Source organism: Oreochromis aureus, linkage group 17 (assembly GCF_013358895.1).
Source record: "Oreochromis aureus strain Israel breed Guangdong linkage group 17, ZZ_aureus, whole genome shotgun sequence".
Classification (NCBI taxonomy): domain Eukaryota; kingdom Metazoa; phylum Chordata; class Actinopteri; order Cichliformes; family Cichlidae; genus Oreochromis; species Oreochromis aureus.
Window position 1 is genome coordinate 24,878,705 of NC_052958.1, and position 67,379 is coordinate 24,946,083.

Consider the following 67,379-nt stretch of genomic DNA (forward strand, 5'->3'; position numbering starts at 1 on the left):
TTGGACACAGCTACGATGCCGGAAACTGCTTCTTCTTCTTTTGCCTTTAACGGCAGCTGGCATCCTTGTACATGCATTGCTGCCATCTTCTGTTTCAGTCCGTTATTACACTCTTAAACCCTACTGCTTATTACTGTCTTTCAGGATCTTACAAAGCTTCAAACGACGTCGACAATTAAATTAGTGGTCTACGATTTTGATAATCGACGTAATAACCTTTTAAGATATTTTCAGGCGACAATGTAGCTGTGTAATGCTCAAATATCTACTTAATTTATCAAAATATCACATATTTGCAAAAGTGCTTCCACGTTTTCAGAGAGCTCTGTTATCCACCCCCCACACCCTACCCCACCCTACCCCACCCCTAACGGCTGCACCTCCCGAAGAATTTTGTCTGGGCTCTTATCTCACTTATTTATTTCAAACGATCAACAGAAAATTTCACCACATAGTTTTATGTAAGGTTTTTAAGGCTGTGGTGTTAATTTTTAAGTAACATGAGCCCAGCGGCAGCAGCAACGCTAGGCTAACACTAACTAGCTAGCAAGATTTTAAACCTAGTGCTAAACTAAGAGAAGCCACAAAATCAGTTTGAATAAGAGTAAACATTTACTCACCAAGTCAGTGTATCAGGTAAAGATCCACAGCAATGACAACAATAATATCTTGAGCTGACGCTTCTCCAGGTTTGCTCAACATATTCCATAAAAAATGCACCGTGAACATGCGCGGACTGATCCGAGAGGGAGGAGGACGGTAGTCACGTGGCATTTTCAAAACACATCTTTCATCCTTCCGCACTGAGAAGCAAAACTTCCAGCTTACTTAGTTTTTCTAAGTTAAGACAACTCAGATAAATGGAGTTTATCAGCGTTTTTGCATAAAAAGTACTGGTAACTTATTTAAATTGAGTTCTAATAACAAATTGATAAAAATTGAGTTCAGCCTATTTAATATTTTTAATTAAACACAATATTACATTTTACAGTGTAGAAATAAAACTGAACAGATCTAAAGAAGGTGTTTATTAGAACAGGACAGATGGGTGACTGCAGCCCTCTGAGCACAAGGCTGACAGGACTTTCCCCCCATATAATAAATAAACAAAACATTAAAATAAAAATGTAATTAAGACAGATTACTATACCACACTTACAGATAAAAATGTGTTTTAGTGGATTTGTCAGCTCTTGCTTTTCAAAGACGATGTGGACTAAAGTACAATTAGGAGTGCTTGTTCTGATGAACACTTTATTGTTCAGAATCATCTTCAATGCACACTTTTTTCTTTGCTGTTCTCAAGGTGCTATCAGCTGTTTAACCCGATATATTTATAATTTAATCACATTAGGTCAACAGTGTCACAAAACAAGCCGCATACTTGAAATGACCTGGTCAGCATTACATAAATCACATTTTCAACAAAAGTTAGAAATGTTTAGTTAACATTTTGAGACAGACACTTCACTCTATGTGCTACAACATGGACATAATAATAAATGTGTGACTATTTACATTGTGGATTCTCACAGAAGGCATCAAAACTATGAATAAACCCATATAGAATTATGTAGTACAAAAAACTGTGAAAACGTGTTTTATATTTTAGATTCTTCAAAGTAGCCACCCTTTGCTTCGATTACTGCTTTGCACACTCTTGGAATTGTCTCGATGAGCTTCATGAGGTCGTCACGTGAAATGGTTTTCCAACAGTCTTGAAGGAGTTCCCAGAGATGCTGAGCACTTGTTGGCCCTTTTGCCTTAATGCTGTGGTCCATCTTATCCCAAACCATCTCAATTGGGTTTAGGTCAGGTGACTGTGGAGGCAAGGCCATCTGGCGCAGCACTCCATCACTCTCCTTCTTGGTAAAATAGCCTGGAAGTGTGTTTGGGGTCATTGTCCTGCTGAAAAAGAAATGATGGTCCAACTACACGCAAACCGGATTGGATGGCATGTCACTGCAGGATGCTGTGGTAGCTCTGGTTCAGTATGCCTTCAGTTTTGAATAAATCCCCAACAGTGTTACCAGCAATGAACCCCCACACCATCACACCTCCTCCTCTATGCTTCACGGTGGGAACCATGCATGTAGAGACCATCCGCTCACCTCTTTTGTGTTGTGCAAAGACACAGCGAGTTTTACATTTTGGGTTTTATTTGTAAATGGGCATTTTGGAGAGATGGAATGCACATGTGCCTGTCTGGAATGTTCTGGGTTAACTCCTGTTGTTTTAAATGTGTTGTATAAATACATTTGCCTTGACTTGATCCGACTTTATAAATAGATTTTTTAGGCTCCAGCCCGACCTCCACCCTGAACTGAATAAGCAAAAGGTGGATGGATGATGAACTCATGTAGCAAACTGATATCTAATCACTTTATTTTAATCAAAGTGTGTGAGGTCTCCTTGAATGGAGAAAGTAATTCTTGCACTGGATGAGAACATGCATCCTGTCTGAGAGCCAGCGAGGAAGAGAGGATGTTCTGCCTATTCCTAAATAAAAACCAAATACAATAACTTTATGTGTGTTATGTTTTTATTTTACCAGTTCATAAACAATTCTATCCCCAGGTCAAAAACGTACATAAGATATTATGTAAATACCATACCAGGTATTATCACATAATGGAAAAGCCTGGAAACCCTACTGAACCGTGACAAGTTGATACGAGTTGATATTAACGGAAAAGGGGCTACTGGTTTAATTAGCTCGTTATTTATAATAGGAAAGCACTATACAGGGAAATGTGACTGTGATAGAGAAGGTGAGACCACAGAACACGTTTTAGTGTATTGTGGGAAATATGAGGTTCAGGATGTTCAGTAACAAGGAAAATTAACCTGAACCCTGTTGATTTATTTTGGTAAAAAATAAAACGTCATCAGGCCACATTGATTTTTTTTTTTTTTTTGAATTGAGGGTCGTTTTTTCTTTGTGTGTGTGTGTGTGTGTGTGTGTGTGTTTCATTTTTGTCCACACCCCATACCAGTTGGCGGCGGTAATGCACCGTTTCGCTGTTTGCCAACAAGAAGAAGCGGAAGGAAGAAGAAGAAGAAGCCGAACCGGAAATAATATTTACCCTTTCCGGTTTGGCGTCTAAGGTTTTCTTTTTTTTTGTATTTCATTTTCTCCATGCCAGAATAGTAGTATCATGGCAAACAGAACCGTTAAAGACGCTAACAGTATACACGGGACTAACCCGCAGTATCTGGTGGAGAAAATCATCCGCACACGAATCTACGAGTCTAAGTACTGGAAGGAGGAATGCTTCGGTCTCACCGGTTAGTAGTGTCACCAGTGAGCTAACGTTAGCTTCATGAGGGCTCATTTTAGCAGGCGGGTTACTATCGACTGTTTACGTTAAGCGGGCTCAGTTATATTCTTGGGTAGATAGATAGATAGATAGATATTTTTAGGCAATAGAAATATATTTTATTTTATGCCAAAGATTCAAGATTCTTTATTTGTCACATGCATAGTCATACAAATACAACACACATTGAAATGTGTCCTGAACTGCTCCTTGACTGTGCAAAACATTATAAACAATAAGTAAGTTTAAATTAAAAAACTGAAAGTGCACATCGTGCAAATGGAATATTAAAGTGTTTTGTACCATATTAGCACAGCAATGTCCTGACCGTGCAATGCAAGTAGAATAAACAAAATGAAGTAACGTAAACACAGTAATTGAACTGAGTGACTAGAGTTATGTAGTGTAATGTAAACAGAGTGACTGGAGTACAACAGTGACCAGAGTAATATAAGCAGTAGTGAAGCAACATGATCAGTGTAGCAGCATGTGCCGTAATAATAAATCAGATACGATATGAAATATGACAGTGAGAATTCTGCAATGTGACAAGAATATACTATAAGGTCCTGTTCCAGACCCTTATGGTGATGCTATGAGGGGAGTGGGGGCATGTTCTGATTTAGGACTTGGCTGGCCTGAGGATAGAAGCTCCTCTTGAGTCTCTCTGTTTTTGTCCTGATAGTGCGAAACCTTCTGCCTGATTGCAGAAGTTGAAACAGTTTGTTACTGAAGAAAGGCTATAGAAAAAATAAACAAATTTAACACATGGTTCTGTAACATGCCGTTGTGTTAAATGATAAACGTTAAACGACGTAAATGTGAATGTTTCACCCACATTTGTGACTAAAAACAGACCTGCAATACAAACATATTTAGTTTGACAACATTAAGTCCATGTGGCTCCCAGTTTTATACAAAAGCACTGATAACACAATAGCAGCAGTGATGATAACACTGGCATAGTTTCACGTGGAGCTGGACTCTGTTTACACTTACACACACACGCACCAGGAAGAGCAAAGAGGCTTAGCTGTTACAGAGACGCTGAGGAAAGAAAACGTGTTTCTAGAGCCCAAAAACAGCAGTTGTTCCTGTAACCACCATTAAAACCTTTACTGGGAAAAAGGTGACAGGAGCCCTTCATCAAAGCGCCTGATCAACAAACTCCAAAATTTGTTTTACACAAAGAAAAATCTGCAGTAAGCATCCAAGAGTAGTATTAAAACATGCAGATGAACTGTTAACTTAGTTTCATACCATGTTTATATTACACAGCTTGCTGAAGGCTGATGGCAGCCATTCTATTTTACAGCCATACCTGCAGCAAACAGGGGTCTAAAGGGAGACATGGAGTGTTCTAGGCCATATTTATTGAAAGGATTTCGTAACATTTTTCAGATTGCAATTGAAATGGTGTAAAATTTTGTGTTAATTAAATTGCATTAATATTGAAAAAGTGATGTCACTCCCAATTTGGCGCATTCCAGCAAAAGGAATAAATGTTAAAAGACCTCATCTACCTGAGAAATTAGAGACTATTCTGGCCCTTCCTGTACAGTGTTTTTAACCAAGTCAGTGGGAGTCATTGGTTTCCAGGTCCTCCTAAAGTCCACAGTCAATTCCTTGGTCTTTGTCACGCTGAGCTGCAGAGGTTTCTGCTTGCACCGCATGAGGACGGTCCCTTCTGGTGCCTCAGTGTTGCTGATGGTCTTGTTGAACACACAATGTTGAAACGCACATGTTGTGGTCTTTCTGTCAGGCAATCAACAATCCAGGACACAGCTTGTTGTACTACTTAGGCATTCCTTTCTTCATCTTTCTTCATCTCCTTCACTGATAGTTGGATACCACAGTAATTGACTCAGAGTGCTAATATGCTAATATGGGAGGGACATCACTCCCCAGTTCTGAAATGGTACTGGTAGTAAAGTAGTAGTAAAACTGTAAACTTCTAATCTGTACAAGTCTGTATACCTCTGTTCATTGCCTAATTGGAAACATGTATGCAGGTGCATTTGCAGGCAACAATTGTATACAATGCAATTTGTATCTGTAGTTTTTTGTTAACAATGCTTTTGTATGTTGTTTCATCCTCAGCCGAGCTGGTTGTCGACAAAGCCATGGAACTTAAGTTTGTCGGTGGAGTTTTTGGTGGAAATATCAAACCCACTCCTTTCCTTTGTCTCACGCTGAAGATGTTGCAGATTCAACCTGAAAAAGACATCATTGTCGAATTCATAAAAAACGAGGATTTCAAGTGAGTTTTCTGCAGAGAGAAAAGGAGTAAACACTTACGTTGTGTTAAGTTTCTCAACCAAGTTCATAGAATTCACTCAAACTCGTGAGACTTTCAGACACATTCCCACTGTTTTGCTTAGCTAAGGTTGTAGCATAGTTGTAAAGATAAAAGACCTTTATGAACATTTGAGCTTAAGAAAAAGTTGCATGATATACCCATATATGATTTCTTATATGGCTATATGTTATCAGTGCAAACAATGGCATTGAGAATGGCATTTTAAATAGCTCTTTATAGCAGCATTATCACTCGGAACTTCAGATCAGTCTATTGACCTTGAAGGAGAGGAGAGGTCAGAGGTCAAATGTGACAAGATTTTTAACCTTTATATGGTACTTTTTTAATGTTCAGAATACACACTTGTAAGAATCATAACTTAACATGTTGTTCAGTTGACATTGAAGACCTTGGTGGATGTAAGCCAAATTGTAATTGATTATTATGACCCTTGAGTTTTATCTGAATTTATTCAAAACTTTTTAAGCTATTGTGTTTACAAATCGAATGATCAACTCAAACACAAATGTGATGAATCACATATTTGTACATTTATTCAGTTAATTTGTATGAGTGAAACCTATTTTCCTCGGTTTACTTTGCTGCTGTCACATGGGAGTGTATTCGTTGAATACTTTATTGATAATGATTGGGTTAGGAAAATATGTTTCTGCTATTTTGTAAAATTGTTATTAATAAAAAGCTCTGTAAATTGTTTAAGTACTGTTTTATAGTTTTGTGTTTTTAAATGTCTTTGTGCCTGAATGTGATTTTGCTGATTATAATGTTGCACAGCAGTTTGGTAAACTGTTGTCGGCACTCAGCAGCGTGTGCAGCACATTCCGTGCTGGATTGATTAAGAATATATTTTATGTATGTAACACATGGAAGAGGTATGACATGTTCGTGCTCCTTTTTTTCCCCCCTCATTTTTTTTTTTTTTAGATATGTGCGTTTACTTGGAGCGATGTACATGAGGTTAACTGGAACTGCAGTGGATTGCTACAAATACTTGGAGCCTTTGTACAATGACTACAGAAAGATTAAGAGCCAGAACAGAAATGGAGGTGAGTTTGACAAGTTAATCTATAAATGACTGGACTCTAACTGGTTTTGGAGGGAGGTGAATGATATCGCAATATTTCAAGAAAATTTGCAATAATGATATTTCTGACATACAAAAGAAAAATACTAAACATTTTATTGTTTGCTCGCTGCTTGCTAACAGCAGTACTTATCAATGTAAGTGCATGAAAGACATTCTCCAATCATCTTTTCACATGAGCTAATGTCACTAATAAACTTCCTAATTTGAAGTGTGAATCTTATTGAAACAAGGTCCCAGCACTAGCAGCATTACAGTGTAGCAGTACTGACAGCATAAGTCAAAAGTGCCATAGGCTAAGTGTTCTCTCTGGTGTTTAAGGATGAAACTACTGGTTAACATTTTAGTTTAACAATAATTAAAGTAATTTAACCTTATAACTTGTCAAGAGCTTGTACAGTATTATAATATAATAAAACTGAATTATGTTTTTCTAACTCTTTTTATATATGTTTTATACATTTATTCAATTTATGTTATTTTATACCCAAACTTGAGACAGCACAGTCCAGAGAAATGAGGAATTCATCAAGTATAACTTTCAACCACAAAAGAATATAAGTAAATAAATTACAGTAAAATCTATTGACATCTTAATGAAAAATTGTCTGTTTTACTTGACTACTGGTTTTCTCTTCTTTTTGTTAAAACAGTAATTGTTTTAATTCATTGACAGTATTGATTCTGTTTTGCTATTGCAAATATGTCAAAGCCTATGGAAGAGGATTAGGGCCGCCGGGAAAATAAGTGGACACATCTTTTTTTCTTCTTTTCCAGAATTCTGAGATTAAAGTCAGAATTATGACTTTTTTCTCAGAATTCTGAGATTGAAGTTGAGATTTTGAGAAAAAAGTCAGAATTCTGAGAAACAAGTCAAAATTCTGACTTTAATCTCAAAGTTCTGAGAAAAAATTTAGAATTCTGACGTTTTTCTCAGAATTCCGGAAAGGAAGAAAAAAAAAAGACATGCCCACTTTTTTTTTTTCCCAGTGGCCCTAATCCTCTTCCGTACAAATCACTTGCACATACTAGTGGAGTAAACATTGCAATTTAGGACAGCTTTGGCAAACACCTTACATTGGGTTTTGGTTTATATTTGTAGGCACTGTGCGTGTGTATGTACACCAATCAGGCACCGATCATACAATGACAAGAGTAAAAACACTGCTCGTCATTGTGACACGTGTTATTGGGTGGGATATGTGAGGTAGCAAGTAAACATTTTGTCTTCAAAGTGGATGTGTTCGAACCAGGAAAAATGCGTGATTTATTTATTTTTTAAAATTATTACAGAGTTTGAGGTGATGCATGTGGACGAGTTCATCGACGGGCTTCTTCAATCAGAGAGAATGTGTGACGTCATCCTTCCTCGGCTTCAGGTGTGTTAATGTCGTTTTAGTATATCTGACCTGTTTGACCTGCCAATGTCATTGACTTTTTTTTATGCGTGTATTACAGAAGAGGCAAGTGCTGGAGGAGGCTGAGATGCTGGACCCAAGGATTAGTGCTTTGGAGGAGGACTTGGATGAAGTAGAAAGCAGTGAAGAAGAAGATGAGGAAGAAGATAAGGTTAAAAAGAAAGTTATCAGTAAAAATCTATATATTTAAAACTGATATAATAAATTTATGGTTTCTGATTGACGCGTTAATTTTCCAAATATATTTCTAATGTTTAAAGAGCCCTCGCTATAACAAAACAAAATATGTTCAACTGTCAGCTCTTGTTTAACTGCAGAGTTGGTATGTGTTCAGCTTCTGTTAGCTCTAATGTTCAAGTTAGTAAAGTGCTTTATAAAAGACTCGGTACAGCCGGTGTGGCTAGGAAAACAGGCTCTCCTCCACACTGTTCTCACTTGTATAGTGTTCTACAAAACCTAACATTAAAACTAACAAGTGGATTTTCCATGTCAGTGCAGTTACCAAACAACAAGGAACCACTGACTGTTTAAGAGACAGATAAAACTCTTGTTGCAGCCAGTGGCCCCCTTGGGCTGCTATTTAGTTTTAGTCCCCCTGTTTTCCAGTGATTTATCAGTTCTGCAACCAACCTGGTGACATCACGTTCTGTACTGGCACAAGATGGCGCCGAACATGTAAAAACTTCAAACACTTGTAATACAGACAGTATTACATATTGTAAATGAGTTCTTTTGCAATAAAATGACTGGTTTAGGTTGCTCAGCTCATGGGAAGCAGTTATATAGAGACGTCTGCATAAAATAGCTTCTGTGTCACTGAAAATGTTGTCTGTTAATGGATTAACTGAAAAATAAGAACATGAATTAATTTGGTTGCAGATGGAGAGAATTCAGACTCCTGAGCCTCATAGACGTGGTTACCGTGACAATGACAGACCTCGTCGCTCCCCATCACCACGTTACAGACGCAGCCGTTCTCCCAGACGGTACTCATTGTGCTCATCCTTACATTTTCTTTAGTCTTCATATGTATGTGAATAAGACAAGTAGACTTGCAGAGCAGCCTTTTCCCACACTGAGTGTATACAGTTGCTTTCATTATGGTAAACGCCATTATTTCTTCTTCAGGAGGAGCAGGTCTCCAAAGAGGAGAAGGTATGACTGCTTTTTGCATTCACTTTAATCTTGTTAAAACTGCACTGCTAGTATGTGTGTCTTACAGGAATATCTGTGTTTTTTATTGTACATAAACAGCCCCTCACCACGGAGAGACCGCCATCGCAGCAAAAGCCCCCGGCGCCACCGCAGCAGGTCCAGAGAGAGACGCCACCGCTCCAAATCCCCAGGTAAGCAAAGGGGAGCTCAGTGTTCTGTGGTGGTGTAACCACAATAACAGACAGCTGAGAATGGGGAAAAATATGGGTTATGAGAGAGTCTGGAGAAATTTAAGTTAAACAAGCAACCAAATATATCATTCATATGATTTAGAACATATATGTTCTCCATCAACTTGGAGTTCCGAAGCTTTTTAGCCATTATATCTTTAACTGCTCACTTACTAATGAACAAAGCACTTTGTTTAAAGTTAATCAACCAGAATTGGCTTGTTACTGTTATTTTTGTTATATATGTACAGTGGTGACTCGTTTATCGTGGTAGTTACGTTCTAAAAATAACCCACAATAGGTGAAATCCGCAAAGTACCCATATCTATATATCTTTATATATGTATCTCTCTCTCTCTCTCTCTCTCTCTCTCTACATATATATATATATATATATATATATATATATATATATATATATATATATATATATATATATATATATATATATATATATATATATATATATATACATATACATTCTTACCTCCAACAGGGTTTGTTAAAAAATGTATGCAAACCATAAAACATCTGGGCCACACATTTTTGTGGGACACTCAGGATCAGGGCCAGTGGTCCACAGGATGTTTGTTTTCATCAAATTTGTTTTCATCAATTTATTTTTTGCAAAGATTTGTCCCACAATATCAGTGGGTTTTAAACCATTGAAATGAAATTCATGTTTTTCTTCTGCCATCTGTCTTTTTTGCAACTGAATTTTAAGTTTTTAACACTGGAAATTTTCAAGTTATTTCCATAGTTACATAGGTTTGGAAAACTGTTCACTATAACTAGAAATGACTTAGTGTCATTGTTGCGATCCAGGTCACCACAGAAGCCACAGACATCGCAGCCATTCCAAGTCCCCAGAGAGGTGAGTGTTATTATTAATGCATATCTGGGTAACATTATTTGATTAGTGGGTCCTATTCAAGGAAGCAAGTTTATCTGTGTGTGTGTGTGTGTGTGCGCACGTGTGTGTGTGTGCGCACGTGTGTGTGTGTGTGTGTGCGCACGTGTGTGTAATGAGCTCAGAAGAAAATTTTTTGTTTCAATCTCAGAATTACAGCTAGGGTTCCACAAATAAGCTAATAAAAATTCAAGTTAGGTAAAAGATGTCAGCAGACAGGAAAAAAAAAAAACATCCTTCAAGCTCGGGTCCTCTACCAGAGGCCTGGGAGCTTGAGGGTCCTGCTCAGTATCCTAGCTGTTCCTAGGACTGTGCTCTTCTGGACAGAGATCTCAGATATTGTTCCTGGGATCGGCTGGAGCCACTCGCCTAGCTTGGGAGTCACTTCACCTAGTGCTCCGATTACTACAGGGACCACCGTTACCTTCACCCTCCACATTATCTCGAGCTCTTCTCTGAGCCCTTGGTATTTCTCTGTCTTCTCGTGTTCCTTTTTCCTGATGTTGTTGTCATTTGGTATCACTACATCTACCACTACAGCTGTCTTCCTGCTTGTCCGCCACTACTATGTCCGTTTGGTTAGCCATCACCAGTTTGTCCGTCTGTACCTCAAAGTCCTACATTCTCCACCACCCTGGGGGGTGTCTACCATTTTAACCTCGGGACTTTCAGGCTATACTCAGCACAGTTTTTGCTGTATATTCTGCTATGGTTATGGCGCTCTACCTGCTAGCATCTTGCACCCTGTTGTTATGCGCTGGATTGTCTCAGGGGCATCTTTACACAGCCTGCACCTGGGGTCTTATCTGGTGTGGTTGACCCCAGCCTCTATGGATCTTGTGCTCACAAGTTGTTCCTTTGCTGCCATGATGAGTGCCTCTGTGCTGTCTTTCAGTCCAGCTTTGTCCAGCCACTGATAGAGGAGGTGGCTGACATCCAGAAGTCCTATCTTCCAGGGGAAGGATACTGTGTGTCCTTCCATGATGGTTCCTCCTCTTGTTCCTCATTCTTGGCTTTTTGCTGCCTGAGCTATTCACCGAGTACGCGGTCGGTTGTGGCCATATTCCTGATTCGTGGATGTTTGTTCTCTCATCCTGGACTGTGGTACTGACACTCACTAGTCCCAGCCTCCTTTTTTCCACTTAGGATACAGTGTCAGGGGACTGGACTTGGGTTGAAACCCTCCATGCATGGTCAGGCGCTTCCTGGTCTTGATGCCAGTGGCTTCGATCTCCTCCTTTAGCCAGCTTATTATCCCAGCAGGCTACCTGATCACAGGCATAGGTGTTGATAGCCCAGATCTTGTTCTTACCATTAAGCTGACTCCTCACGTGCTGCTTCTTGGGGCTGTTCATCTTGTAGCCAAACATCTCACTGATCACTGCTGCCATAGATCAGCTGGTTAGTCTCGGTAATGGTTGCAGTACGTATTGTCCGTAGTGCTGCATTCACATCATCTAGTAGACCTTCAGAGGGTAATTCATCCCCACCCAATCTTGGGTATCTCCCCCTGACTTGTCGTCCTGGCTCCCCCTTGTGTTGCATTTGTGTTGTTCCTTGCCAATCTCTAGCCGTGAGAGCAGGTTCTCCATTATACTTTCAGGATTTTAATTGTCTATAAACAAGTAACTAAATTAAGTAACTAACAAGAAATAACACAGGCACACTATACTGTGCCGTAATTTGATATGGGGCTAAAGACAGAAAAGAAGAAGAAGAAGGAAAAAGAAATATGTATTTTTAAGCTCAAGGTTAAAAATAACAAGACAGAAAAAGAGAAGAAAGAGGTTCCCTCTGTGTGCATATCTGTATTCACCAACTCCAGTGTAGTCGTATTAGAATATTCATTGTTTATTTAACTTGGTTTTGTTTTGTTTCACCTTACAGGAGTTCAAAAAAGAGTCACAAGAAGAGTCGAAGAGGAAACGAGTGATTTTTGTTTTTCTTTTTGTTTTTATACCAAACTTTCGGAAATCTGGTTTCTAATTCCTGTGTTTTTGTTTTCTTTTCCCTTGTTGTTATTTTGTGGGGGGGGGGGGGAGTATAAATGTATAAAATATTTCATGTAAACATGTTCATTGTGCTTAGAATGTGTTTCATAATCTGATTTGATCTTACATTTCAAAAATAAAGGCCCCTAAATTGTGACTCGTTGTATGTTTCAGGGATGTTGTTGTTGTTGTTGTAATAGAATTAGTAGTGGTAGTAATAGTAATAGTTGTTGTTATTATTATTATTATAATTATTATTATTATTATTATTATTATTAGTAATATTATTAACTGATAGGCAAATGGGGGAAGTTTCAAATTTGTAAATGAGACGAGGGCTGAGGGAACTGATAATGGAGCTATATTCACATGGACATAGTAAATATTGTCGCGTGTGTACTACACACTAAAGAATTTGTGTACACACAGTGGTGTGAAAGTGTTTTACCTCTTCCTGATTTCCACATTTTTTGCATGTTTGTCACACTTTAATTTTTAAATTAGTTTGATGTTAAACTTTTGACAAAGACAACACAAGTAAATATGAATTGTAGTTTCTAAAAGCAGTTATTATTTAAGTGGGTGGGAAAAAATTGTATGCCCCCCCCCAAAAAAGTAACAAAGTGATGGTGTGGTCTTTGGAAAGCTCAGTTCAGTTTCTCTAGCCACACTGAGGCCTGATTACTGCCACACCTGTGCACCACTGAGCGTGAGTGGATTTCAGCGTGGAGTGATTTTGCAAGTGAGCCACAGACTGTGTGAAGAGGAGTGTGGCCCTGGACTTTCCCTCGATTCCCCCGGAGGCCTGCGTTTGAGTCCAGCCTGTCCGGCTTTGACAGTAATAATGATTGTAGAAGCTACCGGAGCACAGAGGAGAAGAGCTGGTGAAGCCTGGAGACTGGGTGTTTGTCAAGGTGATCGAAGAAAAACATGGTCAGCAACCCAGGTAGGAGGTATGATATCGGGCACTGCTCTCCACACCTACTGCTGTAAAAATAGCTGAGCAAAATACCTGGTTACATCTAACTCACTGTAACACATAACGAATCCCACACCTACACAGGAGTAGCTGTAATGGATCATTGGATGTTTTAGACTGCCTCTGAAACTAATATTTCTTGGTGTAGCTTGTGCACCTGCTACGCCAACACTGGCCATATCACCATTTCGACTACCATCAGGTAATTGTCCAGCCAGCCTAGCATGTATGCTGCAGATGTTTAGAAGTCCTTCGCTGCCCCCAAGTGTAACCTGTATTTCTTTCTGCATTATTGCATACAGCAGGGCATGCAGGATGTTTGGAACGTGCTGTTGAACGTTTATCCCTAACAACACATGCACCTAATGGCACTGAACCAAGCATTAGAAGGGCTCACTGCCCTGAAATGAGTCCAACACTTTTCCATGTATGGTATCAGTCAGCATTTGCAGGAATGAACAGGATATTGAAATCCAGCTCAAAGTACCAATCCAGATGCCACTTTCTCTTGGAAGACCCTTCCCCTGATCTGTGATACACTCTTGTCAAGGAGATCTACAGATAATTCCTTTGACTTCAGTTTGGTTTGTGCTCTGACTTGCGCTGTTAACTTTGGGATTTTAAATAGACAGGCGTGTGCTTTTTCAAATCATGTCCAGTCAAGAGAATTTACCACAGATGGACTCCAATCAAATTGTAGAAACATCTGATAGATGATTACTGGAAACAGGATGTATCAAAGCTAGTTTTTTTTTAGTGTAATGTTAAAGGCTGTGAATACTGTAAATATTATATTTTTGTTTTCAATAAATTTACAAGAATTTTAAGCGAATTTCTTTTCACTTTGCAATTATGGAGCATTGTGTATTGAATTTCTGAGGTGAAAAACAAAATGAATCTATTTTGCAATAAGGCTGTAACATGAGAAAATGTGCAACAAGTGCAGTGCTGCAAATACTTTCCAGATGCAATGTATTTTTGTCACTAAATGACAGTGACAAAGTTTTCTCATGATAGTCTGTCCTGGTTTAGCAAAACTGTGCACCTAACCTTATCTGCCGGAAGGATGATGATGATATTACTAAGCGGTATGAGTGCCTTCTTCTCCTTGATACTGATATGCTTACTTATATATTATATATACTTATATGCTTGGGTCTTTGCATTGCTAAGACAGGCCAAAACTTTAATCCACAGTAACAGTCCGAATAGGGGAAGAAGCTGTTTGTGGAAGTGTGGGACCTGATTGACCTGTGCCGTCAGCCAGAGTGTAGCGGGTCAATCAGGTGGTAGGATGCAAGACAGGAGGCGCTGGCGATGGCCTGCAGGAGTGGCAGAGCGCAGCCAGTGATTTTTTGGATAGTGTTAATTACGCTCTGCACATTGCAGAAACAATTTGTGTAACAGCTTACATTCTTCGCGGAGTAATTACATGCGTATCACATGTTTGCTTAGGAAAATTACTTTTACTTTTTTTTTCAAGGAATTATCTCAAAACTGGTTTGCCATATGGATGGGTGGTTCATTCCTTAAACCATTACATTAATCATTTCATTTTTTAAAATTTAGTTTAATAATAACATTATCTTATAATTATAATTACATATGTCATAATTACAAATATTCTGATCTTGTAATTCTTATTTTTGTTAATATTTTTGAAATGAACCAGTAAGAGTTCTTCTTCACTTTGTATAGGCTACTTGCATAATTTGACACTGGAGGTATCTGGTTATCCTCAGCACGTTGTCAGCTATTCTGAGTCGTGTGGTACGATTTTATTTGCAACAGTAACTCATTTTAGATTATAAAACGTCTATTAATCACGCTTCTGTCGTGAATGCGATGCGCTTCCGTAAAATGCCAAATTGCGTTTAAAAACAATGCGCTTTACGTAAAGAGCGTAGGATAGAACATTTCCTGTGTGTGCTGCTGTAGTTCGTAATGGCGGAGCTTAAAGAGGCGGACGCTGCTCAGCTACACCAGGAGGACGTCGATAACAAATGTGGGTAAACTGGAGCACCTGCATGTTTGGTCGCTAAATTTGCAAACATACAATGCAGCATAAATCATACTACAGGCATTATTAATGCTACGCAGCCTATTTAACGGGAGTTTGAGTTTATAACTGCGGAACTAAACGAGGGCCTCACCATGGAGCTCCGCCATAGGACCTAATAGTCAACAACATCAACGACAAAAAGGGTGGCGTTAATACTACTCCGCTATTGCTTCCTGTTGCATGAGATAGAGCAGCTGTCCTAGAACAGCTGCTGATTTTGATGTAGTTTGAGTTGCATTTTCAGTTAACCTGGTCTCATCACGGAGCTGCACTACAGGACCGCAGAGCCGCTCACTTCATACCGCTTAAAACTGTTCATTTATTTAACCGGTGTTCCAGCTTAACTGGTTTTGGTTTTAATTGGTGATGTTTGTAAACATTTCAACTGTGGACCCAAATTCAGGGCCCTGTTCCAGGAAGCATGTCCAGCAAACCCTTAGTTTAAAAATAAAATATGAGTTGGGCAACTTTGTAATCGGCAACTCCTGGTTGCTCCAGAACAGCTGATCAGAGTAAGTTCAGTCAACTCTGAGTTCACCCTGAGTTAACCGCGTTTGATAAAAAATGCATCATTTTAATTTAATATCCATGCTCATCATTTAGCCAGCTTGAACTTTCATTAGATGAATTTGAATCCTAATTCTACGTTTGATTTTAGATCTAATGATTCAGCTGAAACCCGAAAGGTCAAAATGCAAGAGAGAGAAAGTGAAGATCAAATGCGGAGAGACTGATCAGACACAGTTTACTGATGGACCCATATAGCAAAGAGTCCAGATGCATTCACCCACAGTTTCGTTTGCCTTCAATAAAAACGGTTTCTGCTATAACTCCAGTAATGAGAAAGAATGCCATTATTTCTACTTTTTATAGGATAAAAATGCTTAAAGACAGAAAAACTTTGCTTTAATGTTGCCAGTGTAAGCATTCATCATTTGATCTAATATTAGCCTGATAGATGTTGGCTTCCTGACATTTTCTGTTTCACATTTAACAAAAAAATGCAGGGCAGCTTTATACGAATGAGTGCTAGGGCCATATTAAGAAAAAAATTACTTTCAGACTAAAGTTGTAATTCTATTTTGAGAAAAAAGTCAAAATAATATTTTGAGATAAAAGTCAAAATTCTATTTTTTTGGAAAACATCAAAAAGTGCAGATTACAGCTGCTTTACCCTCGACCTCAGAGGGTATCGCAACCGTGGCAGTTTGTCTTGAAACAACAAGAGTAATCTCCACATTTCGACTTTATCTCGTTTCAAGGAAAGGAAAAGTGGTTAGGAGAATTGCTAAGAACTTGGGTAAAGACAAGAGCCTTGTGTTGTCAATTGTAATGACCTTACACTATTGTCCTTAAAAATGTAATGCTGGATGTCACATTGTTAAGGAGAGATGGATTGAAACTACAATGGGCAGCAGAATGGACTACAAGATGCCGACACGTGTTCTCATATCATTGATTTATGGAAGTCATATAAGTGAGGTCAGCCTGTGGAAAAATATCCCTTTGTTCCAAAGGTTGAAATCATAAAGATAGAGGAACTTTTAGGGCCATATTTACAAATGTCTACACCGGCCGAAAGCTGCCTTTTAAACCTAAAAAGGCTTTAAAGAGTCTCAGTGTTAGTTTTGTGATTGAAAGTTGCAAACAGGAGGAGTTTGGTGGCTGAAATATGGATTTGTAAGAGTTTCACTTTCAGGAGGAGAATATTTAAACCAGTTAAGTTATCGGGCGAGTGAGTCATCTGCACTTCAAGTGGATGGTTCAAGTTGTTATTGCAGTGCCAAAACATTGGCTCTGTCCTGAAGCTCTTCGCTCAGTCCTCACACTGAGCCCCACAATAACACTGTTATAACACAAATTAAGTTTTACTATATAACTGCCTACAAGATGCCAAAGATCAGTAAACACAAAATGTTCTTACCCTCAATGAAAACAAGGCTGAAATAATTGTATTTCAAAATACTATGGATGAGTTAACTTTGCCCACTTCCTTTTTATTGTTCTTCTACTGTTAGAAATCTTTAATGTTTCTAAATATTTATTTTAAATTATACAAGCAGTTGACCACAATTATTGAGACTAGTTTTTGCCATTACATGAAATTACCAAAGCAAAATCCTGTCGTCCTCCAAAAGACATCGAAATACTTCTTCATGCCTTCATCACCTCTAGATTGCATTACTGCAGTTCTCTGTATTTGGGCCTCGACAACAGTCTCTACATAGTGGTTTGGATCCACCCATTTGTGGCTACAAGAAGTACAAGAAGACTTAATTGTGGACCACATGGCATTAAAATGGAAATGACTAAAATGATAAGCATGGCAGTGGATGGAACAACAACACTTGAAGGACAAACTGTATTAGCTACATTTATGCCTGGAAAAAGGATAACATTGGAGAAGGGTCTCAAGATTCACCACGGCCTAACCCAAGTGCCTGAGACGATTAGTGAGGGCCTCGCGTTGATCACTTGTTCCTTAAAAGTGTATCAGAACGGCAGATAAAGCCATATCAAGCACAAATTGGTAAAACTTAAAGAAACTCTGTTTGGAAACATGACGTGATGTTATTCTTCTTCTGAGCTTTTCTTCTTTTTTAAATGTTGTTTTTAAGTTAAGCTTTTCTTTCTCTTCAACGAAGTCTGTTAGTAATTTTTTAAAAAGTGGATTCTGCTGACATTTATCTGCTTATGCCTGACATACTTAACAGTTGTGTGTGTTAGAGAAAAATAAAAAAAAATGAGCTGTTTGTTTTTTCTTTAAGTGTATTCAAATTTAAGTGGTGAGTAAACTTCAGTGGCAACTCCTTAACTTTATTGTAATCAGGTTTTGTGAAACAATGTCAAATATTTTTTATTTTTATTGGAATAAAATCGAATTTCCATCATTTTCCTCTGACCTGTAGTGATTAATTTGGTATTAGTTGTCCAGTTTTGGAGATGTTGGTCATACAGGTAAATATAATACTACTACTACTACCGATGATGATAATAATAATAATACTAATAATAAAAATAAAAATAAAAACAAAAACTTTGAGCCATTGAACTCCATTAAAATAGTTAAGGAAGTATTTTTCTTTTTTCTCTCTTCATCTCTGAAGGTGGGGATGGAGGCGATGGACCATTTGTTGCTGAGGAGACACTGAAGAGTGAAACTGCCACAGATGCTGATGCCAAACCATCCATCACAACTGCTGGTAATTAAATACAACTCAATTTTTGTTAGGATTTGCATAACAGCTGCATTCCTATGCTCATCAGAATTGAATCAGGTAGCATTAATGACTAAGCTTTTACTGATCTTTGTGATAAAATAACAAGTGTTCTGTTTTTCTCCAAATAGAGAGACACCTCTCCATTCAAACTAAACTGGAGGGCCTTGAGATGCTGGTTGACCTCAGCGGTGGTAAATTCACTTCTTCAGTTTTTATTAGTCAGTGACAGACGGGCAGACTTAAAGACTTGTTGATTTGTTGTTGAACAATTACATATTAGAACAAAATTGATAGCCCCCCCTGTGAGATTTTCAACATAACATTTCTAAACTTACTAGTTTTCCTTAGAAACTTCCTTAGAAAGTTTTCCTTAGAATTAATTATTATTATAGTACACAGTAATTAATTTAAGAAAAAAACAACAACAAAAAACAAAAATGACCAAGCTCAGTATTATTAGGCCCTGAAAAAGTGACTCTTTTTTTATTTAGCCGTAGCACAAACAGCTACTGTGCAATGCTTTAACTGTGTAATGCTTAAAGCATGTAACATCTGAAGGTTTTCTTCCAATTTACACGTGGTATAAGAACTTCAGCAGCAGGTGTGAGCTGTCACATGAGAAAGCATCATCCCCAAAACAAAAGAAGTCAGTTTAGACTTGAGAAAAAGATTTGTTGATGCTCACAAAGCAGAAGGTGGATATACAAATTTATCACAGATATTCCAAGTGTCAAGAACTGCAGGGAAAAGTAATCAACAAATTCAAAGAGAGGCACACAGTAAAGAACAGGCAAGTGAAAAATAAAAAAATGAATAGTGAGAGATGTGTCTAAAGACTCCAGTAAAACTACCAAGACACTAGAGAATAACCTAGCCAAGCCGGGAACTATAGTGAGGAGACTCACAACAACGATGCACAGGAAGGGACTGTGAGGTTGCAGGTCGTGGAAAACTTTACTTCTGCAGAAGAGACGCCTTCAAGCCAGACTGAAGTATGTTAAGGAGAACCTAGAGGAAGATTATACATACAGATATGTCCTTTGGTCAGATGAGATGAAAGAGCTCTAGACTCTTTGATTATAGAGAATGCTGCTTAGGTTTGGGGAAAGAAGAGAGATGCGTAACATTTAAAGAATACTGTCGTCAAATAGAAACACTGTGGTGGGAGTATTATGAAATATTATCCTTTTAAAAAGTAGAGATTTTCATTGTCCTCATCTGTATGTTAGCTTATTGATTATGTAATCATTTAGCTAATACCAATCAATTAGCTAAACGACACAATAACAATCCCTCACCTTCAGTGTGTATTTGACAATCATTTCTTAAGGAATCCATTTCATACTTGTTAATCACTCTGTTTTTATAGTGCAGTGTGATACATTTTAGTGAACTTTAAAGGACAACGATAGACATTTAAACTGATATTTGACTGAAAATACAAACAGCTGTACAAATGTGCAACAATTCAGGTTAAGTTTAAAAAGGCAAAAACACTTCTATAGAGTGCACCTCAATGATCTCATGATCCCTTGTAAACAAGTACGTGGGGAAAGTGGGAAGGAAACATTCTCTTATAACAGGAAGAGACCTCTCGCAGAACCAGGCTCAGGCACATCCTGGTCAGAGGGTAAAATGAAAAAAATAAGAATATAGGGAGACCAATAGAGACGGGACAAAACACAAACTACATGAGAGATAATCACAACAGCGAATACTGTTACTTCTAGATCACGACCGATAGAGAATTTTTAAGGCTGATACTGATATTTGGTCATTTAAAAATCCAATATTGTGATGCGTTGGCTGTGTTTCTTTTTCTTTCAGGCACATGATACACAAACACATTTCCCTAACATTAGTTATGTGGAGCTATTTATTTACTCATTTACGCTTTGATCAATTCTGCTGGTGCCAGCTCATCGCGTGTTGCCAACTGGGAATATACAGAGTGCCATTTCCTGGGAAAACTGTGCAACACATGGTTGAAGGGTGTTTCTTCTTTACTTTTAAAATGTTCATTTATTGGCCATATTAAATATTGATACGGATAGGCTGGCAAATAGTATTGGTTTGAGGTTAAATTAAAGCACATTGATAGTAAATGCACAAGGTTAAAATTAGTATATTTTTAAGAGGTTAGTTGACAATGAATCAGTAATTATTGATACTCTAATAATTACTTCAGTAATTGTTTGATCCAATCCTGTCAAATATGATCAGATGTGTCAGATTTTACATGATTGAAAATATTTCACAGTTTCAGACATTGTATCAGGATGCTAGCTTTTACCATTCAGACATTTATGGACAAAGCAATTAATGATTAAGTCCTGTATTTTATTTTATTCTTTACATTTGAAATACAGTTACGTGATAGGTCACACACCAACCAATGAATTTTAATCAATAAAGCAGTTAATTAGTGTTGTGCTGATTTTTGCCTTTTTCGCTCAACAGCTGGGCGGAAATCGTGTCCTCTGTGTCCTGAGGAGAAATTTAAGGCCTGTTACAGCCACAAACTCCGCCGACACCTGCAGAACCTCCACTGGAAAGTGTATGCAGAGTTTGAAGGTAGGAACAATAAAAATCGACACACATACAACAATAACCAGCAGCCATCTGGTTTCACCTAAAATCTGCAGCAGCAAGGAGTTGTTTCTTGTGTGTGACTGATGCTGGATCATATTTTGTGTTTAAATTTGTCCTGGATAAGGGTGTGGTCACAACTGTTTGTACTCCAGGGATCTTCTTCTATATCAAAATGTGAAAACTGTTTCTTTGAACAGGCTACAGGATGTGCATCTGCCACCTGCCCTGCAGAAACGTTAAGCCCAGCCTCAGCGGAGATCATGTGAGACACAAAACACATACACACATCATTTAGGTTTTTGTAAACAATAAAATGCTAATAAGATAAACATGAAAAACAGGTAACAATTAACAAGTTTTAAGACTTCCAGAGTGTGCAGGGCTAAAGTGCTGTAAATAAATGGATCTTTAACATTACAGTGTGTAAGGGTAGATTGCACACTGCAGTCTGCCTCTGTGCTGTCTGTCAGCAAAGCTTTGTCCAGCCATTGGTAGGATTTTGCTCTATGAGACACGTTTTCTATCTGCTGGTGATGCATGCCATGCAGACTCTCTCATGATGGTTCCCGTTCTTGCTGCTCTTTCTGCTGCCTGAGGTACTCATTAAGCACATGAGCAACTGTGGGCATCTTCTTGTTGTACTTACAGATTTTTGTTGTTTCATCTTCAATAGTGGTTCTGATGCTCACTAGTCCTCGGCCTCCTTCCTTATGCTTAATGTATTTAGTTCAATGAAATTTTATTCATACAGTAGTTGTTGAAAACCCCAACAATCAAATGACCACCAAACTCTTGGTGACAGTGGGAAGGAAAAACTCACTTTTAACAGGAAGAAACCTCCAGCAGACCTAGGCTCAGGGAGGGGCCTCCATCTGCTGCTACCGGTTGGAGCTAATGGGAGGGGGACAGGACAAAAGACACTCTGTGGAAGAGAGCCAGAGATGAATAATAATTAAATGCAGAGTGGTGTATAACCACACAGTGAGCAAAAAAGGTGAGTGAAAGAAGAAATACTCATCGTGGGAATCCCCCAGCAGCCTTCACCTGTTGCAGCACAGCTGAGGGATGATCACCTGATCCAGCCCTAACTATATGCTTTATCAAAAAGGAAAGTTTGAAGCCTAATCGTAAAAGTAGAGAGGATGTCTGGCTTCCGAATCCAAACTAGGAGCTGAGAGCAAAGTGCTCTATTGGGATGATATGATACTATAAGGTCATTAAGATAAGATGGGGCCTGATTATTAAAGACCTTGTATGTGAGGAGCAGGATTTTAAATTAGTTTTTGGATTTAACAGGGAGCCAACAAAGAGAAACTAATACCTCGGTGTTCCCCGGATAAGCTCGAGGAGATAACTATGGATAGGAAGGTCTCGGCATGCTTGCTTAGGCTGCTGCCAATGCAACCCGGCCATGGATAGGCGGATAAGCGGAAGGAAATGGATGGATAGATTGGCAGATATTTAAATAATCAGTTATGTATTTAATAATTATTTATGTATTTTATTTTTGTACGTTTGCCCTCCATGACTGAGAGGAACTGCAAAACAAGCAAATACTCATTATTTCAAAGTTATTATGTGACAGCTGTTGTTTGTCACATTTGTACTCCTACTTTCGAGGTCAAACAGTAATTTGGGGTTATGTATGTGACAATACAGGATATTACAGCAACATTAAATTCATATTATCAGCATATTTCATAAACCGTTTTCTTGTGAGAGAATGATCTGGGGTTATATTTTATCACTTTGTTGTTTGAATTCTTTCCCTGTAGGCATCTGGGAGACATGTCGCTCACTACCACTGCGTAGTGTGCTCTGTTACCATTGCCAGGAAGACGGACATGATTAGCCACTTGAAACGCCACGTAAACAAAGGCGAGACTGAGGCTAGCTACTCCGGGACCTCAGATGTCTTGTTTGAAGAGCCAAGTAAGAAACACTGAGCTAAGCTGACGTTTACAGTTGCAGTATTGATAAAAATCATAAAAATCCCCTCAGAGGTGAAGTGAAGTTAACATGAGTGACTCCAGAGGGGGCCAAATGACTTTCAGAGCATCTTCCAAATGACAGGTGTTTTATGTCAGATCTGGACTCAGGGCCGCTGGACCCAGAGCTGTCATGTTTACGTTTTCATTATGTGGAAGTGTACGTGCTTGTGCATCATTTACTCAGGGAAGAGAACAAAGCAGAATGCACTTTGGGAAGACGGTGATCTGGCAGAGGCAGCCCCTGCATCTTAAGCATGCTCTCTGGTGACTGTGGCCTCTCTCAGCAAAATCATGTCTCCTGACATATCATAAAAAAATGCTTCAGTAAAGATCTCAGCAACATGAAGATTTTGTCTTGGCCTTGAGATTTCCAAGATCTCCATCCAATAAACATCTGAGGGGAGGTGTTGGAAAAACAAATAGGTGTTTGTAGTAGTTTGAGTGAAATGGACACAATTTTAACATTTTAGAAACAAACAGAGATGGACCAGGAGTACCATTCAAAAATAAACACAACTAATGTCTCAGATTATGTTTGTTTGTGACTTTTGACACAAATAGAATTCTATATTGATGCAATCATCTCGATGCTGCAGAGAGCTTACTTCAGTCTAGATAGTAAGAGTTTCATCTTTGATTTCTCCAGTGCAATCTCGCTGCCACTCCAAGAAATAAAAGAAAATCTCCGTAAACATGTCCACCGTCTCATTGATTGCTGACTACTTGGGCATTACTCTTTGAACACAGACTTTCTCCACAGCTGTGGTTGTGAGAAACTCGCAGTGTGAATAAGCTCAGAGAAGCAGCGATTGCTGCTGATGTTGATGTGGTAGAGGAATATGAGTTCCTAGGTATCCACACTTTGAACATTGCTGGAGATTTTCTATCAGTCAGTTGTGGTGAGCACAGTGTACTTTGCTGTGGTCTGCTGGGGAAGCAGCATCACAGCTGCCAAATGAATAAACTGTTTAAGACAGCTGGGCCTATGATTGGCTACAAAACTGGACAAACTGTGGTGGGGACTGTGATGGACCGAGTTGGAAAAAAAAAACAAGGGGGAGTCACAGGAATTATTAGAAAAATAGGGTTTTCATTTATTTAACCCCCCAAAATTATTTTTACATCATAAAAGTCATAAATGTTGAGCTCATAAAAAAGGTCAAAGAAACGAAACTGAACTCAGGCAAAGAACTGCAAACTTAACAAACCAAATGACTGCCCAAACAGACATAGCTGACCTAAACATCAAATGACACAAGGGTTTATATAATGGCTGATCAGACCACTATGACACACGAGGGGTAACTAAACAAAACACAATCGTAAACAACAAACAATGCAGTACAGTCCAGTTTCACTAAACTAGTGAACCCTAAACTCAAATATTTAATTAAGTACAAATACTTTGTTTTTAATTAAAGAAAACACACACTCTCCCCCTTCAGCAGGAAGTGGTGGTGCGGTCCAATTATCTCTCTTTGTATTTAATTTCAAATGCTGGCCACCAGCTTTTGTCTGGCAACTCCCCGGGATCATAGCAAGTAAGAAGTAAAGAAACAAAAGGGTAGTCAAAAATCAAAGTAATGAACTGGTATGAATACATAAGTAAACTAAATGTGCGTGCTTACAAATAGAACTAATGTATCCAAACCAATCAATAAACTTATTGGAAACTGAAGTGTCTTATTGTGTTCAAATAAAGAAATGAAAATACACAAGAGTTACTGACTTTAGAGTGTGGCCTTGGGTTTGGCCATCACAGGGACCATTGGACCACCTTTCAGTTCTTAAAAATGGCTTAGAAAGTTATTTATTGAGTCAGTTTTCCAAATTGTTTTTGAATGTAAATTGTCTGTTATTTATTTTAGCTTTGTCTGCAGCTTAATTTCAGGGTTTTAAATGCAACACAGCTGTTAAAGGTCCTCTGTTTTTGTTTTCAATCTGCACCAAAAATGCAAATACAGAAGGTATTAGTAATAAAAAACTGATCTCTCCGTATGCTTTATTGTGCAAACAGGCCCATCAGGTCAAGCCTACGAAATCATGAAAGAACTCGGAACAAATGTTCAGCTCCTCCCAAACCACACCACTCCGCAGAAGAGTGACACTTACTTCAATCGCAAGATGAAGACCAACAGGTGGAGATGAGCTCTTGTTAAAATATGTCCAGTATGTCTCTGATGTGGATAAATTAAAGTGGAATTTGTGGGGATTTGTTTCAGGCAGCTGGTGTTTTGTTCGCTGGCTGTTCTGGCCGAGGAGAGAAACCCTGTTGAGTGTCTGGATGCTTTTGGAGCCACAGGTGAGTATGAAATTTACACAACTCCACGGAAGAGTTTCATTTTAGTCAGGAGTTCAAACCAAAACCTTCAAAAAACAGAAGTATCAGCATAATCTTGTTTATTTTTCCTACAAAAATTATATTCATTAAGTTTAGTTTAGTTGGAATCAGTTATTAAGAGGCTGGAAGGCTGAATGTTCTTTGCAGTGACGCATTTTCTGAGAACAGAAAGAAAATTTACATCATGTCTCCGCAGTATTAGCTAATCAGCAATAAAATTCCACAACATTTCTTCTTCGCCACCTTTCAGGCATCATGGGCCTCCAGTGGGCAAAGCATCTCCTTAATGCCGTGAGAGTTACTATAACAGATATCAGTGAGACATGTGTCAAAATGATCAAAGAGAACTGCAAGCTAAACAACATCCGAGTGGACGGAGGCATGCGAGTTCCCCGGGGGTCTGATGGGGCCAGCGGTGAGGTCGAAGGAGTGCCCATTGCTACTGCTGAGGTCGCCAAGATGGATGCCAATGTCATCATGCACCTGCGACCTTTTGACTACATGTAAGTGTGCAGGGTATCTTTCACATGGCAAGTTAGTAACACTGAGTGATAAAAGATCTTAGTGCTGTGAGTCTCCTGGTGTAATAAATGAAGGACTGTTGATCAGCAGTCTCTCACTTGAACTTTTAGGGTTTAATCAATTAGGTCAATCCAGGAGAAGGAAGTAATAATGCAATAGATTTGAATCATGCTGCTTGGTCATTATTTATATTGGTTCTATTGTGGATAAAGTAAAACCCAAGAAACAGCTCCCTTTTATATAAATCTCCCTAATAAACTCCATTACAAAGAAACCACATCTGGATCATTTTTAGGTGTAGTTGATTGATTTTTGTTTAAAAATAAAAAAAAATAAAAAAATACTCTGAAGTGTTTATAGGCTCAATCCCTAGTTTCAAGTTTCATATAACATGACATTTATTTTGGTCCAGTTATTCAAAATGCGATCGTTTAGGGTGAGTCTAACTTGTGATGAACAACTACATAAGTTTTAAGTGTCTCTTAGTTTCTTAGTTGAGTTAGAAACATTCATTTCTCATCTTGTCCAGTTTCAAAACAACAGGTTCCCTTTCAAAGTGGTTATGACCCTATTTTAATATAATCTTTGATTATAGCTTCATCTTTGTAGAGATTTCATGTTATGAATCTAAATACAGTCTATGTTATGGGTTTATGGGAGGTCCAAATTCTGTCAAAATGTAATAAAAAACATTTCTACTACTTTCTATTTGATGAATGTTTCAGTCACCTAGATCCTTTTGGTACGGCAGTGAACTACTTGGATGCTGCCTTCAGAAACGTCCGAAACCTGGGCATCATCTCTGTGACATCCACAGACACGGGATCCCTTTATGCCAAGTCACCCAATGTCACCCTGCGTCACTATGGCTGCCACATTGTACGTACCGAATACTACAGAGAGTTGGCAGCACGAATGGTCGTGGCGACTGTAGCCAGGTAGGCTGTTTTTATTTTAATGTGGGATGTGATACAGAATGAAATCAGCTTTTTATACTGATTAACTTCCATCTGCTGCAGAGCGGCAGCACGCTGCAACAAGGGCATTGAGGTGCTGCTAGCGGTGGCATTAGAGCATTTTGTGCTGGTGGTCGTGAGAGTCCTCAGAGGTCCTGTGCAAGCTGATGAGTCAGCCAAGAAGTTACGAAAACTGATGCACTGCCAGTGGTGTGAGGAGAGAGTGTTCCTCAAACTGGGAAACATGGTGGATGGTGAGTGGCTGAAAATCATATACTGAAGAAGATTCTTTACAAGCTTTTAAATGATGAAGCATTAAAGCAATTAAAGAATCTGTCACATATTTGGTGAGCTGTAGCAAATAATTTTAATTTAATAAGATGCTGAAGTTACCTCATCATCGTGTTCTAATGCCTGTTTGTTTCAGACACACTACCCTGCAACTGTCATGGAAGTCTGCCTGGAAAAACAGCAGTGCAGCTGGGACCGCTATGGTAAACTGCACATAGCAACACCAGTCTCACAAACTACTGCGTTCTCATGTAGCTGTAATGGTTTGGTGTTAACATCTATCCATCCATTCTCTTCCACATTTTTTGTGGCAATTAAATTACCTAATGGCCACTGGAAAGATGCTTTACCAAAATACTGATACTTTAAACCATTTTTTGTTATTAAACTCTGCATCTAACACCCACAAAAACTGGGTGCATAATTTAATGATAAAAACAAGCTTGTAAAAAGTCCAGAAAGAGATAAAATCATGATATTACCACAAGAACAAACAAACAAGAACAGTTTTAAAACTGTGTGGCTTCTCCTGGCCCTAGTTCTCTATTCCACTAATGCCTTCCTTAATTAAACTAAATAACCCATCTAAAGTCTAAATATGCAACGTATTCCCTGAAAAAGATATCATCTGGATGGGAGCATATGCTACTCGAAAACCTTCCACGTCTTTTCAGATGTGCAAGCTGCCAATTCCACGAACACAACAACCCTGTACCATCTGAGACGCAGGCTTGTGAGCAGTGCTTGGTAACGAGCCAGATCGTCCCTCTCTTCTTTAGTTTGAAGGATGCTTTGTTTACATTTTACATTCCTTATATTTAAAACTTTGTTAGTCTGTCCAATTACGTTTAAGCCTCTGAAACTGGGGGGCTGTTTATGAAAAATCGCCGAATCACAACAACAACTCCCTCAAAGTGTTTATATTGTAACGTAGATCCTACAATAATACATACAGATGGTAATGCAAAATGTAAGTGCTACAAAGTTAATACTTTTGTTAAATACTTTCATTTAAAATCCTATGAAGTTGTGTACACAAGCAAAGAGTTCAAGTGTCATTGTCCAAATACTTACCCAAGCTGTTTGTGTATGTGTGCATGTGCAGGTCTGGTCCTCTATTTAACACAGGCTTTCTGAGAAGGATGCTTTCTGCAGCTGTGAAGCACAGCATGGATGATATCCAGCCGCTTGTCAAAACCCTGATCTATGAGTCTGAGTGCACCACCCTCAAGTCTTTAGTCCACGGACCGTCTGCTCTCACCAACCAAGGTACCAGTCTATCATCTGTAACATGGGTCTGATGTTGACATGGTCGAATCTTGAAAGGATCTTCTGTTCTTCTGCAGTGGAGTGCGGCGTTGTTATTAAGACCTTAAACACTGGAGAGGAGTCGGGTGCTGCTGATCAGTCTGGTGAGTCAAAGTTTTCTAAGCCTCCATTATTCACTCAGGCCTCCTACTTTGTGCACGCACATGGACAACTGAGTGAAAACCTGCAGCAGACAAGGGAAAGGAGGAAAGACTGTGTACACAGACGGCCATACTCGAAGCATGCATGTGTCCTCTAGAGGGCAGTGCAAGCCTTTTCTGCATTAAAGCGATTCCTGATGAATAAATGAACTACTTGGTCTTAATTTTGACACTTTTTACAGGCATAGTCTTCCGTTACCAATATAGTTTTTGTCCTAAAAATTGCGTTTAATGCATTATTTTAGACATATTCAGTATTCAGTATAACATATATGACGTTACATGAAAAAGATTTTTGACTTCTTCATTTCCAGTTTTCTGTTGAGGTATAATTTTGAATTTTCCTGTAGGAAAGAGGAAGATTGCAGATGAATCTGGGAACTTTGTGAAAAAGCTCAAGTCTGATGCTGCTCTGGATCACCCACCATTCTACTACAGCATCCATCGCCACAGCATTCGTGGCATGAATATGCCCAAGTGAGTGACTTTTACTAAACTCTCTCAGAAATAAAGTATTTTCACATTTTGGTGACTTTGCAACAAATAGGAAACTAATGACCAAAGTACAAAAACAGGCCAAACACTAGTCAGGATCTAGTGTACCTCGCTGTAAATACTCTGTTCTGTGCACAGGTTGAACAAGTTCCTTCAGTACCTGACAGAAGCTGGCTTCAGAGTGAGTCGGACTCACTTTGATCCAACGGGGGTTCGAACCGACGCCACGCTGCTGCAGTTTAAATCTGTCCTCACCAAGTACAGCGTTCCTACGTGCACCAACGCCAGCGCCACTCAGACCAGCGTGAGCGTGGAGAAAACAGTGTGAGCAAAGAAAAGGCTTCACTTCTCCACACCTGAAGTAAAACTTTATTTCTTTGCTTCTTTACGCCTGAACTAACTTCTCAGTCAGTTTCAGTCAAAACATGTGGTTTTTCTGAATAAACTTTAATCAAACATAAACCAAGGAAAGATATTTTCTATTTGTACACAAATTCAAGTGTTACACATGGCTCATTTTATCTCTATTTATTTCTCCTGAAAATCTCTTTATTACCTTTTTGTTTCCTTTGTTTTATAAAAGCATAAAAATCTTGTCTCTTGCTGTCTTAGTAATTCTTTATTGGGCTCTAATTTCATTCTTCAAACTGTTCTGGTTGTTTTGAAACATCCAGTGTGGAACAGGCACGTTACCCAAAATGTACAATGAAGAGTCAGAGTAAATACTAAGCAGTGACATATGCAGAGAGACACCTAAGAACTACTATATTTAAAATGTAACCTGCAATAGGCATGAGATATACAAAAGCAGACATGTAATTAGATATTTGTGTGGTCTGTAGCTCAGGAGGTAGACCCAGGTCACATACTAATCAGAAGGTTGGTGGTTTGATGCCCGCCTGCTCAAGTCTGCCCGCCAAATATTCTTGGGCAATATACTAACCCAGGTAGTGTGTGTAAGTGTGAATGTTAGAAAGAAAACACTTCCATAGAAAGAGCACAGGAAAAAAGTGCTTGTGTGAATGAGGCACGTTGTACAAAGTGCTTTGAGTGCTCAGAGTAGAAAGGTGCTGAATAAGAACCAGCCCATTTACCATTTAACAATAGAACAGTGACACTGAAAATATTATCAGCCAAAAAAGTGATAAAAACAAGAGTGCATTCAGGGAATAGAAACACATTAAAAGATTCTGTTTGTCAAATCTGTTGCTTTGTTGATAAGTTGGTTTTCGTTGGCTCTTTCCACTGGACATGCTAATATTGGGCTTGTCTGTTAGTCACCAGCAAAACAGTAACCGCAAACTCAAGGAGGAATTGAACTGCAATTCCTCCCATGCCTGGCTCCAAAAGTAACTCAGTCACTGCAGATTTCTGTGTTTAAATGTCCAACTTCTCAACATAAAATCAGGTTTACAGTGTCGTAGAGAAATGGGTTTCGGTCTCTGTGGGTAGTTTCTTCCTAGCTACTGTGTGTGAAAAGCATCTTGGATGAGAGGTCAGATGTCAAGTCCAGTTGCCTGCTTTTCAATCACTTGAGACTAGCATTGCTTATATGAGTGATTTATTTGTTTCTTTGATCAACCAAGAGGTTTGTGGTTCCACACAAGCTCATTAAATTCAATTTTATTTATACAGCGCCAAATCACAACAACAGTCACCTCAAGGCACTTTATATTAAAAGGTAGACCCTACAATCATATGACCCCCATGAGCAAGCACTTTGGCGACAGTGGGACGGAAAAACTCCCTTTTAACAGGAAGAAACCTGCAGAACCAGGCTCAGGGAGGGGCGGGGCCATCTGCTGAGACCGGTTGGGGTGAGAGAAGGAAGACAGGATAAAAGACACGCTGTGGAAGAGAGCCTGAGATTAATAACACATGCAATAGCTGAAATAACACAAATAGAAATCATTAAAAAAACAAATAAAAAACTAAAAAAAAAAGATTTTATGTAGCTGTTCTTGCAAAAGCAAAATGTGTTCGGCACCACAATGCATTCAGATCACAAATGTGTTTGCACAAGCTGCCGGACAGCACAGTATATATTTTAAAAAAATGTTTCTGCTTCAGTTTGGGTTGGTAAAATTCTAGTATTTTTATAAATCTATCATATGAATGCCCCTTTCTAAGTTTGATGTTTGAGGTAAATTTTGCACTCTACCCTCTTGTCTCCTTGTCTAGATAGAGCACTCCTAAATCCAAAGGGTCAGTTACATTACTATTATTTTATTCTAATTGTCGTTTGATGAACCGAATTGAATAGAGCTTTTTACAGCTGTGATTCAACAAGTCACGGTGGATGATTAGGGAGACCACAAGCGCTATTGGGGCTGGCCCAAGTGGCGGAGCGTCACTGAATGACACACTGGGAGGAGGAGGAGGAGGAGAGCAGCCCTGCAAACTGATGTGACGGTGTGAGTACCTGAGTGCAGATCACTACCTGTGGATCGTCTCCTGTCAGAAGCATCATGGGGGGTTCCGCGTCCAGCCTGTTGGATGAAAACAAATCCAAGTACATTAAAGGTAAAAAAAATTAAATAACCGAGAAACTTTGAGGTTGAAATTTTGGTATGCGTTTGGTGAGCGACGCGACGAGGGCGCAACGCACTCCTCAGCGCGTTTCATTGAACACCGATGAAGAGAGTGGGCTGTTTCTGTCGGGTTTAGAGCGACGTTTCACATCACTGTGTTTGAAGCTGTTAGTTTGCGCATAAATACAATAAGCGCGATTTTAATTTGAATCGCAGTGTCAGTCTGAGCTTTCTTTACGTGAAAATGTGAGTCAGGTTAGAGTGGGAAACAGATCCCGTCGATTTTACTCCAGAGAGCCGAGTATCTGCCAGGCTACTCACAAAGCTGTCCGTCTGGTTATGTCTGGTTATCTCCAAATAAGCTCTTTGGGGGGGGGGGCACTTTACATCTGTTTCTTATCGCAAAAACATTAGTTCATGCATTTATTACTTCTGCCTGCTTAGTCTGGGGGGCTCATGCGGGTCACTCCAGTATTTCCAGTACTGCTAGGGAAAAAGGAAAATCAGAGAGATCGATCTTTCTTTCCTTTTCTCTCTTTCTTTTGGGCGTGTCCAGGGGTGTGGACTAATGTTACCTGTCTTTTATTGTGTGTATGAGTGTACAGCAGACAGGTGCACATGTGGTGATGTTAGTGTTCCAGGATTCACCGCAGCTGTGCTTCCCGTGTGTTGCATAAATAGTGAAATCTAATTTGAAGGCAATCCTTCATGCAGCATTTTCCCTCATGCTTTCTTCATCATACAGGCTGCTGTGAGGAGTTTTTTATTAAAGCGAATCTGAGCTTCATAATTCAAGTTTTTTAACCATGAATCTGGTTTATTTTAGCCTCATTTGTTTCTAATTTCAGAGGGACTGGTACTTATAGTGCTTTTCAAAGCCAACTGAGCAATTTTAGAGTGCTTTTTAGAATAGCTTTGTTCGCTTAGTCACACACACATTCATACAGCACTTTATTCCATGAGTAAGTGCCTTGTCTCACACACACTTAAATGAATGCACTCAGGGCAAGTTGGACTTTATTGCCCACTTCAACATGCAATGTGGGGAGTCGGCGATTAAATCAGCCCCGCTCTATTTCCTGATTAACAGGCAGACCAGAAGGCACCAAGCTGTGACAAAATTTGGACTGATTTTGGACCTGATACCAGTTTGCAGTACTCAGCTGTGAAATGGGTTCAGCTGGGGCAGTCTGTGTGCACAGACGTGTTTATTTTTGTTGCAGTTCTTAATACACAGTATCAGAGTGGAAATGCTCTGTATGTTAGGAAGCCAGTGTTCAGACCTTCATTTAATGACATCCCCTGGGAACTTTCTATCTTCTGGAGTTTATGCTTACGGTCTGTAAAAGCTGTTTGTACACTCAGTCTACAGACTCGGGGTGAAGCGCGTGCTTTCATGTTTGCCTTGTCAGATTTTCCTGGCTGCCACTTAGGGGAGGCTTAAAACAGTCAAAATCAGTGACACTCTAGATCTATTTCTCATGGCCAAAGCATTCTTGTCTGTCGTTATGTAGCAGTGAAATGTGTATACAGGGTGGAGCATGGCAATTTGGTGAGTAGTTTCCAAGGTTGGGTTAGATGAAGTGATCCTACTGCAGTACATAGTGTATGATTCATGAACTGACAAAGGTCCAGTTTCGATGGAGTTCCGTCCCTTGACACTCACTAGCAGTTTTTCTGACTGATGTAATTTGACCTTTCTGACTGTGTCTGAACATATTTCTAACTCTGACTATATCATTCACTAAAGCGATGTCTTCTTGTTGTTAAACTGTTAGCAGAGGGCTGTGTTGCTTGGTGCTGCATGTTAACACACTGGAGTTATAAAAAGGGGAGTAGAGAAGGAATACTCAGTCATTATAGGCCTCCCCCCCCCGCCACTCAAACCCCCCCCCCCGACCTTACATCTCACATACCCCAGAATCACCAGAATCACACAGGATAAAGGGGGCTTGAATGTTTGATTCGTGGTGTGTTGTCATTCAGTTCCGGTTTGGTAACATTATTCTCCAGGTTATTAAGCTTTAATTTTTACAGTGACCTTAACAATATCAAATGTTTAACAATAAATTAATTCAGTTTTATGATGTTTATTTTAATTTTTTTTTTTTAGTGGGGGGGGCAGGCAGGCAGGCAGGCAATCTTTCGTGATTTTTTTTGTAGTGTTAATTGCATTCAGTTGATCAGCTGTGGATGAATCTGTTTTTGAAGAAAAGTCGTGCCACGTTCCAAACTCTTGCAGCCTGTTATTTTTAAAGATATGCTGCTTTTCTTAGTCTTGTGTTTACAAAATTGATTCTCTTTGAATTTGGCGTGTTTTCTGACAGTTGACCAAGATACAACCTCTAAAGCTGAAAAAACAAGCAAATGCAGAAGTGGCAAAAATTATAGGTCATCTAGCCCCTGCATTGATTCACAGGTGTCCCAGGAGTCTGCTAGGCTTCATCCAATACTTTGAGCCATTATACTATGAGGCAGAGACAAATCTCTTGAAAAATCCTGAATACAAATGTATAGGAAAATTCCATTACATCAAATATCTCGCCTACTTACGTTCATGTACAAGGATAGTCTGCAGCTCTCTGATGCAGTCACATTGGTGCCTAACTTTGTGCATAGTAATTGTAGCCAGCATGGAAGAAAAATCTCTCCAGACCTCATTTTGGGGAAAAATCACTGAACTTAAGCTTTTATTTAATTAGTGGCCTACTAAAAACTGAAAACTGCATCTACTAGGAGTCTGAGGGATAGTTTTGTGGACTTCAAAACACACTGCAAGCACTAATATTTCCAAGCATTACAGTGCTTAGATGTAAATTTACCTGTAATTTTCTCTATAGTAAAAGATTTCAGGGTTAACAGTGTCATAAATGGTAAATGGCCTGCATTTGTATAGCGCTTTACACTACATTCAGTCATTCACCCATTCACACACACATTCACACACTGGCAACGGCAAGCTACATTGTAGCCACAGCTGCCCTGGGGCGCACTGACAGAGGCGAGGCTGCCGGACACTGGCGCCACCGGGCCTTCTGACCACCACCAGTAGGCAAACATGGGGTTAGTATCTTGCCCAAGGATATTTGGCATGCAGCCTGGGATCAAACCACCGACCTTCTGATTAGTGGCTGACCTGCTCTGCCACCTGAGCTACAGCCATATGCTTCACTTGAGCTTAGGGCAGGGGGTCTGCAAGAAACTTTGAGCATCAGAACCTTTGCTTCCTGCATTCTGATTGCTGGCATTGCTTTCAAAAAATGATCAACTTTTCACATCTAACATTACTGCTGCTGTGTCAGGAGACATGCAGGCATATTTATGTGACAGTTCTGTCTGATATCAGGCTGCTTTTGTGTCTTTTCATTGTGACAGTTATCAGCTTTTTCACTTGTTCATGCTGATTGATAAGTTCAACTATATTTATAATCTTTGCACTTTAACAGATGAGATATATTTCAGTTAAATATCTGCTTATTTTCACGGCTCTCTGCACATTCTGACACATAAACTATATGGACAAAAGTAGTGGGCTGCACCTGTTAATCTTTGAATTCAGGTGTTTTCAGACCCATTGCCACAAATGTATACAATCGAGCACCTAGACATGCAGTCTGCCTAGCATTTCTGAAAGAGTGGATCATGCTAAAGAGCTCACTAAATTAGAGCACGGTACTGTAATACCCACCTAGACATTTCACGGTCCACTGTAAGTGGTATTACTGCCTAATGGAAGCAATTAGGAACCACAGCAACTCTTTCACGAAGACGCTGACCACGTAATGTTACAGAGCAGGACTGTCGAGTGCTGAGGCACATGCACCGGTAGGTTCATGGTGTGGGTTTTTATTGCCAAGCAGCTCCTGGAGGTGTAATGTGTAGGTGGCCCAATATTTTTGTCCATATACTGTAGCTGTGTATGTGTGTGTGTTGTTGTTCCTTCCTCAGCAACAAACCTAAACTTGAAAAACGTAGTCCTCGGTGATGATCAAACTGCCTGTATATGAACTACACCAGAGGACAGGCTGTGTTGCTGTGTCTGAGAGCACAATAGCTGGTGTGTCTGCATGTGTGTTTGAATGAACTCATAAATCTGAGAGAGAAAATGAGCCATTGTTAAAGAAAACAGACTCTTCCCTCTTAATTCCTAAGTAAACTTTAAAAGATTTTTTCATTTACTCACTCTCCCTCTTTTTAGTTGGTGATTATATGCATGTGGTCTAAATGTCAAAGATTTCCCTTTATCCTCCTAAATCTACTTCTTTTGGCTTGAACACGTGTTGGCTTGTGAAGGTTACAGACTAAGGTAACTGCAACATTTTGTATTCACTTGTAAGTAATGGTCAAGCAGTTTTCATCAGTTCCCCACCCTTATTTAGCAGGTTATTAAGATATGCTATGCATACTTTAATTTGTGTGTTCTGAAGTGTCGGTATTTGCTTAATCAGCAAAATATGTCATTTGGCCAAATGTTGGCGAATAATCATATATGTAACAAATAATTCGGGACTTTATATTAGCTGTAATAAAAGTTTATTGTGGCAGTTAAAGGGGCTTGCATTGCTGTAGTGTTGTGGAGAGTCTGTTTTTGCTGTAAGCCTGCCATCCTTCATGCTGTGTCACTCTGCCTCCAGCTGCCATTACACAATCCCTCAGATATTCAGAGAGCTGAGAGAAACTGTGGGACTTTTCCACCCTTTGGATCTGAATGCACTGCTCTATACAAAGAGAGGAAACTGCTGCTGCTCAGGCTCTCAGCTAGAAACCCACCTGTTGTTTACTCCGAACAACTGACCAACAACTAACTACTGTTTTCAAAGTTTGGATTGTTTCCACTAAATGACCTTGGAACACTATATACGATTTGACATTATATGCTGGTTGATACACAGCTCTCTGATCATCAAGTGAACAAAAACTAAAAGCACAAAGTCTAAGGAGCTTGGAAAGAAAAAAAGCATCTGGACTTCTTTAAGTTGCTTGAAAAGGTTTCACCTCATCCGAGAAGCTTCTTCAGTTCTAGAGTCAAATGGTGGAGAGTCCCAGATTTAAGCCCTGTGGGAATATCCCTCCAAGAGGGACAATAGACCCCCTATTGATCCTCTACCTAATCACACGAGCCAAGGTGTGAAAACGGGTGTAGGTCGAAGCATTCTTTGGGTTGTACTCTTTAGATTTCGAGGGTGGGACGTCTTTCACTGTAAAAACTGTCTCTTGGTTACTTACTCAACTTTTGTCATGAGTAATGATCCTCAACATGAATCCACCCTGCATCTACTGATGAAGATGTGTATAGAGTTTGCATTGGTGCTGCTTCTGCTCATTTAAATCTCAAATGAGCACTGCACATGAAAGATGGTGATGGCACAGGTGCAACCCATTGGTTCTGAACTGCACATTCTGACATCTCAACATTAGCATTGTGGCAGCTGCTGTGGTTTTGGAGCCTGAGGTCAACACAAGCTTGTGGGCAGATGGTTATCTGATAACACCAACAAGCTTTTTAAATGGCTTGCATTCATAAACTACTTGTTTATCCTTTCTGCAAGTTTATGTGTGATGCTTAATAATAGTAATAATAATAATAAACAGCGACAATGTATATTTAGATATTACTTTTCAATCAGGGAAGTTGAAGCACAGACAGAAGTTAGTATTTTGTAGATGAAGTTGCAAGGGAAGTCTGTTTAAGGCTGTTGTGAGTGTAAACATAAGGACTGTGGGCAAAAGAGCTGTCAAGACCTTTACTTTTTTACTTTACGTAATCAAGTCATGATGGCATGCAACTGTCAAACTGGCTCTACAGGTCATAAAACTTACTGAAATGCAATGAGTGGCAGCCATCTGTAGCAATTTCTCAGGTTCTATAAGCCTGATAGAGAGAACATCTTTAATGAGAGTGGCATTTCTTAGTGCAGTAAAACCTTTCAGCTATGGGTGGAATGGAGTAACATTGGCACTTGCAACTCTTTGTCATTATTAACTATTGCTGCCATGTTTAATTTTATTGGTAACTTCATTTGACAGCACTTGAACGACTACATTTCTCAAATAATTCTTAAACCATAGGGATTCCAAAGCTTCTCTGCTGCACATTAAAATATTATTAACGTGGTTCCCAAGGAGACTATTGTTTCTCAATCACAAGTAAGAATGTAGCCACTAATGATCAATGAAGTATTTTCTATCATTAATTTATTTAAATTGGTAAACATGCAAATGCTCTTATGTTTTTCATTGTTCTGCAAAAACAGGCAATGAGCAAACCAGTTATGCTCATAAATTATATTCATACAGTTGTACATTTCAGCCATTATAGCATGATACTTCTGACAGCCCTACATACAGTGGTGAAAAGTACAGTACAAGTTGACGTACTGCACTGTGTTGCTGTGGCGTATTTTCATTTCTCTGTGTGTGTTCTGACAATACTTGTATTTCTGTCAAAGACACCCACACGCATGCGCTCGTGTCGTCTTCCTCTCCACTCACTCTGCCTTTGTCTCTATGGGCCATTGTTTTGTTTTTTCTGCCTTTCAGCCAGTTACTGTTTCAGGTATTTCCTGACTTGCAAAGCTTTCAGTGCAGACACTGGACTTCAATTTAGTGGAATTCCTCTTAGCACAATACTCCCAGTATTTACTCTATACTATACTTGTTTCTTAAACATATTTGCAAAGCACTTGTTTACTGAAGTCTGACTTAGTAAAAGCCATGTGTTGTAACTACAAACTTGATGCTTGTCCATTTACTCATGTGGGTTTGCATGTTAGAATGCATGTAAAAACGTGACTGACATGTGCTGACATGTTAATGTTTCAAACAGCCACCGTCAGCAGTCACAGAGACACACAGTCACATTCCAGTTTTTTTTCCATTAGTTTTCACCTTTTGGGTTATTTGTTGTCCTGGAAGAACTTTGGGATTTTTCCACTAGACGGTAAACTGTAAACCTGTAAACCTGGTATCTAAATGAATCTCTCTCCAACTCTACCTCTGAAAGACCTTCTTTCTGGCATCCTCCTCTTATACACTGGAATGTCATCATAATAACAATCCCAGTAATCGGTCTCAGAGGTCATGTTCCATGTTCTAAAAACCATTTTAAAAAATGTAAAAAAATCATACATCTAGGGATGCACCAATCAGTTTTTTTTCAATTAGGACGCCATATGGATATCCTGGCTGTGAGTGTATATGTGATACTGAGTACTAATGTAGGGACTGGTACAAGGGATGACCAGTAGAATTCCCTTATTGCTGATCTGATACCATGGTTTTTAAAAAAGACAAGTTTTCACGGACTCTTTTGAGGACAGAATGCTTTATGTGCCAAACAGAATAAAGCCAATCTATAAAGTTACATCAGCACAATATGTGTTGCATTGTCATTGGAAATTGATACAGAAACTGTATAAATGTTTTTATGCCTCATCCTATCGATGCCTCACAAAAGAAGAAGTGGAAGGCCCAACATATCTACAGCAGTTGAATAGAATCTTAACCCATATCTTTAAGTAACAGGAAAAGTTATAGGACTTTAAAGATGCATTTGGCCCTTCAGTCGATCCATCTTCTGTTTGCCGAAATGTTATCAGAAATTATCTCAATCGAAGGGTTGCTGTCAAGAAGGTATTCTTAAGGAAGGAAAATAGAGAAAACTTGGAGGTATTCCCAACGGGAACGGGAATGTGCAAGTATATCAAAATGGTACTTTTTCTTTGATGCTGTATTTGCAATATTTCGAAGAAAAAAAACAAACAGTGAAGGTGTTAGTCGGATTATCTAGCTTTTATAATTGTTAAAACATATATTTTTTAAATACTTTTTTATTTATATAAAACTGCTTACTGTTCAATCAGACTATGGACAGCTTTCTGGTCTGGTACTGCGAAGTTTGTACCATACAGGGGCCCTTCAGTTTATTTTGGCGAGCCCCAAAACTATTTTCATGTTGCCTCACTTATAAAACAGACTTTTGCCATAAAAGACTGCAGGAAAAGTTTTTACTCTGGCTCAGAATGTCTCATTTTTAGTTGTTTGTTTTGAGTTTACTCGCTGCTGCAGAAACAGACTCAGAAAATATTCAAAGAATTTCAAGAGAGGACATTTCTGAACAGTTGCATTAACAACTTGGAAGCATCTGCATGAAACTGAATGAATAATCTAGTCCATGATTATCCTGTGACATAAAGTGGAAGAGCAGGTCTATCCTGTGAAACTAGGACTTGCAGTTGAAATCCTGCAACACTCCCCTGCACATACTCATAGTTCACATAACAAGATATTGTTCAGGTAAGAAACTGGAACCTGCCTATACTGCATTGCAGTGACTGTTGTCTACATTCCTTTTGGGTTGTAGTGTTCCCTGATGTTTTGGGGTTTTTTTTGAGCTAGTAAGTGAATTCCTTTGCACACAATTAAAGATTATTCTGTTCATAATGGTTGTTTTACTTATAGGCTAATCCAGATTCTAGACTTAGGTGTGATCCTTTGGGTTTCATATTCTTGTTAGCATGCAACAAGTGTAAGTGGTGTAATGCACAGCACCTACTGCACTGCACCTATTCACATATTTCATTGCAGTGTCATCAGTTTCTACCTAGTCTGACAACAGAAACACATTTGTGCTTTTGTGTGTCACCTTTAATAAACGCACAAACCAAAAACGAAAATGTCCTTCCATCAGCAAACAGAGAAAAGAGTCATTAGTAAAACAAATGGCTTCATTAATAAGACGGTTGGATTGGCTGGAGACATGGAACAATCACTGAGATGGATGGATTACTACTGAATACAAAGTACTGATACAGGCTGAATACATAGACTGCAGAGTTGAGTTTTGAGTTGACATAAGTGACCAAATATAGGTGCATTTGGTTTTTAATTGTGATTTAAACATGCATTTGTACTGTATTGCATTAGGATGGCAGTGAGAGGAGGAACTGCCACTATTTTCCTTTTCTCAGGACTGCAGAAACTGTTCATTTTGATTCTTTATAGTAATTCTTATATTGTAGATGGAGTTTTTTTGTTTGTTTTTCTATTTCTGAGAGTTTTCTGGGTGTTGGATGAGGCCTAAACCCTTCCTCTACATATAGGTACTCTAACCTAAAGCCTGTACAAGGAAAAAGAAACTAGTCATGGGAGTTAGTAGTAAACATCAGTTAAATTAGCTCACACTAATAAATTAGGTCTGTTAACCCTACACAGAACAGACCGGTATTAAAAGAAATACATTCTGAATGTATTCTGACAACAAGCATGGGATGACAGAGGACTAAAATAAACGGTGGAGTAATCAGGAAGTGGGAAACGGAAGAGAAACACAGCTGGGACTAATCAGGCAGGACAAGGCAAGGGAAGCAAAACTGAATACACTGACATAAGACACGGGCCTTCAAAGTAAAACAGGAAACACACCGACTTAACTTACAGACACAGACTCAGAGACACAAGCTGACATGATACAGAGGGAACATAAAGACGGGGATGACTAAACAGGAGACGTGGAACCAGGACGGGCACAGAGAAAACATGAGGACAGAGACTGAACGCAGAACAAAGAATGTCAAAACAAAACAAGCACATGACAGACACAGACATGGAGAACAGTGGAAGCTGGAACCAAAGCATAAGAACTAGAAATTCTCCAGAAACATAACAAGAATTAAACCGACACATAAGATGATATTATTCAAAACATATACCCTTATACCAGTGCTTGGCCTTCTTGGCTCTGGATAGGTCTCATGTATAATACAATGCAAAAATGCTAATTTTAGCTCTGGGTACATTTCAGTCATGTTATCTTGCATCTGGTTTAGAAGTCCAACATTTTCCCTGTAGACAGCCCATGGCTATAACATTTTTAGCCCCAGCTTGTCCAAGCATGCAGTTACCTCTGTTTGTCATTCACTGGCTTGCTAGCTCCTCCCTAATGTCAAACACTTTCTTTATCACACATACAGTGATAAGTAAATGGGTTGTGTCACAGACATCAGAACTCTCTTACTGTCACTGGTCCAGAGCCAGCAGGGAGAAAAAGTCAAAATTGCCTACTTTGACCTACTGAATAATCAGGCCCCATCTTATCTTAATGACCTTATAGCGCTGTATCACCCCATTAGAGCACTTTGCTCTTGGACTGCAGGCTTGGTTTTCCTAGAGTATTTATAAGTAGAATGGGAGACAGGCCCCTCTTCTGTGGAACCACCTCCCAGTTTGGATTTAGGAGACAGACACTAGCTCTACTTTTAAGATTAGGCTTAAAACTTTCCTTTTTGCTAAAGCATATAGTTAGGGCTGGACCAGGTGACCCTGAATCCTCCCTTAGTTATGCTGGAATAGAAGTAGGCTGCTGGGGGATTCCCATGATGCATTGAGTATTTCTTCTTCTGCCACCTTTCTCACTCACTATGTGTTAACAGACCTCTCTGCATTCAACCGTTAGTTATTATAAATCATCTGGCTCTGTACTACAAAGCAAGTACAACATACACGCCCATGGTATGTTGTCATTGTCAGGATTCACTTACCCTAACATTGTCCACAAAAAGCCTGTTATCCGCTTGTTAAGGTAAACCCAGGTTTTCCCCTACATGTTCAAATAAAAGGGATTGTGTTAGCAGAATCTAACCAATCTAAAAGGGGCATTTCATGGATCACATGACTCTTCTTGTATGAATGTGTGTGTGAATGGGTGAATGACTGGATATGTAAAGCGCTTTGGGGTCCTTAGGGACCATAAAGGCGCTATATAAATACAGGCCATTTACCATTTACCATTTCTTTAAGGCAAAATGTTTCCTCTGAGTGCCACCTACTCTAAACAGAGACTTTATCAGATGATAATAAAATAGTGAATAAAAAGCAGATCTGTAGGTAGATTGTGGTAAATTAATTAAATGGTTGAACAAGTATTCTTGGTATGTGTTCTTGTTCCAGTAGCTACAATTCCAGCAGTGTAAAAGACTTAACAGTAGACTGAAATGAAGTAGAACAATTTTCTAATCATTTCACACTAAGCAATATGATAAGTTTCATTCAGTAGACTGCATTTCATTCAGTAAGGGACAGCTTAACAATAATACAGACTCTATAATGGACTTAAAACATGACATTCAGTAAGCTGAAAGAATCTCTCTCTCTCTGTCAGTCTGTTTCCCTGTCCTGCTAATCAGTCTTTCTCAAAGTCCTTGTATCTCTGAGTCTTCTGCTATCTGTTATGCAAAGCATCGTTAGCATCATGTAGCACACCATATGGCTGAATTGTTTCTCTGTAAGAGCGACACACACATATCTGTCCCCAGGATAACGTTGGGAGACATGTATAAAAAGGCCCAACAGGGTTGCTGTGACAAGCACTCGCATAGATGTTCACTGTGAATGCTATTGCTTCCTTGCAAGTAAATAGACACATTAGAACTCGCTCCTCTGTGTGTCTCACTTCATAAGGGAATTTTTCTGACAGCTAGCAACACACTGTGTCAATAGATTTGTTTTTTATTATGGAGCAATAAGTTGCTTGCTTGAAAGGAAGCCCTGCTAAGCTACATGCTAACATTAGCAAACTTGCTTAATGAGCGGCATCCATAAACTGTACAGGTGTAACACATGGACACATGTCTGAATCAGAATCTGAATTTTCTTAAACAAAAAGAGAAATCATAACAAAAAGATACATCCTGTCTTGGAAAGGATGTATCATACAGCAAGCCATGGTTGTTATCATTTATTTATTTATTTTTTTAAATCAGTGATTTATAAAAAGGTGCTAAAGGCACCTTTCTGTGTTTGCATTATCATTTAACCTGAAAAAGAGAATACATTAACCAAATAGTGGCTACAGACATTTTGCATAAACAGCAGCAGAGATTTGAGTTGAAGGTTGACGTCACAGACACTTAGCTCAGTCTCAACAGAGACGATATGAGATAACCTTGTGAAGAGATTCCACTGAGATTACGAAAATAACTTTTTATTTTTTATGGTTAAATGTATTCTAACAGAAAGCTTAGAGAGCTGGCAGCCAGAATAAGTGTGCCTGTAAGTGTGTATATATAAGTTAGTAGGGGCATTTCCTTGTTTGTAGCTGCAGTGCAGAGGATCCCCGCCTCACACACACCTGCATCAATAAGGTGAAACCAGCTACTGAGTGATTCACAGCTTATGTTTTAATGGATCCTCATCAGTACTTAGTGACACAATAATCCATTAAAACACCATTCACCTTTATTTTATTCACTACATACATGAACTTCTCTGAGGTCTTTTCCATCTTCAACATTTTGTCCAATATATCCATTATCCCTCGTATGCACATGTCCAACTCATCTCACCTTTTCCTCTATGTTCTCTTGAAGCAGGACAGTCAGCAGTTTGCATCATTACTTCGTTGTCTGTCTTTGCCGTGATGGAAAGTGTCTGGCCATGTAAACTGTTTTACAGAAAGGAATTTGACTCAACTCTAAATCAAGGCTATTTAAATGTTTCATAGTTGCTGTCTTCATCTTTCGGCTGGTCCTTTTAGGCATTGCCACAATGGATGATTTTCCTCAATCTCACCATATTGCTAGCATCCTGTTCTGTCACATCAACTGTTTTCCATGTCCTCCTCCACTACATCCTCCTTATCAGTACCTAGTGACACAATAGTCCATTAAAACACACTCCATTATCCTTTATTTTATTCACAACATACGTGAACTTCCTCTCTTTTTCCAGCGTATCCACTATCCTTTGTCTGCACATGTTCAAACTTTGTCCCCAAACTGCACAAGCTGTCCTTCTGATGTAATCATTTCTAATCCTGTCCATCCAGGTCACTCCCAATGAAAATCTGAACAGCTCAATTGCTACTGTATCCAAACAAACTGTACATAGCAGGTCTCACTGCCATCTTGTAAACATTCCCTTTCATTCTCGATGTATTCTTCCGTCACAAATGACCGTGATATTCATTTCCACCACTCCTCCCTTGCTTGTACTCTTTTCTGCACGTCTCTTGTGGACTGTCTGTTGCTTTGGATGGTTGACCCCATGTTTACCTTACACCTGTCTTCCTGTTATTCACACATATATTGTGCTCCATACTCTCATTTCAAATCACAGTGTGGACTGCAAATCGTCCATATAGACCTGCCCATCACCACTGCAAGCAAGAATGGGCTCAGAGCCTGATACTTGATGTAATCCCAACCCACCTGTCACTCCTAGTGAACATTGGGTGGAATTTTGTCCCACTCTTCCTTCAAGCCTTCCTTGGAACTCACTAGCCTTCACCTTTGCCACCTTTCTCTTCCCCTTTCTCCTAGCTTCTGAGTACTTCTGACTGTGACTATGACTGACTACTACTACGCCGCTTTTTCTTTTCTCTTTTCCTTCCTCAATCCACAATTAGGTCTTGTTGTCCCCTTAAAGGTTTTTAACCCTCAGTTTGGATGATGCCACAGTTTTAGCTGATTATAAAATTGTGAGTCAATATCAAGTAGATAATTTGACAAGGGTTGAATGGAAATGTTCCATAAACCATTATGAAATTACAGCCATTAGTTTATATGCTGAAGCCTGTACCATTAAGTAGCCATTAAGGCTACTATACTATATTATCTTCCATTATGATTCCATTAAGAGTCTGTGAAAAATGCATAAATTAATAGCTACATTAGTGAATGCTTTTGCCTTGGACAATGCTACACAAACACATACTTCACTTCCCAACTCTGATCCATGAGTGCTCTGTTCTTCAGTGCATTAATACAGTGTAATAGAGCTCCAGTTCCATACTAGTCTGAAGGCAGAATGCAGGCATAACGGCAGAGGCATTAACCCCAACAATAGCATACCTATACTGGGAGACACAATAAACAGCAGCCAAATATTCGTCCCTGTTCGTCCACTAAGTGAATGATGTATCACTGGGAATTGGGGATACTGAACATTTGGGGGAGCATAAATACACATTTAAGGCATCTCCATCCCTCCTCATCTCTCTTGTGGTATGATTTGGTTTGCAAAGGCAAGCAACAGTGGAAAGAATTGGTGAGCTCAATTTTATTTCCTCCCCCCCCCTTAGGAATCAGGATCCCTTCACACAAGGCGTCTGACCTGATTTAATAAGAATGGAGAGAAATCTGAGAGGTTTTCTTTTCTCTCTGTGTTGGCAACAGTACAGCTGACAACAGGAAGGACTAAGAAAAGCAGAAAGAGAAGGGGGTTCTGGTTGATGATTATTGGTGACAGGTTTTGGAGTCTGATGTGCCAATTGTAATCTGGATAGAGATGACTCATATAGTCTCGAGAGCTACTAACAACAACCTCAGTCACCTAATTATAGGAGAATTATACGGGTCACATCAGGTACAGCGAGATACCATCTGGTATGGATTAAGACTGGAATACTATGTTAGAGGACAGTGAAAGACACTGAAAATAAGCAGAAAGAAGAGCCGTTTTTCTTCAATATTTCCAAAAAGGCATCCGGAAAAGTTTGAATCAGATATGGCCATTTCAACTGGCACTTCATGGGTTTGTTTTGCTAGTCAAGCACGGCCCATTTTACACAATGTTTTCTGAAATGGTTGAACTGTTTCACCAGTTAAGATGTTTTTAATTTGGCTTGTAGTAGTGAAGCAGGGATAAATGTGTCTGCAGTTTATCGATCAAGTGTCATTAGTGTTAGAATTCAACCTTTTCCTTGACTTTTTGTAAGCCGTCATCATTCTTCTTACTTATTTTAACATTTTCTTTCAAGACCAGTGGACACTAAAGTGGGTCTTGAAAAATGGAAAATTCATGATAATTTAGCTAAACATTCTAACCCCATATTCACAGCTATTGCAGAGAGTTATTCATTATTTATAGGTTCTCTACCAGTAATGTAGTTTTACATATTGACCTACTTCTAATGCTGTTAATTTTTTTCCTGCTCCAGAAAGGCAAGTCATGATTTTAAATCTTTTTAGTTTAATAAAATAAAGTCAAAACATTAGCCTGTTTTCTGTATGTACGTTAACCGTAAAACTATGTGTTTATGAACACATATATATATATCTTTTTATATATAGATATAAAAAGACATATATTCTATTTCAGTAGAGTCAATTCATTACTATGTTTAAGAAACCAGCTTGAGATGACCTAAGCTTTATAGCATTGCACAATATCCTGTTGGAAGCAGCCTTCAGAAGATAAGTACACTGAGGACATGCAAAATAACTGCATTACTTTTTCTTTTCTTTTTTCTTTTTTTTTAACGAGCAGTTTCCTTCAGATGCTATATTGATTTATCTGGACTTTCACACAAAAACAAAAAATAGTTTATAAAATGCAGGAGAGGGAAAGGCGATCTTTAACTTTAAAGATCTTTAAAACACCGGGTTATGGGTCCATATGGGTTTTACAGTATTTTGTTTCACACTGACAAATTGTGGCTCTCTTATCTCATTTCCTTTGGTCTTCACATTTGGTCTTCACGCTGCTGTAGACTAATTTTTGTATTTTTGGTATTGCAAAATAACTCTGGCCCATTCACACTAAATCCAGCTCTACAGCTTTCCCCTTGGTCTAAACTTCCTGGTTGGCATTTCAGTCTCTTTGTTAGTCTGTCTGTAATCTGACCACCATCCATTCACAGCTTCAGTGTTCAGTTTTCACCACCCATCCCCAACAATAATATGTGCTTTTCTACACTTCAAAAGCATTGTATTAAAAACGCGGCCTTTCTTCTGTATTGTTGCAGGCCAGGCCGAGGCTGTGCTGGAAGAGTTCAGCCCGTACTACAGGAAACAGTTCTCTGTGGCTCAGTTCTCTCAGGTAGAAGATGATGTGGAACAGCACAAACAGAAGATCACACAGCTGCTCAAACAGAGGGTATGTCTTTTAAAATGTACCGGAGAAATGTAACAGCTAAGATCCATGATACAAGTGCTTCGTACAAACCCTATCTTAGCAACTTTTCACCCAATCTGAATCAATAATAAGCACACAGGGGTTTTCCCTGTGTGTTCACATGAAAGGGGTGGTGCTTGCAGCATCTGGCCAATCACAAACACAAATACCGGGAAGTGTAGGCGGCTGGGAACAGAGCAGCTGATTTTACAAAAGAAGATAACCCTATACTGCAGGGGAAAAATGAAGATGTTAAACACACAATAGAGACTGAAGTAACACTGCAATGTGTGTGAGAGGTAAAAGCACTCTTTCTATAGAGCACTAAACGTGTGTGCTTTAAGCACTTCTGTCAGTAAGACTGGAAAAGAGGATTGTCAAGGTAAATCTATATTTCAACACCTACTAATGAACAGAGAATGCAATAAACAAAACAATACCTAACCTCTAAACAATTTAATAATTGAAGAATAGCTGCATTTTGGAAAAATTATACTAAAATAAGGAAGATATAAAAAAGAGCATTCACTGTGAAAGATTGAACTGATCACATCCTGCATTTTAAAATTGACCTGACAGCTGGCTACAACAAAGTCAGAAGCACATTTTAATGAATTATTTTAAAAGTAGAAACAGTTAAAGTTCATCATGCAGTCCACAATAGCCTGGAAGCTCAACTCTGATATGTTCTGATATGAGTTTATAATCAACTCAAAGACGAACAAGTACAGATTTTCATGCACATGTGTTCGTGTTCACCAGGCAGCTCCAGAGGAGGGTGAAGTGCTATATGAGGAAAGTGTCTTTTACTTTGATGACACCAGGAAGTGGCGGGAGAGGTATGTGGTGGTGAGAGCCAACTACTGCCTGGAGTGTCACGAAAGACTTGAGGTGAGTCTGTGAAAGTGATGTCGGCAAATCAAAGGCATCTACATAAGGGGCCCCTCTTATTCATTCTGTGTCTTCTTTCTTCAGACCTTTGTTAAAGGAGTTCCTCCATTCCACAAGCTCCTGCCTACAGGGGGCAAGGTTCTGACGGCAGAAGAGGCGTACATGGCCGTTGTGGATAAATGCTTTCCTGATGAAAGCTGTGAGTAAAACACCTAATTTTTTTTTTACGTCCCATGCCAAAATGAAATTGGGATTTTCACTAGAGATGATCTGTTCTAAAGATCATCCAGTATTTTTTATTTTTTTTATTTTACCAGTAGTACAATGGTCCACAACATGAACGAGAATTCTTGCACATAGATTAGGCTGAACTCGTGCGATCGTATGGATAGCTTGCTTTTATCGTCTCTTTTTTAAGCATTTATGTCCATTTGCCTGTCCTTCATCTGCCATGCTAAGTGTGATAGGTTGCGACGTCCATCATGTTTTTATTTTCAACAGTTTATGTTCTCCTTTAAAGCCAAAAAGCCTAGCCTTGTCCGTTTTTGCAGGACCCATACACTACCCCGTTCCCCCCGTCCTCTAAATGCATATGTTCAAATTTTAAAAATTGTAAACTGAATTAGAGGTTTGTTTTCATGCAAATTTCTTCAGGAGGGTTTACTTAGATTAACATATGGTTTACGAGTTATTAGATTCACTTACACTATTATGACATCGCCTTATGGTACTGGGTTCTTAATAAAGCTTTGCAAATTTCCTCTGTCACACAACAAAGCAATCATCAGACTTGATCCTATAAGTAATTTTAGAAGATATTGAATTTCAGTAGAGAACATTTTCAATTTAATATTGTCTAAACTATATGTAGGCATTGCACGATACGTTTATATGTGCTATAAAGGGGACTATGGTCGTGTCTGTCTCCTGTCTCCAAATCTCTTCTTCTAGATTAACTCCCAATAACTGGCAGTTCAAAATAACCCTTACCTTAAACTGCCATTAGCATTAGCTACTCTCTCTTTAAAGCCACCTGGTTAGGAGAATTTTTATTAAAAATCTTTGACAAATTTGGAAAAACCAAATGGAGAATATTAAATAGTACCCTTTCTTCCACTGTTAATATTAATGTTAATATTATAGCAATTAGTTGGTATATTTAAAAAGCCAGCTGAATGATGAAAATTTATATTATGCTTTATATTTTAGTAAGAATAATATGTAACTGTGTGATGGGTTAATTTTCCACATTGCTCTGCTCACAGCCAATGCTTTTATCTCCCTTTCGCTGTCATTTCTGTAATAAAACCATAGTTTTTGCTTGTGATGACATCATAGGTTTTATCTTAGACCTTTCTTTAACTGGAAAAAGTCAGTTGCTTTTGGTTTAATAGTAGAACAGCCTCTAACATCATCCTACGTATGAAAAGCTCAAATTTTCAAACTCCTAACAGTTAGAGTTGGGAGAAAAAAGGTTACATAAACCATCAAGCCTCTTAAGAAGCACAGGTAAAGAGGAAATCATTAGAATTTAAATGTCCAAACGAAAATGGTTATTTTATAAATTATTATTTTTATAATAATAATGATCAACAAGAATCGTAGCGTATATATGATCGTATGTACCGTAGCTCCTCAGGCCAATCTGAACTACTTGTACCCACAATGTCTCACACACAGTGATTATAAAATCTATATGCTTTTCAAAAAGGATTCATTATAAATCCCAATATTTTTTATTTTCCTATATATTATATTCATTTCATTGTCCCCCTGTGGATGTGATGTTCTCTGTTTGCATGTGTTTCATTTGTATTTTTCAATGGATGTTGCCTGTACACTACTTCACCATCAACAACATATTTCTGGAGTCACGCTTTTCTGTCTGGTAATCCATTGGATGAATCTGGGTTTGGAGGGTGCCCAACTTTGTGGAAGGGGAGATGGCCGTTTCCTGTTCCAATATAACTATTTTCCAGTGTACAAAACAAGGTCCATAAAGAACTTTAACACTTGTGGGGTGAATCGAAACGGAGACCTAGAGCTTCTTGTCCAACATCAGTGTCTGATCTCACAAATGTGCCGCTAGAAGAATCATCAAAAATTAAATAAACACCCTCCTAAACTTTGTGGAAGGCGCTTCCCAGAAGAGTTGAAGCTGTTATAGCTGCAAAGGGTGTGTCGACATCACATTAAACCCTCTGGATTAACAATGGTTTGTTTCTCATATTCATATGTATGAGAAGGCAAACAGGTAAATGCGTTTGGCAATATTGTCTGTAGACATATAGGGAATGATAAGAAGATTCTAAATATCACATTACTTTGAAGAAGAGATCAAAGGTTCAGTGTTTAAGACGGTCAAACCTTCATAAAATGTTTGTCTTTAAAATTATGCTTAAAATGATACTGCCTTTGTTTGCAATGGCAACATCTAAGATATGATAAATATCATATTAAAGATTGCTTTCTAATATCGTTCACATTTGATCTCACTTTTACATTTCATATCTGCCTTTCTTTCAACTTGAAAATGCATGGTGTTAAGGAAAGTATTGTCAAGAGAAATAGAAACAGCTGCTTAGTTAGAAATATACTGCAGTATCATACTGTTTACAGTAATAAGCCCAAGTTATTCATCTCCAAGTCAATACCTATTATCCATTACCTTCTCCTACATCATGTTTCTATAATCAAAGTAATCTTGTCTAGCCTGCCACCATTATCTAATTTTTAGTGCACTACAGAGTTAAAGAATAAATGGTTCTGGCCATTTGACAGCTGCTCACTAGCAGCACATGTAGACTTTCATCTACTGTTTTCTGCTTCAGGTGCAAAAGAGGACTTTGCTCCACCTATGTCTGGGATGCCGGGAGAGTTTCCAGTCTACCTGCGTCTGCCCTACAGAAGGGACTCCTATTTCTGCTTCAAGCAACAGGCCACACAGGCTACCTTTATTTCCATCCTATCAGACTGCATCAGACACCAGAACCAAGGTAAGATGCTACAGAAAAGGATGTCTTTACCTCCTCAGGCACACAGTTCCTCCTCTTACTAACAGTGTAAGTAGTTAATGTTCATAACACTGAACAACCCTTTATGAAGACTTTCAGAGATCAGTAAAGTTCCTGTTTCAACAAGACTGAAGTGTTAATTAGTTATTTTAAATGTTAACTTGGCCAGTACACATGTTAACATTATCCATTAAACTAGCAGTTCCCTGATAGTCACATGAGCCATCTGTTAACATTAACCCAGTAGCTTGTGGACTGCAGTCAGAGAAAAGATGAATAATAATGGCAGGCTGAATGGGTTGTGGATGGACTATTGAGCGGTGACAGAGTGGCCACAGTATACCCGCCACAATGGTCACTTCGCTCGGCCCCACAACCTCGTCTCACGGTTGCTTGTATTTACACCTGCTGTTAAGCTGCAGGAAGCCGCTGCATTCACACCTATGGGTAATTTAGAGTTTCCAATTAACCTATCCCCACTAACTGCATGTCTTTGGACTGTGGAAGGAAGCCGGAGTACCCAGAGATAACCCACGCAAGATCATTAAAATGGTGGTAAAAACCAACATGATCATACACTCGTGTCTTCTACCCAGCTGTGGCAGCCATGGCGCAATGCGCCGGATTACAAAAAATGAAAGGTCCATGACTGGCCGTTGTGCCACAAAGACTGTGTCGCGTGACGATTTTGACGTCTGAGCATCAAGATGAAAGATAAATATCTGCTGTGTGGGATCAGTGAAGTACTGTTAAAATCAGCTGATGAATAAATGATAAAGATAACACAAGACTGGGTGTCTCAAAACTCTCTGCACGTTTGACTTTTTTCTCTTCCCTCTGTCAGACTTCCTGAAGAAAAAGACTTGTGAAGTTCAGGCCTTCCTTAAAGCTATTCAGCTCTACAGACAGGACAAAGGCAAATACGAAGCCTGGGACATGCTGATAGGAAGTGATGCAAGGGTATGTCTCTTTTCTTTATTTTCTTAGCAACAGTTATTTCTTCCAACATAGTAATACTGAGGGTGAATATTTACTTAAGTATAAATAGTGAAATGGGTACATAATTAATACATGTAAATACATTTACAAAATGAAAATTAAATGGATAAAGGATAGTAGAGGAAAGCTACGATAACTAGGTTGACTTATTAGCTGTGTAACGCACCCCTGGGCATGTACATGTGTATAGTGACAATAAAAGGCATCCTGTCTATTCTACCTTATAGATGTAGTTCAAACGGGCTTCTTAAAAAACACACACATTGGCTAATGTTAGGAATCTCATTGACCACATGCAAAATTCCTCTGAAGAATCAATAGTTTTAAGCCTTGAAACTTAAAAGGGCTTTGATTCAGTTTTTTTGGGAATACTGTTTTGGCTTTGATGTCTGTATAATCAGAGGTGTGAAATCATTCGATCAGTCTCCTATTACTCCAATTAAAATAAATGGCAATTTGTCTCACCATATAAAGCTTGAAAGAGGCTGCCGGCAATGATGGCTCCTTATCCCCGTACTTTTCCCATTAAATATTAAGCCACTAGCACAGGCTATTAGAGAAGAAAGAGATATAATAATTGGGGGCAGAGAACATAAACTATGCCTTTACCCACATGACATTTTGGTAACAGTCTCCAATCCTAATGCGAGTCTTCCTCTTAGCATTATAGAAGGAATTTGTCCTCTGCTTTAACAACAAACTAAACATGCATAAAACACAAACACTTACTGGAGCCACTGGAGTATATTCAAGAACAGTGTAAATTTAAATGTTGTCAAACAGCATTCTACACATGAAGACATCGGGCTATCAGGCCTTGATACAGTTTATATATACTTTATCTTCATCAAATTAAAGTACCAATTGGGTAAATGATGACCAAAGGAAAATAAATAAATATATTAAGCTAATTAAAATGTCCACACTCCCATGCATTAGTATCCCTCAGATTATAATGGAGGCTTTGCTCTTTGTTTACCCGTTGCCACGGAGCAACGTGTGGTATTGGAGCTCAATTCATGATGCTTCCTGTCTCTACTCATGTATGTGTTGAACTCTGTTTGAATATACTCAGAGTTGATTGAAGTAACTAGCTAATATTCTCAGAGTTAATCAACTCAGAGTTAATTTCTAAACTCAGGGTTTGTTGGACATTTTTCCTGGCATAGGTTCGAGAAACATTCCAGAGAACACTCTTTATGTATATATATTGATATATAAATGGTATGTTTTTGTTATGAAATAGAAGAGATGAACAGACACTATTTTTTTTTTTTTCTTTTTTCTTTTAGTTTTTTAAAAAATATTGAAAAATATTGAAATCCTGTCTTACTAGTAAAACCTGGGGGTTTATAAAAGTTTATTCTGGCCTCGTTTTGGATGATGATGAGACAAACCTGAGATATGTATATGTATATAGTGCTGCAGAACTGTACCCCCCCCCCCAACATGTTTACACTGAGTAGGAGATGCTCTGTATCTCATTGTACAGCTGTATAATGACAATAAAGGCATTCTATTCTATTCTATTCTATATTTTCTATGTCTGTTAACTCTAGGTGATGGCCAATATGGTGATGGAGCAGCTGCTGCCGTCTCTGGAGAAAGACATGCTGCCTGGCCTCAAAGCCAAAAAGACGGAGAAGAAGAGAGTTTGGTTTGCTGTGAGTCATTTATGTTTGCAACTGATGCAGTTTCTAAGAAATATATGATTTCATTTCCCAGCTGTTGAAAGGAAAAATGAATGTAAGTCTGTTTTTCAGGGTTATATCTGAAAAAGTCGTGCACTAATACATTATTCATGAAGTCTCCAGGCTCTTTTCTGCACTCTTGGAAATCATTTTGAAAGCAGCAAACATTTTTCTTTTTTAAGAAAGAGCTGAAATTCATTTAAAAAAGAAAAAACAACAAAAAAACCCCCATCTTTTTCATGAATTTGCTACCTTCTCTCAGATGGTGGAGGCAGTATATATCCTGGTCCAGGAGCACATGTTTGAGGGACTATCAGCACTGAAGGAGGAATGTCGGGTGTCTGTTCGGCAGCAAGAGGTGCTGATTCACTCCGACATGGACCAGATCCTCAACTCAAGAAGGCAGCTCGAGGAAAAAATCCGAGGTATTCTCATCTATCTGATAGCCTTGTTACTTAGAACATTCAGAAACAGAATGATGTGTTGCATTCCTCTCCATGTAATGATCTAATGAAGTGCAGCTTTGTATAGGGAATACGGAGTGACGGAATTGGGCTGTTTTCTCAAATGTTTTTTTTTTTTGCTCCAGCCAAAGTGTCAGAGCCAGCTGAGAAGCTGTGTTCCGAATCTGTCCAGCCATACCTAGGCTCAGTCCTGGAGGAGCTGATGGAGCCAATCAGCGCTGGGTTCCAGGAAGGACGGCAACTAAGTGAAAACATGATGGACCAAGTGTATCAGGACATCAAGCAGGGATGTAATAACGAACAGCTGAAACGGGTTGGTTGGAATTTCATTTGTTTTTTTCAGATATTAGGATCAAACCTGTTACACTCCAGAGGAAAATTACTTTTGGTTGGGCTGATTCATCTCATTTTAAACCTTCAGCTTTATAACATTCACAGGCAAGTGGTAACTAAGGTTAGGAGTAGAGTTTTGCTTTAATACAGGGAATTTTTTCAGAAACTAGATGTTTCCTCAAGCCCAAATTTACCTCTACATAAGTTGTTGGTGACCTATTAGATATTAAGCTGGATACACGCTGGACAGGTCACCAGTCTGTTGCATGGCTGACACAAAGTGACCATTTGCACTCACTTTCATACCTTGTGAGTGCAAACAGACAAACCTTGTCTATTAATCTCATTAATTCCCACTCTGTCTTCTTCTCTCTTCGTTTCTCAGTCTCTCGACGCCATGGCAAAACCGAACCTGCTGAACTGCTATGAGAAGATCGGCTCCCTGCAGGTTAAACTGCAGCACTTGCAGGCGAGGTTTGGATTCTCTGACACCACAGGAGTGATGCACAGTGCTCAGATCGATTTGCAGCAGGTACAGCTTCATGCTCTCATTCACATGGCGATTTATTTGAATTCCCTTTCCTCCTTCAGAGAGGGTATTTCTACTGAGATGGACTGAGTGTAAGGATTTCATAACTCGTTTGTGAATCAACATTTTACGATGGACTGGTGATAGTTTATTTACTTAGTGTAGTTTATGATTGCTGCTGGTTTGTAATATGAGCTTCACTTTTCTTATTAGAAAAAAACAGTGTTGATTTTGTCAAATCAACTGGATAATTAGCTAAATGTGAGTTCACTCCTGTTGAGTGGCAGTAAACAAAGTAGAAACAAAAAACAGAAATGTTGTTTCTTAAATTGCTTTAACTTTGCTACTTACCCTTGATTAAACCAGATTGATGGCAGGAAACTAGCTCCAGAAAATTTGGATTAAGTTTTTATAGTGTACAATGATAGCAAAAAGAAAATCATAACATATTGTGAGTGTTAAGTCCAATTTAATTCTCTGCTTCTTCATTTTAGCTGATTGAGAATGCAGCCTTTACCTTCGAGCAGCTGCTCTACAAAGCCATCCAGGACAACCCAGGCAACGCCAGCTCTGCCACTGAGAAGGTCAAACACATAGTGCTCAAGGTCAGTTTGTCATCTAAAACAAAAATTCCCAAGTTTCCAGTTAAGACATGAGAAAATTGTCATCATGTGCAGGTCAAGTTCACATCTGCCCCCTAGAATGGAATTTTCACTTGTATACAGAGATGTCATCAGAACTGTAGGCGTAATGCTCGTAAGAGATAACAATCAGAATAGGTCCTTTTTATCTAAAACTAATAAACTCACCTCCAGATGCACTGACTGGTTCATCATCTTCTTGCAGCAATACGACTACGACAGCAGCACGGTGAGGAAGAGAATCTTCCAGGAAGCTCTGGTTTCCATCACTCTGCCCTTCATCAAGAAGAGCCTGGTGGCTACCTACAAACCTGTGAGGGCTCTCTGTCTTTCACACGTGTGCACACACACACACACACACGCACACACACACACACACACACACACACACACACACACACACACACACACACACACACACACACACACACACACACACACACACACACACCCACCATGTACCAACCACTGTAGGAGGATTGAACCATATTCTCTGGCAGTTCAGGTCACCAACTGAAAGCATAATGTCTTTCTATGGACATTAAATTCCAGCACATCTGTTCCTACCATAACTCTACAATTAATAGTAGTTGCTTTATCAACCCTAGCTTATTTTAACCCTAACCATAGCCCTAACCCCGGGGACATCTAATTGACATAATGCTTACCCTAACCCTAACAATCAAAAATTAATGCCTAACTCTAATCCTTAGGCTAAACCTAACCATAACTTAATTGTAACCCCGACACTAAAACCACATTTTGAGTCTCAAAAATGCCTTCAAACCCATGGGGACGGGAATTTTGTCCCCATAAGGGCTGTTGGTCCATACAAGTATAGTAAACTTCCAATTTTGGAGGTGGTCAGTTTGTGATATTACTCATTACTCTGACCTAAATTTACTGCTCTTATATTGAGGTTTGTGTCCCATTGGCAGGTGGGACATACATTGGCTTAACAGTTAGCATATGAGTGAGCAGCATTAGCAATTTATAGTGAATACCCTGTATAGTTTATGTGTCTTTCAAATAAAATTTTCAAGGTAATATATCACGTTCTCTTGTATTTTGATTAAGTGAAAATTTAAGATTGGGTGGGCCCCTATGGGATTTTATATTTGTGTACACTATATACTTTATATATTGGAATAACACACACATCCCTCAACAAAGCTTGACACTTCTGTCTTTGTCCCTCTATACAGGAGCTTCAGGGTCTTGAACAGACCATCTATAGTGACCATTCAAGCTTCATTCATGTTGACAATGTTTATGAAAACATCCTTCTGCAAATTCTGGACAAGGAAGTCACCAAAGGTACAAAAAGACTAATAATGGCAACTTAGCAACACACAGCCTTTCCCCAGACACAGGTGAAGAGTTACCTCTAATCTATCCTCCTGTTTGTTCTGTCATTCTGCAGTGGTGAAGGAGGCAGCCAACCTAAAGAAGTACAACTTGTTCACAGACAAGCGAGACCTGGCCAGTCAGTCTAGCCTCTCTTCCTTGCCAGCATCTACTCCTGGCAGCCCAGCCATGACACTGGCTTCCCTCAATAAAACTTCTTTAGAGCCCCAGCCTTTATCTCCACTTGCTTCTAATGATGTCTTCGCCAGCTCCCAGAAGCAAGAACAGCAGGAGGAAGGGAAAGACCAGCTTCAGAGTGAGGCCTTAAAGGACATGATAGTGGGTGAGACACCTCTGGGGAAGGTTGAAACAGGGGTTGGTACTAGTTCCTCTGGCACTGAGGAATCTGAACTACCAGCACTTAAAGCAGAAGATGTCATCCAAACTGCTGTGGAAGAAGCAGGCAGCAATAGTAACCTCAACAGCCCTGATTTAATAGAGAACGTGCCAGAGAGCTGCACAAATGATACAGCAGCAGCAGTTCCAGCGATTGTGATGCATGAAGATGTGATTTCTGTCAAAACAGAAGAAACTAAGACAGCTGCTGAGCCTGAAACGAACAGCGCAGATGCTCCACAAGAAGCAGAACCTCCCACTGCTGTAGAAAGTATAACAACAACAGAAGCACCAAAACAGGCAGAATCTCTCAATGCTGCTAACCTTTCAGCAGAAGGAACTGAATCCTTGCCTGCCAATACTGAAGCAAAGACACAGTGTGAGAGCGCAGAAATCATGGTCGAGGCTCCACCTAGTGGTGAAGCACTAGGAGGAATAGGCCTCAGTGAGAACGTGGGGGATGCAGAACCAGTTGCTTTCTCAGAGACGAGCTCTCTGGCTGTGTCAGTGGGAAGCGAGTCTCATCCCTCAGATGTTGAGTCCACAGATGACGTGTCAACAACCTCAGACATTTTAGAGGTTGAAGCTAACATCAGGAAGTCACCAGTGGGTTCAGGAGATGCTACTGAGGACATAACAGCAAGTGACAAGGTGCCAATGCCAGTCCAGACAGAGGTGAAGAGTGGCACTGTCATTGAAACTGGAGCCATTACAGAGGTGGAAGCAGAGGAGGTGGAGAACATGACAGCATCTCCGTCTAGTGAACCCGTTCAAGAGGAGACACCTTCCAGTCCTGCCCAAGCACGGCCTCTGGACTGCGTCAAGGAGATCCGTGACCTGGTGGTGGAGGTGATTGAGGTGGAAGAACCTGTGCAGCATTACCCCAGCGGGATCTCCAAGGAAGATTAAATATTCCAGTAATTGTCACTTCTATATAGAACAGCTTCCACTTCTGATACCAGTCTGTATTGCATTAGATTTAAAGGCAAAGCAGCAACATGTGACAGATGGGAAGCATCCTCAACTTCTTTCTATAAATATGCATGATAGCATGGTAAATTATTTATATGAATACATTAGTCTTGATTTCAGCTGCAAAGTGGCTAAACCAAAATGTCTTTTCCACTCAGTGACTTGGACAGGGCTTTTTTTAACGCTACAACTCTTAAATTATTTTAAAAAAAAAGAATTTACAACAATTTTATAACTGAAGAAATTTCTGTAAATTAATCTCATATGAAGGAAGGATACGTTTGGGATGCTGGGTTTTTCTCTTCGAGAGTTTGGTGTTCACATGAGCGTTATGTTTGATAAGGTTATAAGGGCCATAAATAACACATTTCCTTATTTCTGCTCTTCTTTCCAAGAAGAAAATGGATGAAGTGTTTGGGTGCAACTGATTGAATTCAAACATACATTTGCAGAATACAGGTTCAGTGCTAATGGTGTTACTTTCTGTTTTTATTAAACCTTAGCAGCTTGTCATTTATACCAAAGATAAACACCTCATGTAGCATGTTTTTTGGAAGTGATGTGACTGCAGGGAAGATTTTCCTGTCTACTGAAAGTGTGACTTGGCCAGATGTTGTTTCTGAGGGACGATGCTCCACTTAGAAAAGTTGTATTTAAGGTGTCCGCAAGTATGTGAGGGTCCCCTTACATCAGAGTGATGTAACTGGCTCCTCAAAGTATGAGCACTGGGGGTGGGTGGATCGTTCCACATGTCGATAGTATCGATACCAATGCTTGTATTGGCATCAGGTCAATACTAGCACGATAGGATCAGTACTGTTGTGTTCAGTATGTAGCCCACTCATTTGTTTTAATTTTGTTTTTGGGGGGGAGACGAAAAATATGCACTGTGAAAAATGTCTGAACCTTTTTGTGTTGATTGTCACATCTATTTTATTTATATCCTGAAGCACATTTAAACAATAGAAGTTGACTCAAAGTACTTTACGTACGTTTAAGGTCTCAAGAAAAAAACAAAACAAGGTTTCAAAATACATAAAAAACTGAAAGGTGTGTTTTGTTGTGTTAACTAATTATTGTGGGAAGCAAAAATCACACTGATCTCCCCGACATAAGCTTAAAATACTGGCCCTGTATTTATTTGGTATTTTCAAGTTTCAGGCTGTTTGGAAATCACTATAACAGATAATTTAACATACACGTACAATAATGACAATATTTCTCCTTATTGTGATTTTTTTTTTTTTTTTTTTAACATCCATCTAAATAATACTACTATGGATCAGCCTAAAGTGCCTCTGTAGTACATCCACGTTGCCTTAGATTTCACCAGATATACAACTGGATGCAGTTGCTATAGAGACTGGTCTGTATATCCATCTATTCATTCATTTACTTCCTCTTATCAGGGGATATGGGGAGGTGTGTGTGCGTGTGTGTGCGTGTGTGTGTGTGCGTGCGTGCGTGCGTGTGTTCCTAACAGTGCCTGTTTATAGCATATTGACCGCAAACTGTCTGTAAACCGGCTGAATATTTCTCAGTAGAAGAAGCCTGTAAATACATTTAATAAACAAACTTGCCCTGCAAACTTTTTGTGTGAAACCTTTGTGTTTTGGAAACAATTCATAAATACTTTTATCAGCCAGTAAATCAAATGCAGCAGGATGATTTAATCATTTATTATCCACAGCATTTTTAACCAACCACAGGAACAATTTGACTACAATATTATTTTCTTATTTGATATATTGTCATATTTCAGCAGTACTCCAGGTGCATCAAGGACAAGCAAATTAAGAAAACAACAATATATTATTTTTCAAATGTTCATATGTAAAACAGATTGTTCACAATAAAACAATAAAAGGCAGTTAACAACAGCATAACATTAATATAAGTAAGATATGTTCCAGTGCTCAGGTGAGAGATCAAGTTTGTGCCAAGGCAAATTTAATTAATTGTGGAGTATTATAGGTTTGTAGTAGACGTGTTTATCGGGATGGAAGCTCTTGAACTGATTGATCTCCTGGGATTTGAGCTGAAGGAACAAAATGGTCCAACTCACTGAAGGACAAAAGGAGATGGGGGAAAAAGAGTTACTTTCTACCTGTATCAAAGAGTGTATTACCTGACTAAGAGCTATGTTGAAGAAACAAGTGCAAATGTATATATATGTGCTGTGTTTTATAAACCTCATTGTATACAAAAACTGTGACTTCATCTCTCTTTTCCTATGCAAACGTCCAATGGACTTTTTACGTTGCTTGTCATAGCAGGGCAGGCACAAAGTTTGAAAACATTCAGGTAAGCTTGCGTCTGTGGGGAATCGATCGAATCAGAGCAGCGGACAGAAGAGAGGGAAATCTGCAGAGCCGGTGCTTTCACAGACTAATATTAGTCACAGCTGCCTCACAGCCAGTGTGTCAATGCAGTGACGTCCAGAAGTCTGAGGCTGCATCAAATATGTGTCATGTTTTAATGTGAACCTGGAAATAATGAAAATATTTGAAAGCTTGGAAAAAACCCCACACAAACAATGAGGTCTGACATGTAGAATGAAGAAGAAATAGTTTAGATTCAACTCTATTTTTAGGTCAGTAATCAAAAGGGAGGAGATTACTGGCACAAAGATTAGCGTTCCCAGAGTCGTATCTTGTTCAGGTTCAGCAGCACTGTGAGAGTGAAAAATGGGAGAGAAAGAAGTGATGATTTTTTTACTCTTGACTTTTTTTTTAGCATCACTGCATTTATTTAACAAAATAAACAAATAAAAAAGGCTTGCAGTCTGGTTTTGCTGTCTTCCTGCTTCCTTCCTGTTAAAAGTGAATTATTCAGATTAATCAGGATTTGAGATTGTTGTAACTTACTCTCTAATATTTAGAGTATTTATCTTAGAACATGAAGTGCTTTTAAATGAAATGAAATACAGCTACTGCAGTTTTCTCCCACAAGGAGTGTAAATACAACTGGATAGAGAGTGAGAGTCAGACTGTGAACTGCATCTTATCGATCAGCATCAGCGCTGATGCTCTCCTGTCAGAAAGGAAGTTCAGGGCCATAACTGAATGACAGTTAAATACTGTTAAATGTCACACCACTAGATGGCGCTATGACATCAAACATCTCATAAAGAAGCCCCTCCATCAGCCCTACCCGTCCACTCACTCAGTCATGGTACTGGACATTAAAAAAAGCCTCATAAAAAGTGAATGTAATATTCGTCTACAATGACGCATACATTGGACATCACAGTGACTCTATGAATTACACTCTGCTAATAGCTAGAGGGGTAAACATCAGAGTGGCCAAGCCATAAAAACCAAAGATATGTCAAAAAAACAAAAGCCCCACCATGATGAGAGTGAGGACTGACGGCCAAGCCTAGAGGACCTGGCTGCCCTCCTCAATAGCGGCCTGTTGAGGAGCAATGATAAAGGGCTTGTATCTACACCATATAAATCAGTTACTATGGGGCGTGGATTTGAAGGGTGGGGGCTTATTTCACGCTCCATCTTCTGACCAGCTGCTTGGAGTTTGAGCCTGGTGAAGGGGTCAATGGGTTGGGCCCGGTTGCCTTGTCAGGACAGAGCAGCTGATGGATAAAGCAGGCTGTGATGGATGACGCCACATCTCACAAATTCCTTCTTTCTTCAGTGGAAGCGGGAGAATTCTGCTACCCAGCCGTTGTCCTCTCCTGGCCTTCCAAAAATACGAGCTGTTTACTTTGCCCCTGCAAGCTCCTATAATGACATGTTGTTTTTAGCCAAATCACTTCCAGCGATCAGTTGCTCAGCTCGCAGCAACACCCACCCAACCCCCACTGGGTTCATCTCCTTGCTTGATGTTTTGCTTTTGCCCCCTGCCACTTCACCTCCTCCACAATCTTCCTCTCTCTCCTCTTAGGGCAGAAATATGTCTTTTTATTTTCTGCACGCTACGGTTGTCAGGGGGGATTTGAGAGCCAGGCTAAAGGTGGCTGGAGAACCACTGGAGCTCTGAGTCACACCATCCGCATGCCTGTCTACCCTTTTTGTGGCTGGCTTTACTGGTTACTCTTACCGGACCTCGAGACTCTGTATAGGACCTGGATGAGTCCTCCTGGTTTAGTTTAGTCATTTACTTATGATATAAAAGTTCTAAAACTGGAGGTTTGAGTGAAGACCTAAGCTTTGGTATTGATTGAGGTTCGTGATATCGACTGAGAACAATGATCTTTTTCATGCTGTGATCTGTTGCAGTGATGGAAAAATGCCCCATGTTGGAGATGATGTGAAGTTCATGTCTTATGAACTTCAAACTAACTTTTGTTTCAATTCATATTTACTACAAAACTCATTCACACACAGTTATATAGTGCTTTTATTCTGTGCCTAAGCTCTTTGTCTAATACACACTCACACCTCACTTCCTAATGGATATGACATCAAAACTCCTTAATTAAACTAATTTGCAGTTGCCATTACTGGCATTTGTCCCTGTTAAGTTACACACTAGATCACATAATGTACAATACTCTTGTTTTTAAAATGAAACATCCTCGACCTCATTGAGATGCACCTGATTAAAATGTAGGCTCATCTCTTTATTTACTTATTCTCTTAGTAAAATTAAGTATTTGAGGTCTACCGATTTGTTAAACTTGCTTTCTGAAACATCAGTATAATGAAATACATTTATAAGTTAGACCTTTATTTGACCAGATAAACTTCTTATCTATACTAAAATTTATATTAAGGTGCATAAAGTGTGTGGCTCAGGTGGTAGAGGAGATCAGCTACTGATGGAAGGTTGGTGGTTCAATCCTTGGCTTCTCCAGTCTGCATTCCAGATATCTTTGGGCAAGATACTAACCCCAAGTTGCCCTCCGATGCATTCATTGGAGTGTGAATGTTGGTTAGATTGCACTTGAGTTTAGTAGTGCTTGTATGAGTGGGTGTGAAGGGGGTGAATGAGGCATGTTGTATACAGCGCTTCTTCCAGGAGAGTAGAAAACCGCTGTATAAGAATCAGACCATTCACTCCAAATGTATAGCACACAGCTTTTAAGTTGCCAGACAACTTGATTTCATTCATGTCAATGTAGTAAGACCTAAATAGGAGTTGGTACCAATTAAGTTGTAGCTTTTAGTACCAAAACAAGCTCCCATGTTAAAATGCCAACGTTACCAACAGAAATAACATGGTGGTAGTGACACAGGCAGCTGTAGCTGCTGCGTCTCATCAACACTACTTCAAGTGATTAAATTCTTTTGCTATGTTTGTGAAATTGGTGGCTTATGGAGCATTTTTATTTAATTATGTGACAAATAACACGACTGCTGTGTGGTACAGAAACTTCCAAGAAGTTCATGCTTCAGTTTTGGTGAGTGAAATTGTAGTATTTTATAGTTGGTTTATTAACAAATACATGTGTTTGTGTGTAGATGACAACTTCAGCTTTACACCCTCCCGTCCAAATATGATTGTTTCTGGCTCTCTAAAAAAAGCGTGGTGGCAGCCAAAATGCCAAATGTGAAGTGTAAAGCCAATGGGTGAGAGTCATGGCTGTTATGATGGTTATTTATAGTGTAACAGCTTAAAAAGCAGGCTAAACTGAGAATAGAAATATGTTTTGTTCTGTTTTTTTTAAATCAGAAGTTAACCCATCCGAGTGATTTTACAATATAAGTCACATTCATTTACTCAGACACACATTTATGCTGCGTTTTACTCAATGCGCAAACAGCTTGAGGGAAATGTTGTTGTGATTTGTCACCATAAAACTAAAATTGAACTGAATTGAACTTAATCACTGAAACATGCTGACAAACCTTCCAGGCAGTGGATAATGATCACTTTGAAAACACTAGTTGAAGAATCTGATTTATCCAACAGGTCAACTGATGCTTTGTCCCATTTCTGTCAGTGTAGCACCTCAGAATATCTACTACATTTTTTTCATGATGTAAATGAAATATTCTATAAGCCCAGCAGGACTGAGCACCAGAAATGACACATGACATGGCTGCTGTAAGCGCTGATATTTGTGATTATGAAATATGGAAATCAACCTGTCTGCTACATTATATACATCATGTGTGTTGTGAGAAGCTGACAAAATGAGGGCAACAAAATGAGGAGGTTGGCAACTGGGATAATGGGGCCCAGTGTTCTCATAGATGTCTGTTTGGCCTCAGAGGAGAAGCCCGAGCAGAGAATATCATACTGGGAAAATTCCCCTGGAGTGAACAGGAAAGGGAATATGGCCCTTTTCCTCCTTTGGCGTGTTCCTCCATTTCTCCCTCACATATGTCTGACTCTTCCAGGGTTTAGCTTTGATCTTTGCCTGCTGTCATTGCTCAGGTCATGTCTCCTGACAGCCCTGCATTCTTAGACAGCCCCAAGCAGTTAGACCTATTTTTTTGTATTTGCATATACTTTACTCTTGCATTCATGTACTACATGTATTAGTCCTGATTTTTGGTCCGGTCTTTGCACCTGACCAATTTCAGAGGGCAGGTTTTTTGTTTGTTAAGTTACTCAACACTGATGTATGAATCATTCAAGCAGGAAATAATGCCCAAACTCCAGGGATGAACCAGCGTTAGGTCAGATAACAGATAACTTGGCAAAAAAACCTTTCAAACTCTGTCTTAATGCATTTTCTTCATAGCAGTGTTTAACAAATAATTTGTTGTTTCTTTAGCATTAAAAATGATTTTTCATTATGAAAAATGCCAAAGTTAACCCAGTTTGACAGGCATAAAAAATAACCAAATATTACCAGTGATCCTCAAAGTGCTATTAGCCAAAATTGTGCAGTGTGTCCTTACAATTTTAAGGAACAAGTAGAGGATAAAGGAACAAAAGAAAGAAGCGGCATGCCTAAAAGCTTCAACAGCAGATGAGCAGTATCTAAAAGTCTTCCCCTTAAGAAATAGGAATAAAATCCTGCAAAGACCTGACACGGGACCTGCAATTCATCTAGCCCATGAACTGATCCATACAGTGTGTGTAGAGGCCTCATCAGAAATGGTCACAGTGTAAAGGTGGCTGTCAAGAAGACATTCTTAAGGGAAACAAGGAGAAAAAGATGAGGTATGCAAAATTATACAAGAACTGGACTGAAAACATGTGGCAAGAGGTCTTGGTTCAAATTGTTGTCAGTATGTACAGAGAAGGTCAGGAGAGAGGTACAATAGTGCGTCTACAGTCGCCCTTAAAACACACTGGAGATTCTGTTATAATCCATTTCAGCTATTGGTCTTGGGAACTTTGTCTAAATTGATGGAATTATAAATGTAGAAGTATCATGAGATTTAAATAGCATGCAATAAAATGTCTGATTGGCAATGGCTTCATTTTTCAGCATGACAGTGATCCCCAAGACACTGCCAATGCAGTAAAAACATACATGGATTTTGCAAAACAACCAAAAATACACGATTAAACAGGATAAAGATGGTCATACCAAATATGGTAAATCGACTGGTTCTTATTTAGCACTTTTTGACTCTACCCGAGCACTCAAAGTGCTTTGTACAACACGCCTCATTGATCGCTTCACACCCATTCATACAAGCACTATACTTGCGTGCTTTCTATCTAACATACACAGCGAAACACGTGCATGCACTGGAGAGCAACTTGGGGTTAGTTTCTTTTGCTGAAGGATATTTGGCATGCAGACTAGAGCGACCAAGGATCAAACCACCACTTTCTGATTAGTAGGTGACCTGATCTATCTCCTGAAATACAGTTACCCCAATATTATTGACCTTTAAACTTGTTTGAATTGTATAAACTATGTTTTTGCTTTGGATACTACATTTCCATGATTAAATTGACATTTATTTTCATGGTTCATATGAAATCATCAATAAATTATATCAGCCTCATTACTACTCTGCTAATAGTACAAACAGCTCATTATAATATCTCTACAAATACAGGTGACTGTACAAGAATGTGTCCATTTTCAAAGGCCTCATTCACACTCTGTTTCACACATAGTTTAGAGCAGGCAGCAGATCTGGTTTTGATTATTATGTTAACCTGGATTCCTCAGAGTACAGGGGCCAAATTAAAACAGTCTCACAGATGCCAATTCCCCTGTTGCTCACAGTATATTTAAAAGGTATCAGTAACAAACCTGGGAGAGAGACAAGCGACACAGGGAGGAAGGAGAAAGAGCAAAAACAGACAGCAGAGCAATGAGCGAAGGGAGCACTGATTGGGATTTCACTCTGGTTCTTTCCAAGTTCCAGTCCTTTCAGCCTGACTGTGCAGTGGATTCAGCTAGTCACAGTCAGCTTCTCAATGTCAGCCAAACTAAACAATCCTTGCTGGTAAAG

At 39.2% G+C, this 67,379-nt stretch overlaps 4 protein-coding genes across 10 annotated transcripts in view; 3 read left to right on the top strand and 1 right to left on the bottom strand.

The window, feature by feature from the left end:
• The window catches only part of LOC120434097 (tripartite motif-containing protein 16-like), a 4,183-nt gene extending 3,502 nt beyond the window's left edge, over positions 1 to 681 (bottom strand). For 2 of the 4 annotated variants that reach the window (XM_039601614.1, XM_039601612.1), the window contains exon 1: positions 1 to 22. This exon is cut by the window's left edge and continues 148 nt beyond it. The gene's annotated coding sequence lies outside the window, so the exon portion shown is untranslated. Of the gene's footprint in view, positions 23 to 620 lie in introns of those variants that run through there. The other 2 variants (XM_039601611.1, XM_039601613.1) reach the window with 2 other exon arrangements.
• Positions 682 to 3,048: 2,367 nt separating this feature from the next.
• On the top strand, positions 3,049 to 12,585 carry prpf38a (pre-mRNA processing factor 38A). Of its 2 annotated transcripts, none has more exons than XM_039601320.1 (10): positions 3,049 to 3,288; positions 5,421 to 5,580; positions 6,565 to 6,686; positions 8,018 to 8,103; positions 8,183 to 8,301; positions 9,022 to 9,128; positions 9,271 to 9,297; positions 9,397 to 9,488; positions 10,353 to 10,401; positions 12,325 to 12,585. In XM_039601320.1, exons 1-10 carry the CDS (start codon positions 3,159 to 3,161, stop codon positions 12,504 to 12,506), a joined length of 1,074 nt encoding a protein of 357 aa, XP_039457254.1. In that variant the 5' UTR covers positions 3,049 to 3,158; the 3' UTR covers positions 12,507 to 12,585. The 2 variants fall into 2 exon arrangements, with proteins under 2 accessions (XP_039457254.1, XP_031596445.1); XM_031740585.2 differs by having other exon boundaries at positions 3,056 to 3,288; positions 8,183 to 8,293; positions 12,325 to 12,486.
• A 541-nt stretch (positions 12,586 to 13,126) lies between these two features.
• On the top strand, positions 13,127 to 29,809 carry trmt1l (tRNA methyltransferase 1-like). 2 transcript variants are annotated; one of them, XM_039601319.1, is made up of 16 exons: positions 13,127 to 13,381; positions 18,577 to 18,672; positions 18,819 to 18,881; positions 21,151 to 21,264; positions 21,480 to 21,544; positions 23,058 to 23,214; positions 25,291 to 25,411; positions 25,496 to 25,575; positions 25,865 to 26,117; positions 26,862 to 27,074; positions 27,156 to 27,346; positions 27,520 to 27,586; positions 28,489 to 28,652; positions 28,730 to 28,795; positions 29,203 to 29,329; positions 29,486 to 29,809. In XM_039601319.1, the coding sequence occupies exons 1-16, from the start codon at positions 13,273 to 13,275 to the stop codon at positions 29,673 to 29,675; spliced, it is 2,076 nt and encodes a 691-aa protein (XP_039457253.1). In that variant the 5' UTR covers positions 13,127 to 13,272; the 3' UTR covers positions 29,676 to 29,809. The 2 variants fall into 2 exon arrangements, with proteins under 2 accessions (XP_039457253.1, XP_031596440.1); XM_031740580.2 differs by lacking the exon at positions 13,127 to 13,381 and adding an exon at positions 15,305 to 15,412.
• Positions 29,810 to 31,458: 1,649 nt separating this feature from the next.
• Positions 31,459 to 60,634, top strand: niban1a (niban apoptosis regulator 1a). Of its 2 annotated transcripts, XM_039601610.1 has the most exons (15): positions 31,459 to 31,552; positions 31,623 to 31,870; positions 47,621 to 47,751; positions 48,532 to 48,660; positions 48,745 to 48,859; positions 51,492 to 51,656; positions 52,519 to 52,634; positions 54,233 to 54,337; positions 54,627 to 54,789; positions 54,954 to 55,141; positions 55,547 to 55,693; positions 56,185 to 56,295; positions 56,537 to 56,644; positions 57,537 to 57,648; positions 57,755 to 60,634. In XM_039601610.1, the coding sequence occupies exons 2-15, from the start codon at positions 31,816 to 31,818 to the stop codon at positions 58,981 to 58,983; spliced, it is 2,874 nt and encodes a 957-aa protein (XP_039457544.1). In that variant the 5' UTR covers positions 31,459 to 31,552; positions 31,623 to 31,815; the 3' UTR covers positions 58,984 to 60,634. The 2 variants fall into 2 exon arrangements, with proteins under 2 accessions (XP_039457544.1, XP_031596381.1); XM_031740521.2 differs by having other exon boundaries at positions 31,543 to 31,870.
• The last annotated feature ends 6,745 nt before the right edge of the window (positions 60,635 to 67,379 follow it).

What these genes read in the sequence shown, in the direction of transcription:
- prpf38a (XM_039601320.1), top strand. Translation starts at nt 3,159, where the DNA reads ATGGCAAACAGAACCGTTAAAGACGCTAACAGTATACACGGGACTAAC. An exon ending in TCATCCTTCCTCGGCTTCAG is followed by an intron (nt 8,104 to 8,182) that starts GTGTGTTAATGT and finishes CGTGTATTACAG; the next exon opens with AAGAGGCAAGTGCTGGAGGA. An exon ending in CCACCGCTCCAAATCCCCAG is followed by an intron (nt 9,489 to 10,352) that starts GTAAGCAAAGGG and finishes GTTGCGATCCAG; the next exon opens with GTCACCACAGAAGCCACAGA.
- trmt1l (XM_039601319.1), top strand. Translation starts at nt 13,273, where the DNA reads ATGATTGTAGAAGCTACCGGAGCACAGAGGAGAAGAGCTGGTGAAGCC. An exon ending in GTCAGCAACCCAGGTAGGAG is followed by an intron (nt 13,382 to 18,576) that starts GTATGATATCGG and finishes TCATCTCTGAAG; the next exon opens with GTGGGGATGGAGGCGATGGA. An exon ending in GTCGTGGCGACTGTAGCCAG is followed by an intron (nt 27,075 to 27,155) that starts GTAGGCTGTTTT and finishes CATCTGCTGCAG; the next exon opens with AGCGGCAGCACGCTGCAACA.
- niban1a (XM_039601610.1), top strand. Translation starts at nt 31,816, where the DNA reads ATGGGGGGTTCCGCGTCCAGCCTGTTGGATGAAAACAAATCCAAGTAC. An exon ending in TCAAACACATAGTGCTCAAG is followed by an intron (nt 56,296 to 56,536) that starts GTCAGTTTGTCA and finishes ATCTTCTTGCAG; the next exon opens with CAATACGACTACGACAGCAG. An exon ending in TGGTGGCTACCTACAAACCT is followed by an intron (nt 56,645 to 57,536) that starts GTGAGGGCTCTC and finishes CCCTCTATACAG; the next exon opens with GAGCTTCAGGGTCTTGAACA.